The 63,276-nt window shown below is 52.0% G+C and overlaps 13 protein-coding genes across 13 annotated transcripts in view; 7 read left to right on the top strand and 6 right to left on the bottom strand.

The window, feature by feature from the left end:
• Window positions 1-12,833: 12,833 nt before the first annotated feature.
• MIND_00551300 (Small nuclear ribonucleoprotein) lies at window positions 12,834-14,599 on the top strand (the record flags this gene model as incomplete). The annotated part of the gene is made up of 3 exons (XM_037362292.1): window positions 12,834-13,040; window positions 13,114-13,888; window positions 13,959-14,599. 3 exons carry the CDS (start codon window positions 12,834-12,836, stop codon window positions 14,597-14,599), a joined length of 1,623 nt encoding a protein of 540 aa, XP_037222584.1.
• Window positions 14,600-14,912: 313 nt separating this feature from the next.
• MIND_00551200 (AP-1 complex subunit gamma) lies at window positions 14,913-19,209 on the top strand (the record flags this gene model as incomplete). Its single annotated transcript, XM_037362291.1, has 19 exons — window positions 14,913-14,982; window positions 15,031-15,276; window positions 15,329-15,662; window positions 15,714-15,811; window positions 16,142-16,185; window positions 16,230-16,507; window positions 16,559-16,700; window positions 16,753-16,926; window positions 16,973-17,068; window positions 17,150-17,304; window positions 17,354-17,551; window positions 17,607-17,665; window positions 17,712-17,723; window positions 17,764-17,927; window positions 17,977-18,274; window positions 18,320-18,366; window positions 18,412-18,490; window positions 18,541-19,070; window positions 19,126-19,209. The coding sequence occupies 19 exons, from the start codon at window positions 14,913-14,915 to the stop codon at window positions 19,207-19,209; spliced, it is 3,108 nt and encodes a 1,035-aa protein (XP_037222583.1).
• Window positions 19,210-22,901: 3,692 nt separating this feature from the next.
• On the bottom strand, window positions 22,902-24,370 carry MIND_00551100 (Indoleamine 2 3-dioxygenase family protein; the record flags this gene model as incomplete). Its single annotated transcript, XM_037362290.1, has 3 exons — window positions 22,902-23,086; window positions 23,135-23,886; window positions 23,937-24,370. 3 exons carry the CDS (start codon window positions 24,368-24,370, stop codon window positions 22,902-22,904), a joined length of 1,371 nt encoding a protein of 456 aa, XP_037222582.1.
• An 801-nt stretch (window positions 24,371-25,171) lies between these two features.
• Window positions 25,172-26,841, bottom strand: MIND_00551000 (uncharacterized protein; the record flags this gene model as incomplete). The annotated part of the gene is made up of 6 exons (XM_037362289.1): window positions 25,172-25,539; window positions 25,589-25,908; window positions 25,954-26,362; window positions 26,427-26,539; window positions 26,595-26,686; window positions 26,731-26,841. The coding sequence occupies 6 exons, from the start codon at window positions 26,839-26,841 to the stop codon at window positions 25,172-25,174; spliced, it is 1,413 nt and encodes a 470-aa protein (XP_037222581.1).
• Window positions 26,842-27,641: 800 nt separating this feature from the next.
• On the top strand, window positions 27,642-29,823 carry MIND_00550900 (F-box domain-containing protein; the record flags this gene model as incomplete). Its single annotated transcript, XM_037362288.1, has 5 exons — window positions 27,642-27,725; window positions 27,774-28,213; window positions 28,262-28,487; window positions 28,538-29,209; window positions 29,257-29,823. The coding sequence occupies 5 exons, from the start codon at window positions 27,642-27,644 to the stop codon at window positions 29,821-29,823; spliced, it is 1,989 nt and encodes a 662-aa protein (XP_037222580.1).
• Window positions 29,824-30,314: 491 nt separating this feature from the next.
• Window positions 30,315-32,392, top strand: MIND_00550800 (Calmodulin-like domain protein kinase; the record flags this gene model as incomplete). The annotated part of the gene is made up of 7 exons (XM_037362287.1): window positions 30,315-30,710; window positions 30,759-30,845; window positions 30,891-31,652; window positions 31,701-31,772; window positions 31,821-32,114; window positions 32,162-32,319; window positions 32,371-32,392. 7 exons carry the CDS (start codon window positions 30,315-30,317, stop codon window positions 32,390-32,392), a joined length of 1,791 nt encoding a protein of 596 aa, XP_037222579.1.
• Window positions 32,393-32,922: 530 nt separating this feature from the next.
• MIND_00550700 (CAP-Gly domain-containing protein) lies at window positions 32,923-37,145 on the bottom strand (the record flags this gene model as incomplete). The annotated part of the gene is made up of 13 exons (XM_037362286.1): window positions 32,923-33,366; window positions 33,415-34,204; window positions 34,254-34,353; window positions 34,401-34,570; window positions 34,623-34,822; window positions 34,876-35,245; window positions 35,296-35,413; window positions 35,463-35,574; window positions 35,625-35,761; window positions 35,812-36,427; window positions 36,476-36,741; window positions 36,803-36,860; window positions 36,909-37,145. 13 exons carry the CDS (start codon window positions 37,143-37,145, stop codon window positions 32,923-32,925), a joined length of 3,618 nt encoding a protein of 1,205 aa, XP_037222578.1.
• Window positions 37,146-37,431: 286 nt separating this feature from the next.
• MIND_00550600 (N-acetyltransferase domain-containing protein) lies at window positions 37,432-38,244 on the bottom strand (the record flags this gene model as incomplete). Its single annotated transcript, XM_037362285.1, has 3 exons — window positions 37,432-37,676; window positions 37,721-37,990; window positions 38,043-38,244. 3 exons carry the CDS (start codon window positions 38,242-38,244, stop codon window positions 37,432-37,434), a joined length of 717 nt encoding a protein of 238 aa, XP_037222577.1.
• Window positions 38,245-40,360: 2,116 nt separating this feature from the next.
• MIND_00550500 (PAH-inducible cytochrome P450 monooxygenase) lies at window positions 40,361-42,523 on the top strand (the record flags this gene model as incomplete). The annotated part of the gene is made up of 13 exons (XM_037362284.1): window positions 40,361-40,493; window positions 40,540-40,640; window positions 40,690-40,822; window positions 40,873-40,970; window positions 41,015-41,111; window positions 41,161-41,233; window positions 41,287-41,507; window positions 41,554-41,648; window positions 41,695-42,005; window positions 42,052-42,159; window positions 42,209-42,239; window positions 42,291-42,307; window positions 42,355-42,523. 13 exons carry the CDS (start codon window positions 40,361-40,363, stop codon window positions 42,521-42,523), a joined length of 1,587 nt encoding a protein of 528 aa, XP_037222576.1.
• A 651-nt stretch (window positions 42,524-43,174) lies between these two features.
• On the top strand, window positions 43,175-43,561 carry MIND_00550400 (uncharacterized protein; the record flags this gene model as incomplete). The annotated part of the gene is made up of 2 exons (XM_037362283.1): window positions 43,175-43,290; window positions 43,339-43,561. 2 exons carry the CDS (start codon window positions 43,175-43,177, stop codon window positions 43,559-43,561), a joined length of 339 nt encoding a protein of 112 aa, XP_037222575.1.
• A 1,920-nt stretch (window positions 43,562-45,481) lies between these two features.
• Window positions 45,482-46,450, top strand: MIND_00550300 (uncharacterized protein; the record flags this gene model as incomplete). The annotated part of the gene is made up of 2 exons (XM_037362282.1): window positions 45,482-45,690; window positions 45,752-46,450. The coding sequence occupies 2 exons, from the start codon at window positions 45,482-45,484 to the stop codon at window positions 46,377-46,379; spliced, it is 837 nt and encodes a 278-aa protein (XP_037222574.1). The 3' UTR covers window positions 46,380-46,450.
• An 8,179-nt stretch (window positions 46,451-54,629) lies between these two features.
• MIND_00550200 (uncharacterized protein) lies at window positions 54,630-57,361 on the bottom strand (the record flags this gene model as incomplete). Its single annotated transcript, XM_037362281.1, has 13 exons — window positions 54,630-54,748; window positions 54,801-54,886; window positions 54,938-55,556; window positions 55,601-55,811; window positions 55,868-56,066; window positions 56,114-56,361; window positions 56,411-56,488; window positions 56,537-56,595; window positions 56,645-56,706; window positions 56,765-56,838; window positions 56,890-56,937; window positions 56,981-57,027; window positions 57,277-57,361. 13 exons carry the CDS (start codon window positions 57,359-57,361, stop codon window positions 54,630-54,632), a joined length of 1,935 nt encoding a protein of 644 aa, XP_037222573.1.
• A 5,179-nt stretch (window positions 57,362-62,540) lies between these two features.
• Window positions 62,541-63,276, bottom strand: part of MIND_00550100 (uncharacterized protein) — a gene marked incomplete at both ends in the record, with an annotated part of 3,219 nt that continues 2,483 nt past the window's right edge. Inside the window, 3 exons of the mRNA XM_037362280.1 lie at window positions 62,541-62,749; window positions 63,039-63,146; window positions 63,199-63,276. The exon at window positions 63,199-63,276 is cut by the window's right edge and continues 8 nt beyond it. Coding sequence (XP_037222572.1) covers window positions 62,541-62,749; window positions 63,039-63,146; window positions 63,199-63,276 — 395 coding nt within the window. The remainder of the gene's footprint in view (window positions 62,750-63,038; window positions 63,147-63,198) is intronic.

Below are 63,276 nucleotides of genomic sequence, written 5' to 3'. Positions count from 1 at the left end.
CCAGATTGTGAGGCAGATAATCCCTCGTTTCGCTGCATGTGATGTATCAGTAACGATTCCAGACTTGGTAAAATACACAAACATGAACAGCACAAATGAGCGCGGCGCTCAGGCTCTTGAAGTGGCGCTAAAGCAAGTTTACGACAGCGCACACGTGCTTGTCACGTGTTGACAAGCTTTTCTCGCCAACCCGAATCTGCGTTCGCATCGATGCTGCTCTGGAAGGAGCGCGGACAATTTGTCGCCCGCAGCAGGTTTCTGGACACGCAGAGCTCTGCAAAGAAGCATTTCGACCGCTTCCATTAGGTGGCAAACCCGAAGCTGTAACAGTAAGCGCGCGTAGGAAGAAAACAATGCCTACTGTCAACTAACAACAAGCAGGGCAGCTCGAAGATTCATCGGTCGCCCATTTGAAAACCAGGCCGCTCCGCAGACTCGACCAGATCATCAAGGCCCCAGTAGCCGCAAGCAAAGCCCAGCATCTGGCGCATGTCGTTCTGGGGTACGTCGTTCATTGCTCTCGACAGGCATTGGCGCTAACTATTGCCATGAAGCTTTGATTTTGCGAGCTGCAAGAGGTCTGGCAAGTCAAACCTTCAGCAAGCAGAGCTGGGGTTGTTTTTGGGCGCTGCAGCATGGCCGTGATCAACAGGGTTGTGCGAGGCAGGCTAGCAGCCGTTGGCGGCTGTAAAAGGGGAGAAAATTGAAGGACTATGGTTGGCGGACGAGCGGACGAGCTGTACCTGATGGCTGGAGAACGAGTCTCGTTGGCACGACATTGACAACGCAACGCTGGCTGCTTACCTCCACGATCTGTAGCCAACGCGTTACCCCCTCCGACGGTGGGACTTCGAGCGTAGGGCGTCGGGAGTCGACAAGCCTCGCCGATCGCAAAAGACAAGCCGCGCGCGGGATCGAGGGGGACATGTTCCACCCTAGCTGAACTATCCGCCCTCTTGTTCGCTCCGATCCAAAACATTGGAGACGAAATGCAGTGCGGGCCGCTAGCTCCTAATTCAACGGTTGCCCTGAAGGCAGAAGAGCTCGTGGGCCCCAAAACCTATCGTCAATACCTAAACCAAACGACAACGACGACTTTGCTACGACAAGTTGCTGTAAACCCGTTGCACACTCTTTACCTCCCTATGTCACAGTAGTTACTTCTTCCTCCTGTACCCTCAGCATCTCCAGAATATAGCATAGTCTCATTGACTTGGCTGCTGGTCCCTCAGTGTTTCCCAATTGGCCATTGGGTTTCCACTTTTTTTTCAATCACAACTACGCTATCTACTCTACTTCAGCCATATGGCATCAGAACAACGACATCCTCGGCCTCGCCACACGCTCAACAGCTCAGCCCCGCTTCTCCCGCCCTTGGAGTCCTCTCGCCGTCGCCGGACACCGTCGGGCCGAACCGGGCGAAGCCATGGAGCCCGGGCACGTGGACGATGCCACGCTGTCGTCGCGGCCTTCTTTTCGCTCCCACCACCTAGACGACCCTGCTGCTGGCGCGTCAGGCCACCCCGCCACGTCTCGCCACCTCGTCTCGCCACCCGACCCTCTTCTCGTCCCCCTGCAACGCCCACATCGCCCCCTTGTCTGTCCGCTGCTTCCCGCGCTGTCCACGGACGCGTCAGACCTGTCGTCCAGCCGCCCGACCCGCTATCTCGCGTTTTCAGCCCGCTCGTGACGGGCCACCGCACCTGGAGAACACGCATATAGCGTCCTCAGAGACCCTTGGCGCGTTAAACGACCATCGCCTCGCGTGCCCGGCCGACTTCTTGCTCGCCTACGCGGTCGCCGTCCCGCTTCGTCTTCATTTGCTCGTGTCCCCCATTCCCTCTCACGCTCCCACTCGAACTCGAGTCCCCACTTCCACTCCCGTCCTCTTTCTCGTTCCCACTCCCGCTCCCCTTCTCCTCGACGTCCCACGAAACCTGTTCGCTCGAAGCACGCAATGACGAAGCTGGAATGCCCCAAGCTTGTCGACAAACCGGATGCCCAGTCAATCGAACTCTGGCTCGGCGCGTGTGAAAGATGTCTTTGAACACCACGAGGATATGAACGATGGCGACGCGCTCCGTGATCGCGTGAAGGTGCGGATGGCTGGTATGAAACTGGAGGACAAATCTGCGAAAGTGTGGTGGGGCAACAACCGCAAAACGTTGAAAGCGGGGGCGTGGGCAGTTTTCAAAAACTAAGCTCAAGGAGTTTTGTTCAAAGCAACTGGCGCATTTTCGCACTTGGCAACTTCTACGACATACATCAAGGCCGTTCATCGTTCACTGACTTCGTTGCGCGTCTCGAGACCGCTTCTAACACCCTCGCAACGGCTGGTCCGGCGTATTCCGTCGACAGCGCAACTCTCAAGAAGCACCTCCTCTTCCATGCCCACCCTACCCTTCGTCTCCGCACATGTGGCTCTCCCAGTTTCCAATTTGCCTCCATGACGGTGGAGCAGCTGGTGGCCGAAATGACGGTGATCTGGGAGATCATGGTGAAGGAGAATGTGGTGAAGGTTGTCGACTTTTCCGCTGCTGCCTCGCTCTCTACTTCGGTGACGCCAATTGCTCCCGCTGTTCCTGCCGCTGCCCCGCCCACTTCTTCTGCCTCTGTTCCGAATGCCGTTCTACCGAGATTGACACCTGCGGAGAAGGACACACTGAAGGCTGCGGGTGGCTGTTACCGTTGCCGTCGCTTGCCAGCGAGCCAGGGCTGGGTCAACCACCAGTCGCACAACTGTCCGGGAGACCCCGCCAATGGCATTCCTGCTCGCCACAGCGTCTTCGCGGTCCTTCCGCACCTGGAGTCTGATGATGATCCTGGGTTGTGGGACGACTACGACAGCCCGAGTGATGTTGGTACAGACGACTCTGACCTTGCTTATCGCTGACCGCCCTGCATCTCTCTGCTGTCCCTGCCGTCAGCTATCATTTTGGGTATCTTACACCGACTTTAATTCCCTTCTTCTTTCGGGCCCCCCGTTCCCTCTCATCTCTGGCGCGAAGGCGATCCTGCTTGTGGGCAAGTGTTCGAGGATGCGTGTCATCGAGTTTGGACAATATTGTCGCTGGTGCTGATGGACACTTGTTGGTTCTTCGTCATTTCTTTTGGACTTGATAGAATGTTTTAGAGGTGGGGAGGGTGTAAACCTGTTGCACACTCTTTACCTCCCTATGTCACAGTAGTTACTTCTTCCTCCTGTACCCTTAGCATCTCCAGAATATAGCATAGTCTCATTGACTTGGCTGCTGGTCCCTCAGTGTTTCCCAATTGGCCATTGGGTTTCCAGTTGCTCCGAGTAACTGGAACGGGCGGGATGCGCAAAAAACCGCCAAACAATACTATGGCCTTAATAACATAACAGCGCCTAACCGATCGTCCTGGCCAATAATTGCAAATATGCGATTAGGGTGAGGCTACGGCCGAGAACTTCGACTAAACTCTGACCTACGTCATCGAAAAAGGAGCTCATAAACCCTTAAAAGGCCAGCCCGACCGTAAACCGCCAAATCATGCCCGTCTTTTCCACTTTGCAGGACGACTCCCTTCCACAAGTACCCTTGCTCAGTATGCCTCTCCCGGGCCGCGGCAATGACTTCCCAGCTCTCTACTTGGCTGTGGGCCATCCCTTCGCTATCCAATTGACAGACGGCTCCTTTGGAGACGTTTATGTCTATCGTCAGGATACATCTCAGGAGGGACTGGAGCAAACGTGGGCGTGGGAGCGCACCCTTGCCATTCCGAACAAGACTGAGGAGGAGTTGTCAGCGTCAGGTAACGTTGGCTTCTGCTCGAATTATTTCTCTGATTTTGCTTCTTCAGGCTGGCTCAAGTTGAAAAGCGGGGATCTCATTGCCTCTCGCAGTCTTACAGGCTCTCAGCACCCCAAGGACGATGTTCCCATGGCTTGGGTCGTTGGAAAGTGCGTCTCATCATATCTTTTGCCGTTTCCACAGCTGACTTGGTCCACAGGGAGCTCATCCCTCTTAGCATCAGCGACGCCACGCTCGTTCAACGCGACCACTTTCTTGGTCCCAGCGCTGAATGTACCTTGCAGCGTCCCACCATTGAAGTCATCAATGGCGAGCGCACGCCTGTGGGAGGTATAGCTTTCGAACGAAGTCCCATCGCCAAACCAGTCAACAACGCGCGCGCCTACACTCTTGGCACCTCCTATGAAGTTCAAACCAATGTTGTTGCCCCGACTGCCTCCGTGAAAGTCGGCAACCCCGATCAAGTTACTGCTGCACATGAAAAGCGCGACTATGTTGGGGTTTGTCCTCTTTTCATCGTTCGTTATCTCCCATCTAACTCACTGCATTCAGATTTTTACTGAAGCAGCGATGCACTGTTTGGAGCTTGGCCCCGACGTCATCACGGAGCCCTTGCGCCAAGCTGCTTTGTTGCGTAATGTACCCTCATACACAATCGAAGGCAATTACGCGTTTGGTACGACTCAGCTTAATGTCGCTGCCGCTCAAGAGCCCGACGGAGAAAACAGTACAATCGTGCCTCACTGTTCTCTTTTCATTTGCTAACCCCTCGCCAGATTCTCTGGCCGCAGATCTTAGTTTCTTCAGCGGCGCCCACATCGACGACAAGGACAGCGTTGGACACTACACGCACATGATGGTGCTATCCGACATCCCATCAACTTACACTCCCGGGTTCTTCTTCATCCTTGGGCTTGGCGTCTTTGTTGTCGCCGAACCTCAAGTCTCAATCGTTTTCTGCGGCCTTCGCCAACACGGGGGCACACCTCCTCTTTCACCTGTCGGGGAAGCAGTCGAGAATTCAGCCGTTCGTCTTACCACCATCACATATCCGCCTTGGGGCGCAGATGAATGGTACTGGAAGATTGCGTGTGGGCACTTGGCCCGACGGTTCGCCTTTTATACATCGCTCCCGGTTACTTACGCAGGGTATGACAACAATAGTTGATTATGTGTTAGTTCAATGATGAAATATGCAGTATTTCCTTCTTCAACACACTCGGTCTCGCTTCAAAAGGCCAAAGCAACCGCACCACATTTTCAGCCGAGGGCAAATTGCTATTCCCCCGGCTCGCATTGATCACTTTTGTGATTCGCGCTCTCATGTTGCTTGTGTACTGGTTCATCAAACAACTCGACGACGAAAATCAACTTCTATCCTCACAACTTTGAATGCGCCTTTTCCTTCAAGGTCAACGGAGTTCGACGCACTGTTGATCGTTGGACCTTGGCCCCTGGACGTCGATCAAATTCCACAAATAGCGCAATGCCCTTCTGTATCATCTCAGACGAGGAATGGGATGATACTAAGGAAATGGACCCGCAGCGTTCGAAGGCCGCCAAGATCTGGGTCGACCATCTTGCTCACGTTCGAAGTCATATTCCTTTGGTCGGTTCTTTGGGGGAAATGACTACACTATTCGAGCGTCCAAAGCCCAAGAAGGGTAAGATGCGCTTTTCTCGCGCTACTGTTAATTGACACAAAATGCAGCGCCCAAGACGAAAACCTATATTGCTGGCATCAAAAAGGCGCGAGCAGTCACAGCAGGCAAAGGAAAGCGGGGACGTGCAAAGGGCAAATCTGCAAGGCGAATAGGGAAAGAGGAGTTGGGGTTGAGGAAAGCTAGAGGGGGCAAGGCTGTCATCGAACGAGCCCGACGAGAACAGATGAAGAAGAAAAAGGGTAAACAGTATGAAGAGGATGATGATGACTACGTGGATTCGCAGGATGAAGGCCTAGATGAAGATGCGGAGGAATTTACTGACGATGAAGACTTGCGAATGACAGATCACGAAGAGGAAGAGGAGGTGGAGATGGGTATGTGTTTATCCCTTTATCTACTGAAATCTCAAACCGGACAGGTTGGAACATGCGGGATCGAGGTACAAAGCGCGTACAATGGCTGAAGCCATTGCTCCTATACGTGACCAAACGCAGCCGTCGAACATTCCAAGGCATGTTAGGTGGCCAGCGTATATTCAGATAAGCCTAATCAATAGAAAGATGATTCGATTGTGCAAGATACCGCAACTCGTACGCAAAAAGCATTGGGACTGGATGTACAAGCTCCTTGAGTTGAAATCGGCCCCAAAGGATAGCACAACTACGACTCCGATTGCGGAATCCCAGGAGTCAGGTTTGTTTTGCGACAAGGGCGTCTCGAAATCAACTGAGTAATCTGCAGATCATATTCCTTTTGTCGAGTCTCTGAATCAGGCCGGCATTGCGGCTGACTTGGAGGAAATAGAACAGGTGTCTACTGCCATAGCCGCCGGGCCAATAGCCTCCGGCGCTCATCAACGCATTGCTCACACGCACGCGACTCTGGATCAGAATCCTAGTTCACATGATGCCGCTATTGCTCTGGCTACAGTTTGGAACGATATCCAGCTGCTTGATACGGCTCAAGCGGTTGACGCATTCGGAATTCGCCTGACGAGAGAGAGCATCATGCTCTCCAATTACCGAGCATGGAACTGGCTCTATAGCCATTGTCGGGGCTGCATTATCGATTGGATGAAGGCTGAGAATGGGAGGGAGAACAAGACCTGGATCGAAGAACTTGCCACTGACGTCAAACAAGTGCTCGAAAGCGGGTCAACAGCCCATAATTTTCGGTCTGACAAGTATCAACTTGACATTCCAACGCGGTCCTTCGAGTACAGTAACGGCGGACATCAAAAATACCCCCCTGGACCCGTTCTCGACAATGGGATCCTATATTGGTGTTTGCGAATCCTTGCGTACTGGTTTCACTATCCGCAAAATCGCGCATCTCGCTGGTAAGCATTCTTCGTATCCTCCGTCCTTGCGTCGATTGGGAATGGCGGTTTGCTTCTGAGCGCCGTTTGGACTGCCTATCGACAAGTGTTTTCCGCTGTTATTCGCAAATCAAGAAGTGCAAAGCACGTCTTGCAACGATTCCAGCTGCTCGATCAACAGCTCAGCTGCCATGCACTTGCGAATCCGTCTTCTACCGAATCCAAGACTCTCAACCGGATGATTGATCTTGTCGAATCCATCCAAAAGCCTACCCCGCTTACGCTGTCAATTATGTCCACTCCGGCAGAGACCTACTGTAACCGAGCCTCGTCTTCAGCTCTTCCAATTCCTAACCAAGACTACGGTGCTGTTCCTGCTCTCATTTCTATCCCAAACCCTCATCCCCTTCCTGATATTCGTGCCATAACAACAATTTCTCCTACACTCCAGTTCTATCTTGACAATTTCGTCTGTTTCATCGGTGAAGCTGCGGCTGAAATCCTGCTTCAGAACAATGGGAATTCAAAGTGGGCAACTGCTCTGCGCAAATTCCCCGATTCGTTATATCCATTCCGCCATCTGGCCCCATCCTTGAAGCGCGCATATCAGGCCGATGGCCCTTATGCTCCAGCTCACGTTGCCGAAAGGGGAGGCTTCTACAGTGCTCTTGTCTTTCGTGGCGTCATTTTCAACTCGGAGTTTTCGCGACACGGCCGCCTTTTGTATGCTGATCAAGACGATTTTCAACGCGCACAAGAGGAGCTGCGAACGACGTATGTGGCGGCTACTGGTCAGCAGCCGCCCAAACGCATTTTCTGCAACTCGGCAGCATATGGTCCCGCTAACCGCCATCGTACACTCGACCTTGCGCCATTGTACAACGCTCGTATGACAACGCACCATTTTTCCTCCTTGCTCGCTCCTGAACAAGAAGGCCAGCCATCTATTGGCTTCACGCGATTCTGGAAGTGGACTCAGCAAAGGACGATTGTGAGGAAAAAGAAGAGCACCAAGGCTTTCCCTGGTATCGGGCCGCTTGCGGGCTATCTGCTTGCCGCCGACTATTCGTATACCAGCCCCCCGCCTGGTTTCCCCCCCGAGCGTGGAAGAACTTGGGGCGGCAATTGCTTCAATGAACAAAGGCGCAGTCCGCGGGTTAGAGCTCTTACACCTCTTGGCTAAGCGCAAGTCTGGTAAACGGTCTGCAGAAGAGTGCACCCGCGGACTCAAAATGGTCTACGCGTATCTTCGCGCAAAGCTGCCAGAAGATACTCAGGCGGCCATTGGACTAGACCTAATTATGGTGGAACACGCATTGTGTAAGTATTCTCACGCAGTAGTACGAGGGTACTGGGTCATCCCAGAAATATCTTAGTTTTATGATTTGTATCGAGGTTAACGCGTCACTTTATCGCCAATACCTTCCGCGTTGAAAGAGCTGCCAATAAAGTCGCCGAAGAACGCGTCGATAACTAGCTGGAATGACGTTGAGAAGATATAGGCATTGCCCGCCAAGACTCAGAATAAGAATAGACCGGCCCGTAAATTAAGCGTAACGACGGGATTCATTCCGATTGTCACACGGAGCTATCGCGATACCATCAAAACTCTCGTTTGCCGACGACTTTGACGCCAACAGGCCAGCGAGCAGCTTTGGTCTGTCCAGGGTCGCGCGCAAATGCGGCGTCACGGTGGACGGACCCTTCTTCTTCCTGCCATCATGGCCTGCCCATCCGGGGCCGCTGCTTGCTCAACCTGTGCGTCGCATACAGTCTGCGTTTGGTTCAACGCGACTTAACATCTTTGTAGCACCAATTTCAGCTTCATTCACATCGTCTAGCAGCTCCTATCCTTCGATTCCTCCCCGCGGCTGCCATTCTCACTACCCACCGACGTTGCACTCAGCACTAGGAACTTCCCCACCGATGGGCGGCGGCGGCGACAGTCTCTACGACATGTTAGACAACCAGCTACTCGTCACAGATGCGACCTGGGGTAACGCCAACCCTCAGGCTTCCTGCTGCACTGGAATTCCAGCCGGTTTGAATTCCCATAACGGCGGCGTCTCGGGCTGGGCTCCAGATGTTCAACAAGACCACTACGATCTCATCGACCCAGGTTACTCGTGGTTGAATGCAACAACGTGGCCCACTCAGTCTTAGCCTCAGGCCCACCCCAACCCGAATGCAACAACATGGCCCGTTCAGCCTCAGCCTCATGTCCACCCCAACCCGAACGCAACAGCGTGGCCCGTTCAGCCTCAGCCTCAGGCCCACCCCAACTCTTTCGTCTACGCGCAAGCCCGCCTCAGCGCCCAGCATCAATCCCTTCAATTGATTGCGCGCCAGCAGCAAATAAAAGAAGCCGAGCTTGCGAAGGAAAAGCAACAATTGATGATGCAATGGGGTCTGCTTCAACAGAAGCAAGAAAGTGTGAAAGCGCTGGGGAATCATTTCCCGCAATCCCAGCCTGCTGCAAGCCCGCCTCCTATGACGCAACATTCACAAAACTCCGGTTTTGTGCCTTCAGCCACTGCTATGAGTTCCTCGACGCAAATACAAACGCGCCCTGAATCGGCAAACGGGTCCAAAACCAGTCGTGTCGAAGAAGGTTTGCCATCCTGCGCCCTCCCTTCTTCGGTTCTAGACTAACTCTATCAACTCTCAGTTGTTCAAATGGTCTTCAAAACCAGATCTCCGAACAATTCTCAGCGTTTGCTTGCGGTATGCGACTATCCTCTGACAAATTTTGCCTTTTTAAGCGCTCGACAGTCCATTCTGGCGTCTCATGTTGGCGGAGATGAATCGGCAATTGAGCTGAGCCCCGACGCGCGTCCTGGATATCTTACTGCGCACTTGCGCTCCTCCTATTCAAGCGCATCATCTGGGACTTTGTCGGATGGTCGACCAAAGTCGCACAAGAGACCGCACTCACAATTACGCGTCCACCCTCATTCAACCTCGGCCGCCATCATTTCAGATTACCTTGCTGATGAAACTCTTACAGCGCTGGGACAGAATCTCTCAGCAAAGGAACGCAAGGAACTCCGAACAACGAAGGAAAATGGAGGTATTCTTTTGATCACAGAGTTGAGCAAGGAAATACCCAAGTTCTGCCGATCTGCGTTTGTCGACATGTACAGCATCACCGCCCTTGAAGCCATCACCACAAATCCCACCGTTGCAATCCCTCGACGCGTCGTAGAGATGCTGTCAGAGGTTATGGCGCAAAGGAGGGAAAAGGGATTGTCGAACGACTTTGAATGGCGTAATGTGGCATACTCGAAATTCTGCATCGTTCTAACGTCCAGTCCAGAAAGTTTTGGCCACATTGGGGATATCGAAATCGCTGTAAGTTGCTAAATGTTTTTCTGCATCACTCCCATCTCATGATCAATAGCTTCGGCGAGCAGGAGGCAGAATCCGTGAACAAGCAGCAGAGGATGTGGAGAATGTAGCGCACAACCAGTATCTCAGCATCCCGCATGGCGCGATCAATCCCGACACCAAAATGGAGTATACCCGCCGCGAACGCGACAAATACGATTGAAAAACTAGTCTGGTTCCTATCAACCCAGCAACTGACCTGGCGTATTCTCATAACGACCTTCTGTCGTTCCAGGAGACGGAGGCTGCACGACTTCTTGCTAACTATGAACACTTGCACTATCGTAAAAATGTACGTGGCAACATTTCATCCGATCCTCTTGACCTTAATACACTTAGGATGAAAAATTGAATGGAGATAGCCGCCTTATGCATCCAGCGTTAACTGAGGCAACGTTTGCTATCATTGAGAGAGCGGGGTTGAGAAAAGGACCAGCTGGCATATCGTTGCCGACTTATGCATTCGCTGGGGCAATGGTGATGATAAGTTCATTTCTTCCTTAGACTTATACTAAGATTTTGTAGATTCGACGCACTTTTCGCAAAAAGTTCTTCACGCTAGAGATGCTCGGCTCGCCAAGAAAGCAGTCTATGATATCCCCTTCGCTCTCGAGGATTCTAACGACTTTATTTTGGTTCTCGATGCCTTTGCGCGAGTGTTCCGTCATAGAGATGGCATTTTCATGGCCCAACATGTTTTCGATATGACTGCAAGTACGGAGACGATTCTTCGGTGTGCCCAGCATTAATTTCTTCGGGGCCGTATTTAATTCCCCAACAGGATGCCCCCAGAGCCATAGTGGTAAGATTTAGGCTAAAACCAGTAGGTACGGCTAGGGAACCCTTTGCCTAGAGGATTAGCCCTACCTAGGCAGCCCTTTACTGGCCTCTGTTAAAGCCAAATGTGACGCTTTGTAACATGTGTGACATGTGTGACACTTATTTAAAAGAATATTATTATTCCTTATCTGGTATCCTAGCACCTGTGGCAATGCACCTATCTAGATAATGATTTTATTGTGGAACCATTTTTGATTGCCATCAGTACTTTTGATGGCTATCTCATGATACATCATTTTGTCCTAATTAGGAAAGTTGTTGATACAGGCCTTCCCAACTATATACCGGGTCATCGGCCTGAAGAAAAGGAGTTTAAAGTATTATATTACATAATTATTAACTTATATATATTATATAATAATTTATTCCATCATTGATATTATTGAATCAATAGCCTAAATCACTAGGTACAGCTAGCCCTAGGTGGAAATAACCGTGTAGGCAAGCACCTGTTTAGCTGTACATAGGGCTTTAGCCTAAAACTTACAGCTACGGGTGGCCCCCAGGCGAGTTCGATGGTCTTGCGGCAAGAGCGAACCTTCAACCAATTGACTTGGAGCTCACGACCTCTAACTCAGCCTAGAATCCAACCAATATTTCGTTCTCCTTCACGCATACTTTACCTACAGTGTCGCCTCAGAGTCAAATTTGCTATCGAATCGCTATCAAGTGCTTTTTTGTTATTTTGCTATTCGCTCTCCCCCCTCTGCTACCAACTCCTAATGTGTCTTTTCAATCAAATCGTCTTCCAATGCGAAATGGGGGCGGCGGTACTTGTACGCCGTCAAATTATTTGGCACGTGCTTTTCACTCAACGGCGACAGCCAGCGCGACCCGCGCGACCCAACCCCTCACCTGGCTTCTTGTCCGCCAAGACGATTATCGGCAACTTGCGTGTATTTGGCTCGTCAGACGGTCACGGGCTGCGGTGGTGGGGCAAATAGCTGACGTGGAGTTGGGAGTGGCCACTGGCTAGACGAACGATAGCCCAACAATGTGAGTGGGCGACTTCAGTATCCTAAGACCCTGAGTGCTCACACTTGCCACCAAAGCCGAATGCGATAACAGCAATCTCAGCCTTCAACAAATGTCCATTTGGTGACAAACGACTCGTCTCACCAACAGCCGTATCGACTCAATTTTCCCCTCCCTACTGTCTCCTTCACCCAGAAGACTTCAATAAGCTCAATGTTCACATTCAGGCCTATGGGTAACTTGCTTGGGCATCCCAGAACACCCAGAACATATCCAGCCAACCCTGTCGCCGATGTCAGGAAACTCGCCTGTCCATGCCAATTGACAGCGCCATTCGAGTGGTCAAAACAGAGCCTGTTGAGAGCTCTAAAGACGACGACATAGACCTGGTAGATTTGCCACCGCCAGGTCCCTTCCTTGAAAACGACATTAACTCGAGCATTCACCTATACAACGCATTCCTTCTTCCCCTTGCTGGGTTCGATAAAATTCTCCCTTTACTACTGGAGAAACTGCCTTGAAGGGGCAAATTGCAGCTCGACAGTCGGACTACCGCAACCGTCGCTTCAATCGCACAACCAGTGCCGATGCATTTGAGGCAGAAGATGGAAGAGAGCTGGAAGGCGGCTACAAGGATGCCATGCGGCTGACTCGTTTTGAGCAAGAGGAGGCCAGGGTACATCGCGCCATCCAAGAGAAAGAACGACGAGAGAAGGAGGATGAAAAGATGAAGATGGACTGCCTCCTGCCGCCGAACTTGACGACGTTGCTCTCAAGCTTGCTGCTGCTAAAGAACTTCCCATAGCAAATCAAGAAACTGGTAAACGTAAACGTCGATGAGATCCGAAACCTGGTGAAGAAGAGGCTGGCGAAATGGCTACTCCAGCTGATACCCCCAATGCTGAACCAATCAAACGTTCGAGATGGGACCAAACTCCTCTAGTAGCGAGTGGTGGTATCGAGCAACCTATGGAACGAATCATCATGAACGCACCTGGCGTCATGCAGGACGACAAACACAACAGATATCTCACCGACGAAGAGCTCAACATTATCCTCCCTGCCACTGGCTATGTCATTGTGACTCCTCCAGCTGGTTACGCGCCCACCATTGCTCCTCGTCGATCGATGGCAACTCCCATCGGTCACCCAGGAGGATTCCAAATCAAGGAAGGCTCGACGCGCCGCCGCCATTGCTGCTGCTGCCGGTCTTGCCCCAGAACTTCCGACTGAAATCCCTGGTGTTGGTGCCCTCACGTTCTTCAAAGCGGAGGACAGTCAATATTTCGCCAAAATTTCCAAGGAAGAAGACGAAACAGAGCTTTCGGTCGACAAAATGAAGGAGCGCAAGATCGTGCGTCTTCTTCTCAAAATCAAGAACGGCACTCCCCCCGTCCGAAAGACTGCCCTTCGTCAAATCACTGACAAGGCTCGCGAGTTTGGTGCCGGTCCGTTGTTCGATAAAATTCTCCCTTTACTAATGGAACGCACACTGGAGGACCAAGAACGACATTTGCTTGTGAAGGTTATCGATCGAGTCCTGTACAAGCTGGATGATCTTGTTCGCCCATACGTGCACAAGATTCTTGTCGTCATTGAACCATTGCTCATTGACGAAGATTACTACGCCCGTGTTGAAGGACGTGAAATCATTTTCAACCTGTCCAAAGCTGCTGGTCTCGCCCATATGATATCTACCATGCGTCCAGATATCGATCATGCTGACGAGTATATACACAACACCACCGCTCGCGCTTTCTCAGTTGTAGCTTCGGCACTGGGTATTCCGTCCCTTCTTCCTTTCCTCAAGGCCGTCTGCAACTCGAAAAAGTCACGGCAAGCTCGACACACCGGCATTCGTATTGTCCAGCAGATTGCCATCATGATGGGTTGTGCTGTTCTCCCTCATCTCTGCAATCTCATCGATTGTATTGCCAAGGGGTTGTCCGATGAACAACCGAACCATGACTGCATTGGGACTTGCTGCCCTCGCTGAAGCTGCCGCCCCTTACGGAATTGAGTCTTTCGATAACGTGCTGAAGCCCCTCTGGACAGGTATTCGCTTGCATCGTGGAAAGGGTTTAGCCGCATTCCTCAAGGCCATCGGCTTTATCATCCCTCTCATGGACCCGGAATACGCGTCCTACTATACCAAAGAAGTCACGGTGATCCTCATTCGTGAGTTCCAAACCTCAGACGAAGAAATCGTCTTCAAGGTCGTTAAACAATGCACGGCTACCGAGGGTGTTACTCTTGGCTACATCAAGCACGACATCCTCCCTGATTTCTTCAAATCGTTCTGGGTTCGTCGGATGGCCCTTGATCGGAGGAACTATCGTCAAGTCGTTGAAACGACAGTCGAACTTGCCGAGAAAGCTGGTGTCGCAGAAATTGTGGGTAGGATTGTGAACGAGTTGAAGGATGAAGCGGAGCCTTACCGCAAGATGGTAATGGAAACAATCACCAATGTCGTGGAGAAGCTCGGCGCCTCTGACATCGACGAGCGTTTGGAGGTGCGCCTCGTTGATGGTATCATCTATTCGTTCCAAGAGCAGACGACGGAAGACCAAGTCATGCTGGATGGCTTCGGTACCGTTGTGAATGCTCTCGGCATTCGCGTTAAACCATACCTCACCTAAATCGTTTCCACCATCCTCTGGCGCTTAAACAACAAGAGTGCCAAAGTTCGTCAACAGGCTGCTGATCTCACAACTCGTCTTGGCATCGTCATCAAGCAGTGTGGCGAGGACCAGCTGCTGAGCAAACTCGGGCTTGTGCTTTTCGAACAGTTGGGTGAGGAGTATCCTGACACTCTTGGTTCCATCATCGCAGCCGAGGGAGCGATTGCCAATATTGTCGGTATGACCCAAATGAACCCACCTGTCAAAGATCTTCGTGAGTCTTATTCTGCTTTCTTTTTATAGATCACTAACTTGTTTGTCAGTTCCCTGAATGATACCAATTCTTCGCAACAGGCACGAAAAGGTGCAAGAAGCTTCGATCAACTTGATTGGTCGTATCGGTAAGCATTCACTCTCGACCATATCGTCCCCGCTCATGATTTTAACAGCGGATCGCGGGGCTGAGTTTGTGCCAGCTCGTGAATGGATGCCCATTTGCTTCGAGTTGCTGGATCTCCTCAAGGCCCACAAAAAGGGCATTCATCGAGCAGCCGTCAACACATTTGGCTATATCGCCAAAAGTTTGGGGCCTCAAGATGTCTTGTCCGTTTTGCTGACCAATCTTCGCGTCCAAGAGCGCCAGAGCCGTGTATGCAGCACAGTTGCAATTGCGATTGTCGCAGAAACGTGTGGTCGTGAGTCTTTTCGTCTCTCTTCGGGTTGATTCGATGACTGAATGCACGATAGCTTTCACCTGCATCGATGCCTTTTTGAACGAATATCGAACAGCCGAGCTCAATGTTCGGACAGGCTGTCTAACAGCCCTTTCTTTCGTCTTCGAATATGTTGGACCACAGTCAGCCTATTACCGTGATTCAGTCGTCACAATGCTTGAGGACGCACTCACCAACCGTGATCTGGTTCACCGACAAACAGCAAGCACCATTGTCAAACACCTTGCTCTTGGTGTTGCTGGATTAGGTTGCGAAGACTCAATGATGCATTTGATGAACTTGGTTTGGCCGAATTGCTTTTCGAAACGTCGCCCCGTGTTATCGGTGCAGTCGTGGACGCTATTGAGGTAATGTGTGTCACACTTGGGCCAGGCGTTCCCCTCAGCTATGTTCTTCAGGGTCTCTTCCATCCTGCCAGAGAGGTTTATTGGCGCATCTATAACGTGCTCTATCTCGGGAGCAGCTGACGCCTTGGTTCCTTTCTATCCTGACCTTGGTGAACTGAGTGAAGGACCCAACGCTTACAATCGCAGTGCCCTTCAAGTCTTTATTTGAACGATATCGTAGCTCAATGTATTCCTCTGTACTAGCTAGAACTGTAATCATAGATTTTTTTGCTGCCAATTTCTTCTCTTCTGTCACATGTGACTTGGCCTCCAACGACATTCACTGTCGCCGACATCGGCCAGTCGCAACCAACCTAATTGCCTTTCCTTCAACTTAAGGAACTTACAGGGACTGACGCCACTCCTTTTATCGCGCTATGGTCTATAATAATCTGAAAGGTTGGTTGTGGATTTCTGTCTCCGTTCAAGTCGTCTGATAGTCCCGACTCCAGCCCTCATCAAAGGCATCCGCGCCTGCAAAGTAGTGAATGTGGCGAGAAATTGCTATGCTTCTAACTATCGCGACAGACCGTGGCCGATGAGCACGCTCTCATCCAGCAGGAATCTGCAGCAATACGGACGTCATTCAAGGAAGAGGACTCGTTTGCGCGACACAACAATGATATCGCGAAACTCCTCTACATCCATATGCTTGGGTCACCTGCTCACTTTGGGCAGATACTAGAGTGCTTAAGGCTGGTCGCCAGTCCACGTTTTGCCGACAAACGGTTAGGATATTTGGGGATCATGTTGCTTTTGGATAAGAGCCAGGAGACTCTGACATTGGTCACCAACTCGTTGAAAAAGTGCGTGCTTGAGCTCTCCTCTGTTTGCGCCGGGTAATCGTGAATTCTCAGCGACATGAATCACTCCAACGCGTATGTTGTTGGGCTGGCCCTATGCACATTCGCAAACATAGCATCGGAGGAGATGTCAAGAGACCTGGCAAATGAAATCGAGAAACTTTTGGGCTCAAGCAGCACTTACATTCGCAAGAAGGTGCGTTCATCAAAAAGCCTCGTCAGTTCTCCTTTTGCTGAATCAGCTTTAGGCGGCACTGTGCGCGCTTCGTGTGATCAAGAAAGTCCCGGAACTCACCAACCACTTTATTTCCAAAGCAAAGAACTTATTGACCGACCGAAATCACGGCGTCCTGCTGTCTTCAATAACACTCGTCACTGAAATGTGCCATTCAGAGCCTGTGATACGGGACGAGTTCCGAAACGTGGGTTTTACCTTTTCCCAAACAGCACAAAATGAAGTTTCTTCAGGCCGTACCTCTTCTCGTTCGCAACCTCAAGTCTCTTGTAACGACAGGCTATAGTCCAGAGCACGACGTTTCAGGCATCACAGACCCCTTCTTACAAGTCAAAATTTTGTGATTCCTCCGTTTTCTTGGTCGGGGTGATGAAACAGCGAGCGAAGCTATAAATGATATCCTCGCACAGGTTGCGACCAACACTGACTCCACGAAGAATGTTGGCAACTCGATTCTTTACGAGACCGTTCTCACTGTTCTGGATATCGAAGCCGACACTGGACTGCGCGTCGTTGCTATCAACATTTTGGGAAAGTTTTTGAGCAATCGGGATAACAACATTCGGTGAGCATTTTTACTTCACTCCCATCTGTTGGTTAATGCTTGGACCAAGTTATGTTGCGCTGAACACGCTGAATAAGGTGGTTTCATTGGACACCAACGCCGTATACAAAGGCATTGCAACATTATTCTGGACTGCTTGCGAGATGGCGACATATCGATCAGGCGGCGAGCTCTGGAGCTATCTTATGCTCTCATTAATGAAGGCAATGTCCGCGTGCTTGTTCAAGAATTGCTCGCCTTCCTTGAAGTAGCCGACGACGAATTCAAGCTTGGAATGACCACACAAATATCTCTCGCTGCAGAACGATTCGCGCCAAACAAACAGTGGCACATCGACACTGTCCTTTGATTCCTGCGACTGGTGAGGGTCCCCTGATTCCCAGTGCATACTCATCGCCGTCGACTAGGCTGGAAACTTCGTGCGGGAAGAGATATTGTCCGCCTTCATTCGTATGGTAGCGCATACACCAGAACTGCAAGCATATACTGCATCAAAGCTCTATGTTGCTTTGATGGCCGATATTTCTCAAGAGTCTCTAACCCTCGCTGCAACCTGGGTCATCGGTGAATATAGTGAACTGCTGTTGGAGGGAGGAATTGTGGACGAGGACCCACGCAAACCTGTGTGTTTTTTTAACAGTTTTATTTCAAATACCCTCTTACCTTGAGCAGGTCTCGGACAAGCAATTAATTGACTTGCTGGTGTCGATTCTCGATTCACCATATGCCAACCTCCTTATGCGACAGTTTGTGCTGACTGCAGTCACGAAGATTTCATCGCTGCCAGCAGTCGGTGTAACTCAGCATGAGCGTATTTCAGAGCTTCTATTACAATACGCAACGAGTCCTGAGTTAGAACTGCAACAGCAAGCCATCGAGTTCGTTAGCCTGTTTAATCTTGGTCAAGTCAAGAAGGGTGTCTTGGAGAAAATACCGCCTCCGGAACTGAAAGCTACTGTTATCGCTGTCGGTGCGTATTTTATTACTCTTGTGGACACTGTCTCACTCTGCACAGTCAGTGAACAGAAACCAGTTGGCTCAACGAAAGCCACTGTTGTCGACGTACGTTCTGAAAGCACGTTTGCCTGATGTTACTTAACAACTTAGGATCTTCTGGGTTCGGACGACGCAGTTACTACTAGTCCTGCAACAAACGTCACGAAAAGCAACGATGATCTTCTCCGTGGTCTCTTGGTTGGGGGGGATATGAACCCGACCAGCAGTCAACCAGTCAAGCGAGAGGAGACCCTCCTCCCGTTTTCGTGGATTTATGCCCAGCCGACTCGGACTTGGCTGCCGCTATTGCAGCCTATGACTCCGCTTCCGACCCACAAGGTCTCCAGGCGGAGGGTATACTGCACGTTCTAGGACTAGCTCAACCGCCTCCTTTGCTGGAAGACAAGCATCCGAACATACCCAAAATCGAATGGCCGCCCAAATCCATACCGAAAACATACGGTAGCTCAGCCAAAACTTCAGAGTTGGGTTCGCCCAAGCTCATATCGACCCAGTCTCCAGAGTTGGATTCATTCCGTGGTCGAATGATTAACCAGGCTCGCAGTTATTCCCTCGTCCCATCCACCATCGCTCCATGGCCTTCAAATTTCGACTCAAATGGCCCCGTCAGGCACCTGAAAGATACTGTCAACAATGTTGGGCCAGAAAGCCAGGATGGCCATAACGCGGATATCGAACCAGATCTTGACGGGATGCAAGGCAATGTTGCCAGAGGGATACTGCCCCCGTCGACGGGGATAACAATGGCAGTGCGCTTACTGAAAGAGTTGGAGTCAGAGTATGTCAAAGTCTCCAAAAACGCAGGTAAAGTTCACTATCGCGCAAGATTGCGGCATCGTGCTCATCCGTACATCGCAGGTCGTTGTCAAGGAGAGACTCAAGCTATAGGATCCTTCTATTCCCCGCCTGATTCCGTCCTATTGGCGATGGTACAGCAATGGCAACCGGCAACAATTTTGTTAGTCTCAGCCTCTGCAACAGCTATGATATATGAAATCCACTATATTCAACGCATATTCTTGGTCGATTACACTAATACTTATGAGATTGGACGAGCACGAAGTAAGCCTCCCAGCGCAGTTGCGAATGTCTGGCAACAATAACAACAATCTTGTTGCGCCGGGCTATAAATTATTCAGAGTAAACGAAGAGGTTTGGAGTAGTATCGTCTGTCCCTGTACCGCTCTCTGCGGGAACATACCGCACGTCGTGCGCTGATTTCAGGAGCTGATGCCGTTATGATTTGCGTCAAGTTCCGAATGAATCTATGAGTTGACCTGTGAGCATTCATGCAGCTCATGCTTGGCAATGGTAAGGGGAGATCAAAGCTCAAGCTAGCTGCAATGCTTGCCATTGAGGGCATTGGGATAGTATCTGAACTCGATACTATGCTGGTGCCGTATCGCTATATGCCGCGAGTGCATGACATACTTCCCGCGGCAACCACCGTTTGCTGATCCCACCAGCTCTGCTCAATGATCTCAGCATCGTCGGACAACCCGTCTCAGGCTATAAAGACGGTTGAACTTGTAAGTGTCGCATTCCTGCGTCTTTTCCTCCTGAGCTGATGAGCGGCGAATCTGAAGTACAGTCTCCGAGTCCTCTGCTCTCCATTTCTGCGGAACACCAAGGCTACGTAAACGACGTCCTGGCAAATCTAGGTTTTCTACCATTGGAGTCGGCGGGTCCCCAGCAGCCTATTTCTCTAGGAAAGCGTCGTCATGGGCCCCCAAGGAATGCGCAAGTCAATTTCTTTTCTCTGGATTGTACTGAGCCACTGACAGTGCCAACCGCGGAGCTTTTCACCAAATCATCGACGCCGCCAAATTCGCGCCACGCGGTGCCGACGCGTTTTGGGATATGAGATGCATACTAGAGTATGGCTGTCTTAAGTCATTCGATGAGTCTGCGAGCGACCGCTTTGCTCAGCTGCCAGCGAGGTGCGTGCACATCTATTGCAGCAACGAACCCATGCTAATTCTATGAAAGCGAGCATGCTGAACATCACGCGGAGGTCTTCTCAAAAATCTTTGCTACCTGTCGCTTCCAGGTGTTGCCCGTTCTTCAACAGCTTTATTTCGATTCGAAGACCACTCCTGCACCATGGACTGCTTTGGGCGCCCGGGTAAGTGTGCGATGTAGTTGTTGCATATGCTTCAATATTGTCCTATAGCTTGCGAAAGCCGCCCGCGACGCCCGTACCCAAGACACAAACACTTTCAAGAATAATCTGCGCATTCTGCTCCCCATACCCGGATCTGATTTTTTTTTACCCGCCTATCGAACAAGGGGCAAGCAAATCCCTACGCGGCATGGCTCACCCGCAGCTGCGGATGCTAATAATGCCGTGGAAGGATCGTATTCATTTTCCTCCCCTAGTTTATACGAAGGCTTCCGAGTAAGACATCTATTTCCTTGTTTTCCATCTGACTGACATCCGCGTCTAGAAACCCGGAACCTCTTTCGTGATTATACCTCTCTTTGTCAAAGTCTTGCTCTACTAATGAAATGCCTAGTGCTGAGGCCGAAGTGTAAATCCAATCGATCTATACCTCCAACTAACGCGTTTTAGAATTCACCAGCAGATTATCGCCAACAAGTATACGCCGTCAGCTAATCGCTTCCCATCATTTTGCTATGACGAAGGAGAGTGGGACCCCGACGCATATCAATCCAACCTCTTCAAAATGGTCACTATCGTATGAGTGCGTCTACCCTTTCTTTATCATGCCAAGTTTTCACGAACAAAAGGGCATTCGACTTCTATTTGTTACGCGCACCGATGTCAGCCATGAATCGGATGATAACATCCCGAATGGGTGCTTGGCCTCAATCCACAATACCTACAAGGTCACGGCACACATCGTGGCGTATGTTGTTGTTCAGGCAAGCCCTCCATTTCTTGATACTTGGCCTGACAGGTGCACAAGATGCGTATTGCAATGAGCAATGTTCTCCAATGGACAAACAAGGAAAGCAAGAAATACAAGTTCAGCGACCTGTATGAGAAGGTTCTCCGCACATTCGAGGACCGCTCCAATCCTGATTTACCCGAGTGGGGGGAAGAAACGCTCGACTGGTTGACAGAGTACGTCACATATCCTCGTAGACTTGCTTGCTGACTGGTATTAGACGAGTTTTTGGCGATGGCGCTGATGAAGGAGAGGAAGTTGACGAGCTTGAGCCAAGTGACGATGAAGCTATTGTCCAGAGCCGTCGCCGGGCAGCCGGGCGGCAAATTGACCCTGAGCCTCCCCAGCCATGATTGTTGGACTGTTGCTTCACGGTGCGCTCTTGTGTTGTTCTTTGTTCCTTGCTGAAAATTACACCAGTCGTCTTCCACCCAACAACAATATCCAATCCCCACGCATTCATACGCATTGCATTTCGACACAACTGGCAATAATCGGACTATCGTCACGAGCACCTGCTCTTCACTTTTCTCTCCTCTCCAATACTCTACTACGCGCTTTATTACTACTCGTTTGCTTGTCTGCGCTCTTTGTATGCAGTTATAAAATATAATAACCCACCTAATTTGGCTGCATACCTGGGAATGTTTACTGGTTGCCTACAATAAGAACAGAGTAAGTAAGGGTGTATAGGATAGCCCTACTCTCTCAGTGGGTTTATAGATCTCTATAATATTTGGCAAGTCAATAATCACTTCATATCCTTGCTCCCGCTGAGAAGTGCTACTAAGATTATCAATACACTGCAAGAAAAGAAGAGAATTATGTTAAGTTACTAGTCATTGCGCGATGAACGGTGACGAGCAAGTACTTCATATCCTTAGTATGGCTAAAAAGTGCTCCGAAGAGTATCACTACACTGCAACAAACAGAGAGAATGGTGTGGAGTTATTGGTTCTTGCGCGACGAACAGCGACCAGGAAGCATTAACAAGATGAGCTGCTTGCTATATGAACCCCATAGGGTTGTTGAACTTGCTAGGGAGTCTCAACAACTTACCCATTTGAAGATCCCCTTGCATTGGCCTTGTTGGAATCGACTTAGGATTCGTAGTATTTACAGGAACTTTTATGATTAGTAACCCCTTCATAACCGACTTGCGAGTCTCGGGTCACTTTGGTGATGTGTCACTCGTCACATTTGTCACTTCTGTTAGCTCTTCTGTTTATTTCGGTTGCCGCGTCTTTGGTCCACGTATGTTGGCTTATCTTACAGAGCTCGCAAGCTCATTAGCCATGCACAGACCTCGATAAAATCCAACTAATACCCGCTTCATAACGCTTGTCAACTTGAACTTACTGGGAAGCTCGCCATTCACAGAATAGACTCGTTCCCAGAATACAAATGCCATGGCCTATGAACGTCAACCCTGACTTGAGCTAAATCTGGTGCATTTCATTCATGTACTTGCTACTAATCCCTGTGCAACCGCCTAATCGTCTTTGTTCTCCGAACGACTTCTAGGCCGTGAACAAGAACCAAGTATTTGACTCGATGCAAGCAGTACCACATTACCACAGATACTCGACAATTCAACCGCGAAAGGAAAATATGGGTCAATTTCGTCCAAGGAGCTGATAAATCTACGAGTACTGATGCGAGCAATTTTCAAGCAGCTCTTTCCTTGACATACTTGTCGACCTCCTTCTTCAAGGTATCTCTCTGCACGATCGTGCGCTCCATAATGTCCTCGCAGCCGTCCAGATCGTGCTCAGCGTCGTCCCACACTCGAATCATCGCGTCCATGACGGCTATCAGCTGGTTCGGGAGCCAAGTGACAATGGGGCTGCCGCCTGTCGTAGCCAGTTCAGCGCTGGTGTTGTGGAGAAAAGAGCACTCACCAGTTGCGGTTGGATGTGCCGTTTTCTTCAAGATATACTCCCTCGTAAAGCACCAATGCCGCCATCTGAAGTCGCGGATCTGATTCAAGATTCGCAAATACGCGCTTGCGCTGTCTCTGTGGGCTAGTGCAAACTCCTTGACGTTGATGTTGCGGGACCGAATATTGACGAACTCAAGGAACTCGCGGTGGTTTCCTGGCCGATACGCCCTAAAGTCCTTCAAGATGTCCGTCAACGGTGTTTCGGGCATGGTGATCTGGCAGAAGTTATCGCAGAGAGGAATGATACTGTCGTTGGCCCCGGACTCGCCACGGAACGACAACGGCTCCTCTGAAACGCCTTCGTAGATGACGCCGTTGGGGAACATGGACTGGGAGGTGATGCCGAATATGAAAGTGCGGAAGGAGGTGTAATCGTTGGCCTTGCTTTTCCCCCACATTTTTTCCATGACCTCGTTGACGACTTCCATAGCACGAACGATGGCTTCGAGTCCTTGGACAAACCCGTCGCGGTCGTTTGCAGTGCAAGCGCTTAAAGCAGACATGACACCAGCGATAAGGGGACCCGAATTGCGAACCATGTCAACGTGAACAAGGACAAACCCTGCCTCAGATGAGGTGGGGTCTAGTCCATGCTCAAAAGCTCGAATGAGGCGAAGGTTAGAGTACTCCAAGCCTTTTGCGGGATCGACCAAACGATAGTTGTATAGCGCGTAGGAGCCAGCATATTCCATGAATGGCTTGAAGCCGGCGCTGCTCGGTGTTGTCAAGCAATGATATAGGGAGGAATATAATTTACGCACATTTCAGCGCACCGTGAGATGGGCAACGCAATATTCTTCGGCAACACATCTCTAGCCAGACCATATGGCTCCCCTCTCACAAATCGTTCGTGGCAAGGCTCGAGGAGGTATGCGGATGCGAGGAACGAGTAATCGCGATAAAGGGCATTTTGGAGCGGGAGATTCTCCCTGTATTTCTCCACCGCCCATGTAAGATCCGGTAGCTCCTTGACGGCCTCTCCCAGCGAACCACTCGCAAGCAGGCCAGGAGTCCCATCAAGTTTCTTGATTGGCATGCGCGACAGAAGACTTTCGAATGGCGCAAACTCGGCTGGTAGCTCGATAATGGGCTCTGCTCGGGGAAGGAATCCACGGCTGGTAGAAACCATGAATGCTGGAAGACTGGTGTCTTCTGGGCGGGTATCGTCTAAGACGGTGAAGGTTCCGACAGCCATGATTGGAGGTTTGTTTGATCTTTGCCGGTCTCCCAGCCCTTTATATGGGCCAGCCACGTCCTGTGATCGACTCGGGAAGTGGTAGATAGATCAGGGCAATGAGCAATTAGTCATATATTCCTTCGCCATAGTTAGGGGCTGGCGGCGTGGTTGTCTGCACATATCGTTTTGGGGGCCAGAAAGTACTGTTGAATGCTGTATATGGCGCACAAGTAGGCTGTAATGGGGGAGAAACTGCTGTAAAACGAGTGGATGGTCCGAGGGAGAGGCCCGAGTCCAACGGGCCTTTTGCACGTGATGGCGAATTTCGATCTGGTCTCCAAGTTCTGGGCATGTTTCATTTCGACCGGGCGGAACCAGAGATGTCGTCTGCGTGTATGCCGCGGCTAGCAGGCGAGAAATCGTTGCTCATGCAGTCGTTCAAAACCGGCTGGTCAAGTTAAATTTTTTTTTGCTCATCAGCATCGCTAATACTTGGTATTTCGAGCTCGAGAAGGTTTGTTTGTTATGTGTGCGTTGTCCCAGATTTTTTTTTCTTTTTGGTCGGTCACGGTGGCCGTAGCATCGCCGACGCGCAACTGTTACCAGACTCGGAGAAGGTCCGGGAATTAATCTCCTTGAACAGAACTGACCCATAAACTTTCGACTGTAGAGTATATCGCGTTGGGTTGGTGATTTCGTGGTGATGGTTGGAACGCATACATGATTTTCAAGTTATTACATACAACGATACATGTATGTACATGTCATCAACTCCTTCGCAGCGATGCGCCGATGAAAAAATTCCTCAAAGGTATGTAATTACTCCATGTTGTATGTACATAAACTAGGAGAACATGTATCCTGGAGCCAGTCTCTGCGTTTTTGGCACCGGACCTCTGCTTGGACTGGCGCAATACGAGCCATGGGCTGCTCGGTCAGTAACGATGCACTGTTCGTCTGCCTTCTTGTGTTTGCCAATGCAATAGTTGGTTGGATGTCGTCCCCCAACCCTTGCGCAGTCCTGGCAACTTTCGTAGTCTTTTCCTTGAACAATTTCTTGGTCTGGCTTCCAAACTTTCTTGCATGATATCCGGGCGCAAGTTCTGTAACACGCGCAGTCGTGCGAGTGTCGAGAAGCATCATCTTGCCTACATCGAGCACTGCAGTACCACGCAACTCGACACGCGCTGCACTCGAAGGTGCAGTACCCGCGGTTTCGACAGTTGGGTGTCTGACATTTATTATTCTCCTGGACTGACGGGTAGGGCGTTGGTTGGTGAGACTGGTTGGGTGCGGGGGGTGCGAGATCGAGATACTGGAATAAAGGAGTTGGATCCACACTTCCATTGGCGTAGACGCCGTCAAGGAATCGTATCCCATACTTGCAATTGTCGCATGCCGGCTTGAGAAGCTGCTGGAAGGCGACTTGGTTGTAGCGTGCTGCTTTGAATAAGCCGATGGACGCGAGGTCTGTACTGGCGGCGACTCCGTAAATGTGAATGGCCTGACGCTGCTGATGTTGCGAACTTGGCGGCGTCGGTTCCAGTCGAAGAAGACTAAAACATGTCAATAGAGGTGATTGAAAATAATATGCCGATTACCCCAGCAATGCAGGGAGCTCCGCACAGTCACCCGTATGAACATTGGACCCGTGGAGTTGGCGAACACTTGGAATGGCTGCATTGAACGTAGGGAATGCGCTTGTCCAGCTTTGCACTCGTGCTTCGCGGGCACTTTGTTTTGAACGTCCTTGAGGGCCACCGAAGGAGGTCGAAATTGACCCGATGATTGGACTCGGGCCGCTTCCCGCCCGATACATGATGCATGCAGTCGCAGGAGGGGCGATTTCTTCATCAGCCGATGGCTCGCCACTAAAATAAGCTTCGTGCAAAATTTCACCCCAGTTGATATAAGTAGCCAAGACCCTGAGCTCGACTTCGGCCACCGCGACATCCGTTATATTCTGGTTCCGAGAAAATGGGAACAAGTCTGTCTCAGCGATGACGAATCCTGTCCAATTGTCAATGGACATCAGTAACTTTGCGTTTTGGTCAAGCAAAGGAAAGCAAAACACCTAACGCAGCATAAATGTCAGAAATGTTGAGCGTCAACCCGTGCGCTCCTTGGACATCTGTGGACTTGACGTGGTGAACCCCTTTATGATGAAGGCGGCTTTTTTTGCGGTCGCTGGAGTTGGTCACTTAGCGAACTTAGTCCAGATGATCGCCCAGATTTTACGCACAAGCACTCTGTGATGAAATCACGCAAGGCAAAGTTTTGCCCGCCGTGTGTAACACTTGGGTATACGCTCCTCATAAGCAGGTAGTTCCGAATCTGATCATTTATGAGCTCAGAAGTGGTCGAAGGAGTGAAACTACCTCTGGAGCGGGGCAAGTAAAATGGTCCTCATTGACGGCCGATATAAGATTGGGTGATGCATTCCCTTGATAGACTGTTACAGGTCTGCCAGCTTGTCGGTAGTTGGCCATGAGAAGTTGTCAAGTATTGTTGTGCGAGGAAGATGAGCGAGTGGCTCTGTTGGAATGGAGTTGGAAAGACAAATTTCCCCCCATTTATACCTCCTGTGGTACTGGTTGCATCTGAGGCTATGGCGAGTCCATGAAGCATACTTTGTTCTTGTTCACTTCGTCGAAGTCGTTCAGAGAACAAAGAGATAATTAGGCGGTTGCGCGGGGATCAGTAGCGAATGAAATGCACCATGTTTAGCTCAAGTAAGGGTTTACGTTCATCGGCCATGTCATTTGTATTCTGGGAACGAGTCTCCTAGTATTCTGTGGCTGGCGATTCAGACTTCAAGTTCCCAGTAAGTTCAAGTTGACAAGCGTTATGAAGCTGGTATTCGTTGGATTGTATGGAGGTCTGTACATGACTGATGAGCTTGCGAGCGCTATGGGATAAGGCAAGATACGTAGACCAAAGGTGCCAGTGCCGAATCACGGTCAACCGGCGAAATACTTAGAATTAACAGATGTGACGACTGTGACGAGTGACAGATTCCATTATGGTCGACCTTGTATGTGGCCTTGTCCAGTCGTTTTTGGTTAACGCCGTCACTGGCTTCCGGTACAAAGCGAATCCGTGGTTTGCTTCCCAACACGGCAATTGATTGCGTTACTAGGCAAGAACAACAGACGTACGACATTTTGAAGTTGGGAATGTGTTGTGTTGGCTTGCGTTCCTCTCTGTAGGTGAGTAATTCTCGTGCTTCTCCAGGTACTACCAGTACTGACAAGTCCCTGCATTTCTCAGGCCTTCCAACATCCGCTCAATGCGCTTTCTTGACCTCCAGGAGGATGTGCTCCTCCTTACCTGTTCCCTTCTCTCCGTTGGCGATATCCTGCTTCTTCGACAGGTGCGTAGCCTCCATTTTTGACCCTGATTCTTTTGCTTATGGAACCAGGTCTGCTCTACAATGGATCGTTTAATGCGGTTGAAGTCAGTTTGGCTCACCCAGCTTGCCTGGCTTTTACGCCAGGGCATTCGAATACCAGCATATATTGAGGATCACCTAGCCTTGAGCTCACCCGAGTTGGAATTGCTTGTGCGGCGGCTCTCGTACGCCTCGCAAAAATGGACGCAGACAGAAAATCGATCGCCGTTTCGGACGTGGTCTATCAACCTGCCTCAATCGATCACCTGGCTTCATCTGGCTCAAGGAAGATGGCTGTTTGTTGCCTCCTCGGACGATAAAGTCAGCAAACTCAGCTGCTGGGATATTTTTCGCATATTCAAAGGAAACACGGAACCCATTGCCCAGGGCTACTTACCAGATGTGGTCAAGACCGGAAAAGCTGAAGTTCAAGATCGTGAGATTGTGCTAGCTCTTGGTCTAGGCTCACAGTAAGTCATACACTACTTGTGTTGCTCAAGTTGATCGAGCAAGTACAGGTCCAACTCCACGCGCATCATTACGCTGCGCAATGTACGCAAAGAGTACTCTCTCCTCGAAATCGCTTGTATTCCGCATTCAACACACGTTCTGATGCTATCGGGCTCATTCGTTGGTTGCGCCATTCGTCAACAGAGCAATGTTCCGCATTTAATCAACTGGAGAGAATCCCGAATAGTCGAAATCCTGCCTCCTCCCGGCGGCCTCGAAGCTCACGGTCGTAGAGTGCGTATCCTGAACTTGATCTTGTGCACCAAAATTGATGGTAACGGTAGAACGTGCCGCTGGCCATGACGCTATGGGATGACAAGCTCGTCATCATTCGCAGCCTGGCTCTCGAACTCTACGACTTCCCGTCTGCTGCTACTGAGGCTTCAGTCGCTTATCGTGGGAGTATCAAGCCACCCACGATCTGGGAAGTTCAAGTGCTTCCTCTTGATTTGGCTGATTCGCCCTTGCGCCTTGTTATCCTCTCTCCAGTTGGCCTGGAACTCATCGCCTTAGATCCCCTTCGGATTCATGAGCTCTACGAAAGCGATGAAACCTGCCCAACTACCTGCATCGTACGAGACCTACCAGACTGGTTATTCGATTACCCTTGGTACCGACTTTGCGTCACTCCCGATGGAACACGAGCAACCTGGCTTGAAGCTGCCCATCTTGGAGAAGAAGACTACCATCATCCTCGCTTTCTGTCCGTTCTGTTACCTGTAGAACCGGAGCAAGTCAATCAAAACAACACACCGCAAGTATGGGAAATTGACCCACAGAGCGACCCTGCCATCTGGGCTCGACCGCAAATCAAAGTTGACGAAACTCTGGGTCTCACCGTAGTTGGAAACTGCTTTGGAGAGCTTGGAATATATGACTTTGCTCATGGAACTGCATTTCCGAGCAATGACCTCAACCGTGTGGATGACTCGGTTAATGGTCATTCACTATCAGAAGTAATTGGTCGACTTTTCTGTGTACTGCCGAATTGACACACTAACAGAGTCCGATTCAATTGTCTCATCGACGAGGACCAAGGTCGAGAATGACGCAAGCCGAATTCCGAGATGCAACTGCTCATTGGTCGCAAGATGGAATAGTTGATTGGATTTGGGTTAATGACTGGTACGAAGATCGTGACTGGGCGCGTGTGTTTCGTTGGGGCGAAGATCCCGGCCGCTTCGGTTGGTCGATAGACCACGAATATGGCTTCCCCGGGGAGGTCCTACTACAAGCCTACACCCCACGCGAATACGCAGGGGACACTCCGTGTATTCTTTTCCGAGTTGGCAACCGCTATCTTGTCGAGGATGGGGACGGGTTTATTCGTTCGTGGCCAAATAACGTCGATCACGGGTTCATCGTCGAGGCCTCCGACATTGAAGACCCAATGCATCCCACGATTGAAACAGAAAATAGCGTATTCTGGAAATCATTTCGAATGGATTGGAAAACCCGCACTCCTCGGCGTAATCGATGGGTTGAGCAGCAGGAAAGAGGCGGTTGTACCGACTTGAACTTGCATTGGCAAGAGGACGCGGTTGCGACAAATGATGCTACAGAGGAATGAACGGCAGGAGACATCTGACCGACCTGTTTGGTGATTTCTCAGTCGTTGGCTTCCTCTACTTGCCAATAATCAGTGGATTTTACGATGGTAGGTATATTTGTAACACTGAGAGAGGACACAGATGCGGAAAGTGAACCCTATCATTAATCACGTGATTTCCACATATCTTATCGGCTGCGGAAGCCGGCGCGTTTGTTTTCGAATGCACTTGAAGCTGAAGTATCACAGGCTTAGGCGGCGGGGGGCTGGGAACTGCACGGTTGTACATTCACAAATCTCTGCTAGTGGCGCGGACCGAAGGGAACCGGCATCTGTCAATCATGAATAAGATAACCTCAACGGAGTTGCGACCTTTACTTCAAAGTAAACCATCCCAGAAACCTTTCCCCCACTCTCCAATGGCTCAGACAAGACACAGCATTTCGCGATCTATATTTCTGGGGACCGTGACTGTGACAAGGTAACGTATTCGTTCTTGACCTCGAACCACGATGTGGTCCATAGTGCCACTCGCGATCGTATCTCGTGTCTTTTCTCGCTTCTGTCGAAGCATAGCCCTCCCTAGCTGCGTGGTAACCTTGGGTGTCCTCAGAGTCGTGGTTCAACGGGTCGCAACACCCCCTTCGCCGACCTTGACAGCCACAACGACCAGGACCGTGACGTATATATTGAGATTCCCTCTTCTTCTCACTCTCCCACCCGCCCCTCCTCCTCCTCCCACAAAGACGTTTCCAGTCTTTATACCAGGCACAGTGCCACTTGGTTACGGATTGTACAATCGGCCAAGTGGCACTTCATATCTTTTCTTTGCCTTCGGGTTCGTCTCTCTTGGGGTAGTTTACGCGACAGCAAATCGGCTAGGCTTCGCCAAGACTCTTGGAAAGAATGTAAGACGAACTTTTCATAAGCCAGCAAGTGGCTAACATTTACGCCAGCCAACTCGAGGTCGCGACAAGCTCCAAACTAGCGTCGCTAATCTTCTCAAGAGTTTCCGTGTGTCCTGTCGAGCTACTGCAGAAGAGGTATGTCAGATATTAACCATGATAGTCAGGCGTTAACCAAACCAGGTTGCTGCTTGTTACAATGCATATTCCGCCGCCGTTGTGGGTTTCCCGTCCTCATCGAAATTCCGCACACTGTTGGATCAGACAATCCAAGGTCGAGACAAGCTTCGCACCATTGTGCTCGATGTCTTTCATCAAGTGGCTACCTATTTTGAGGCGTATGCTGCCGCAATCGTCGGCCGTCGCGACATCCAATACGCGTTGAGATTACTCGGACTGTTGCTTATATACGACCACACCAACATCTTCGTCGTGCACGACATCGCTGAGGCTTTTTGCAAGTGGTGGCTTCTTCTTTGTCGCCCTGACCCTGGCGGAGCATTCCAAACTGCTGGCAAAACGTATCCCTTCGTTCCTGGCCATCCATCGAGCTGGGACGACTTCCTCCAATACATCACACTCGACGAGGAATCGTTCTGGGGCTGTGCCAACTGGAAAACTCTCAGCTATGCCGGTTTCGTTCCGACTATATGCCACAAGCAACTCCAGCTTGTCAGACCGCTTGGTCGCGGAGGATTCGGAGAGATCGTTGAAGGGGTAACTGGGACCGGCAAACACGTAGCCGTCAAACGAATCTGCAAGGGCGACTGGGTTCCACGTCGCAGTCGGCGAACCCCTGACGGGAGAGAACAACACCAGGAACGGAAAATGGTCATGGAGGGCTTTCTGCGCGAAGTTATTGTGTCGAGATTGATGATGGAGCATGCCTGCTTCCTCGACATATACGGCGTTTGGCACGACACGAGTTATTTTTACCTTGCGATGGTTGGCCTCTGGCTCTTTCCGTACGCTTTACTGATCCAGCGTTTAAAGGAAATGGGCCAGTCGTGTATTAGCAACCTGCAAATCGAACGGTTACACACTTATTCGCTGGGGCGGCAGTTGGTAGGCTTTCCCCGTCGATGGCTAGAGCATAGGCTGACGTCAGCTTAGATTAACGGTGTACAAGCACTCCACAAGAACGGAATAGTCCACCGCGATATCAAACCCGACAATCTTCTCCTCAATGGTGAACAGCTGAAGATCATCGATTTCGGTATAGCGCATATTTTTGACGATGCATCGAACGTTGGCTTCTGGGTGGATTTGCCGGGTCGCGAGTCGTTGCAAGACAAAGCTGGGACACCAGGTTATATGTCACCATTGGTGGAGAAGCAGAAGCCCTACGCGTTCGATGCAGATCTGTGGAGTGTTGGTGTAACTTTGTTCCAGTGGGTGAGGGGAGAGGTACGCGATTCATTTTTTATTGTCCTTTCGACTAATTATTTCTCCAGTATGTGTTTCCAGAGTTCCACCCCCGCGGCGCGCTCAAGGTGGGGCATAAGACCCTGACTCCGCTCGAATGGGATTTCTTCCGCAGGGTATTTTCGGTGTCTCCAGAACTTCGTTTCAACAACTGGGACGAAGTTTTGGAGCACCTCATGTGGGATGAGTCAGTCCCCCCATTCTCTCGTTCCGCTCTCAGGTGCTGACAATTCTTCAGGCTGCTTGAAGCAGCGCGCTAAGGAAGACGGATGACCGGAGAGGCTGTCGGAGGAATAAGAAGCTCTAAGGACATGCATGTGGGGACGCCCACATCGAGTCCAAAAGTCTGTTTCGTGCGGGACGCCAAGCGATTCAGACTTTTTCTTTATAGAGCAATTCCTCCGTCAGTAGTATCCGGTTTCGTCAGCGCCAAAAGTTTATTTCTTTTTTCGTCTCTCTCTCTCTCTCTCTTCTCTCTCCTGGATCTCTGTTTCTTTATTTGGCTTCTTGGATATATCGTATTTTATTGGAATATATGGATTTCATTGAATTTAGGGACAGATTGCAGTTGACAAAACGTGAGCAACGAAGCATTTTCGCAAAAGTGCTTAGAGGAATGAACTCGACCCTCAAGTTTCTGAATGCCATTCCTTTTTTACTGTCTGGAACAGAAGATACATGGGGTGAAGTGAGTAGTATGTGGGTGTACATAGGTTATGAGATAAAGTGACTGTAAGATGCAGGGGGTATGATGTAGCGATAGCATAGAAACCGAGAAAGAAAACGAGTGTTATGGCCTAATCATCGTGGCTCTATCCAACAGCCCCTTCACCCTCCGGCTCAACCGCTCTGCCTCTTGTTTGCGCTCCAAAACCTGATATGCCGGAGTCGCCTTCTTGGGCATCCACGCCCGCCCACTGGTTGTTTGCGCGCGTTTGGCGTTGAGCACGGACAGGTCGACAACGCGCGGGGCAGTAGAAAACTTGATCACGTCCCGATAGAGCAGCTTCGTCTCGGTTGCCAACGAGCGCAGTGTTGGCGGCGCCCGTGGCTCGTCTTCGTCGTCTGACGACTCCGAGTCGGAGAGCCGTGAGGGGTCAAGCGGTGGGGTTGCCATTCTGAGAATGGGTTGAGGGAGGGGCGGAAGGGCCTCGATTTCACGAAGAAGATCTTGGCCTTTGAGATATGCATTCTCGATGCGTAGATATCGAACAGTACCACGGAAAGCATCGATCTGAACAACACAGTCAGAAAAGGGAGAGAAACACAAGACGAGTCCTACCTGTTCAAGAAGATGTGACGTCTCCAAACTGCCCTCGGTCTGGGCATTCTCTGGTTCTGGCGCAACAACCCCTGGGGCTGGCCGCTGTTCAGTACCAACCAGCGTTTTCAACTTCATCCTCTCCTGCTCCGACGTATCCAAATCGCCCTGGACCTGCTCAAGCGCCTCCTCCAACTCCCGTTGCCGCCGCTTGCCATCAGCGATGATCCCGTCCTTCTCCGTAATCGCGTCGGCCTGCTTCTTCACCATCTCCATCTTGCGCTCCATCAAGTCGTTCTTGACAGTCGCCTCTTGGATCTGCTGCTCCTTCTGCTTCACCGTCCGCATCAGCCCTTGCAGTTCTTCGTTCAGCTGCGACACCCTTCGTTCCGCCTCCAGATTCACAGCAAGGCTCGTCTTGACTTCTTCAACGCGGGTAACCCATGGCGAGATGCCAGAGGCCTTGACCACGTTCTCAGCCTCCATTGTCAGCGGCAGCAGCTTGGTTCCCTCCTGAACAAGCTGTGTAATTGACTCGCCAATCGCCTCCCATGCACTGCTTCCGGGCTTCATGTCCTTCGCCACAGTTGCCAACGCGTTCTGTTTCGCCGCAGAAAGAATGGTGGTCAGCTGGAAGGGCGTTTTGTTGGCACGGACATCGCTGATGTGTGGCATGATTTGCTGGGCAAACGAAATACCAAAGTTGACAAGTTCGGGCACAAAGTTGCTGAGCCCTTTCATCTGCGGAACTAGATGCGCCTTGAGCGCGGCAGAGTCTTGGATGAGCTCCTCCATTCGTTTAGTGAGCTTTCTAAGAACCAAGGTTAGCTTAGGATAGACAAGTAAGAATATTATCGTACTTGGAGATGGCCTTTGCTGACTTGTATTGTTCCAAAAGACGCTGGAGGGGTTGCATCAACTCGGTCTGGATGTCATAACCACCCAGTTCAAGAACTGTCTCTGTAAAACCATTAAAAGCAGTTCAGTCAATCATTATATGCCCATACCTTCGTCCTGGATTAACGACGTTATTGACGTCTTCGAGAGACCGATAGAAGCGGCAAAGATATCCAAATCCGAGTCAAAGGACATGAAGTAACCTAGTTCCCGCTCGCCCAGGTCTGAATCGAATCCGCTGAAGTATGTTTCTGCAAGATGGTCGAATTGGGCAGCGATTCTAAGAAAGTAAAGTCAGATAGCTAGACAAAGCCAATTAAAAGACCACGAACTTAACTACATCGCTCACACACTCCATCTCACGGAACTCATCCCTCCTTAGCAAGTCGATATGCATATCGATTCTCTTTTCCATGGGAGCCAGTTCAGGATAAAGCCGACCAAAGTTAAGGAAGGACTCGACGTCGCAGCGGCGCATAATGGCCGCGAAACGCCTGCATAAGGTCGAGAGAGCAGCAATGCGACCTCGCATCTAAAATTATATAATTAGTCACGTGCAGATCTTCGGGCCAAAAAAAAACGTACATCGCAAACACCGACAAGGGCGTCTGAAACCGAGCCGTTCAATGAGTCGGGAAGGCCGTTATTCTGCGACACCGTCGTGTTGATAAGCTCCGTCTTGTTACCCATACGCTGGAAGAACAGATAACAGCTTGTGGCATCACTGTCTGTCTCAACATAGATTTGCGGGAGGTACGGTTGGATTATGTTGAGTAGCTCTCTACCCTCGCGCGCATCGATCTTGCGCAGTTCGAGCTCGATATTCCGGGCCTGATTCTTCGATGCGGAGGACTGCAGTTTGAGGTTGAGCGACATCATCGCGGCTGATTGCGTTGCCGCAGTTTGAGACTCTGTTTGGGCTACTTGATGTTGAGCACGCAAAGTCTCAAGCTCGCTACAATGACCAATAAGCAAGCCGTTGACAAAGAAACTGGCTGTATAGACCTCTGGAGTTGGACGACGAGTTCTCGGAACTGTCCAATGGTGCCTTCGAGGTCAGCACAAGCATCTTCCAGAGCCTCAGCCCGTCGGACATGTTCTCGAATTTGCGTGTCTTTGGATTCTTTTAGGAGAGAATGAATCACAAGTCTTAGTAAAGTTTAAAGACAAACCGAGATCTTCCATGAGAGCCCGCTCGGTCTCAACATGGTTCTCCTCCAATTCATCGTTGAGCTCTCGCAGGGCCTCGAGATCTTCGATGGTAACACGCATCTCCTCAATTTTCTGACGCGGCTTTAGAACCGAAAAGAGAAAATTAGCATAGGAAAACTTGCCTCGCCAAGCATAAGGTTACGCTCCGTCAGTTGAACCAGCATTTCTTCCGCACCAAGCGCGTCGTCAAGTTGCATTTTGAGATCCTCGATCTGAATTTCGGCATTTGCAAGCTTGATTTCAGTTGTCTCGTACTTGGCTTGAAAGTACATCAGGAAACTTGAACGCGCGTGAGCACAAATAACTCACATTGAAGTTCCTCTGTCCCAGCAACATCCCTCTCCATCTCCGCTATCCTCCTCTTCTGTTCGTGATCCGTCTCTTGGGTCATGTCGCGAAGTCGCAAAAGTGCCTCCTTTAAGCGTTCGTTCTGCTTCTCCAGCTGAACATAGGCAAGCGAGTCCTTTCCCTTGGCCATCGATCTATTTCCGGCATCATCGTCCTCCTCATCCTCCCCGCCCCCTTCTTTTAACATTTCCAACTCCACTTCCACAATCGCTAGTCGTTCCTTCACGTCCTCTAGCTCTGTTTCCGCTGTCTCTGCACGTTCTTCCGCCACCTCCTTGTCTAACATCGTCATCTCCAACTGCTCTTGAGCATCTAATATCCGGCCCTCCGATAGTTCGGCCAGTTGTTGCGCATCAGCCAGCTCTCGGCGCGTAGCAATGAGGTCTGTCTTCATGGTATTAAGCGTCGCTTGCAGTTTTGGTCGGAGAGCCACAAATGTTTCTGCGTCTGCCAGACGGGTTTCGAGTTCACGCACATGGCGCGCGTCATCGGCTCGTTTGGCTTCCAGAACTCGTATCTTTGCTCGGAGTTCTTGCAGCTCTTGGTCATCCGGGGCGCTCCGGGTCGAGATTTGTGGCTATTAAAGTTTAGAGGAGAGATATATGTTGTGTAGATAGAGAAGTACCGTTGGACCTAAAGAGGAGGGCGGTCGGACAACTGATGGCTGAGGATTGGATGAAGGGGAAGGTGATGTTGTGGCTAATGGAGAGGATAATCTTGGACCCGGGGCTGACCCGTTTACTCCATTGACTGCCGCGTTAGTTGGGGGTTCCGCAGTGCGAGCAGCAGGAGGTGAAGTCGATTGTGACGCTTTTCTCGCTGGCATTGTAAGAAGAGTTCGTTGCGCTGGCTTGGTGGGGGGATGCGGGAGCCGCAGTTGGTTTTGCGGGGCTGTCCGAGCGTGGTGAGGGTGAAGTCGTTGACGGGGGCCGCATCGAGTTAGCGCGAAGACTGTTTGTCCTTTGGTGCCCGACAGATGGCCGCTTTACTGGAGGAGCAGGCGTTCGAGGCTAAACCCACAGTTGAAATAAACACGAGAGCGCAAGTAAGTCGCGTACCTCTGGCTCCATCCCCAACACCCCCTTGAGTTGACTGGCGCGCACAAATAGTCCGTATAGCGGCTTGCAGTTGAAGTAGACAACGCCCCCGACCGTGCCATCGTTCTTCCCGTTCGGCTCATACAACTCTAGTCCGATCCATTTCCCAGCCATAAACGATGTTGCCCCAATAAAACGAACGACACCGCGACCAGCAGTGACCTCGACGATAGAGCCGAGCCGCACTTCTGTCGACATTGCGAGCGTATGGTATTAAGGTAAGAAGAAGGAGCGAGGCGCCAGCCTGGCGAAAGAGCGAGCCACGAAGGAGGTGGTGAAAGGACGAATGCGGAAAGGGTGGTGACGTAAGCGACCACTTTTCTCAACTAAACATACAGTATCGATGATTCCATTCGAGAACGCGCACCCCTCTCTGCTCCCATTTGACCTCTATCGCACCGTCAAAGGTCTTACGGAAGAATATCAACCAAATTCTTGAAGACGAGCGTGTTTATAACCCTACCCACAACTGAACAACAATAAACTAGCCATGATTCCACTCCAGAACATGTACTCCTCTTCGCTCTCCTCGCACCTCGATTGCATCCTCTATGGTCTTGCGGAATGAAAACCCGCATTTCTCGAAGACTCGCACGCTTGCTTTGTTGTCCTTCAGAGTGGTCACAACCATTTTCCGAACTCCCATGCGAGGTATGGCCCACTCTTGTATTAAAGTCTGCAAGGCATCCGACATAATGCCACGGCCATGATGACTTGGAGCGAGGTAGTCTTTGGAAATTCAGAATAAATCTTCTCTAAAAGTCTCAACGTACCACCAATCGTCCAGATGTCAGGCTCCTCTCCTCTGATCGGGACCTCTTGCTCTGTGAATCCGCTCCCTTCGAGCTCCCACCACTGCCCTGCAAGGTCAATTACAAGGTCACCGAGAAACACGTCGCTCCCATCCTCCCGCAGCTCACGAATAGCCCGCACGGGACACGCATCGACTATAACTGGGTTTGTTTTGTCTTTTAACGCCTCAAGCTCTGCCAGGAACGCGTTGCTGGGCGGAACAACTCGCCCAAGCCACCATTCAGCGTCTTCTACGGTTTTCTTTTCAGTCTCATCCCGCTCCCAAGTTAGAGAACAGCTGACCGAGCTTATATGGATGAGGTACACTGCTGATCCATGGGTGAACGCGTTCGTCGTCCAAGATAGGGACAATATATTGAGCGTCCCTCGCTCTGGGAGGCGTCAGAACGATGTTTTCGTGTCCTTTGCCCTTCAAGCGCAAAATCGGCTCTCCTGTGGTCGGAAGGACCTCGAGCGGGTGGAATTGGTGGTTAGGATGAAGCATCTGTCGTATCAAATATTCAAAACTTGAGATTCATTTTAAGTATAAGCCACTAGCGTCGATGGACAAGATGATGGAATCTGACTCGACAGTTGTGTTGAGATTGAAGGTGATAACTAGGCAGTGCATTTTTGAGTCATCATTCTCTCAGGAAACCAAGATAAAAGCCTGAGCGTTCACAGGTGCGATTGGCATCTTGGCATTGATAACTCGAATATGGGCTTAAAGTGTGACCCGCTCACCAACGAGCCGTTTTTTCCCATCCAAATATCATCATCACCCACACCGCAACTTACTGACGCTGCAGCAATCGTGCTAATTCTCGACGACGAGCGCGTCTACCCGGGGCTGAAAGCAACGCCATTCTCGTATACTCTTGATGAGCACTTGCTTTTTCTTCCGGTCTGTATTCATCGATTCTTGGTAAATAGCGGACGGAGAGTGGTGGCTGAATTCAACGAAGGCAGTGACAGATCGGCAAATCGCACAGCTAGATGCCGCCAGTGAAGACAAGGTCGTTGATTTTTGCCTACACGAAATCCTTGAAGATGGCACACAAGTTTATCTGGGAGACATCACCATCCAGCCGATGGCGACGAGCGGCGGCTTCTTGAAGTAAAACGCGACGACGAACAAGTTTGGGCTATGGGCGGCGGGCTTCGTATTTTTTCTCGACCATTAACGTTGCAGCCAGACAGGGCATCATGAGGGACGCAGTCCGGACGCTTTTATTGAAATGGGCGATTGCAGGTGTTCCAGAAAAAATGGGTTTCGACTGGTGAGAAGCGTTGGAAGGAGTATCGAGGCGAGGGGTGTAATAAACGTGCAACGTGCTCGAGTGGCGACTGGAGTGGATGATTGAGGGTCAGATTTCTACTACTGTAGTTTTGGCGGAACTCGGCTGGGCTAACTGTTAGTGTAACAACATCATCATTCGAGTCAAGAGCGACCAGTAACGTGACACCCGATGGCATCAACGGTCCGTGCGCACACGCCGCCCTCAAATACCCCGCGCCAACATTTGGTTCTTCATCTCTTGTGCTCGGGCACGTACCATCGGAAGTGAGGTTAACACCGATCCGTGGTCTTTTGCTGATTGCAAATTACATCCGAACCGTTCGTCTGCTTCGGCTTACGACAATTTTTGGAAACCCTCTTCTTCCTTGGGATGATACTTTACTGGTCGGAGGGAAGTGATAATAGTAGCTTTGTCTTGTAGTACCTTCCTTCCAATGCATTTGTTGTCCCTCTTGAAGATATTGCTAAGAAATGATTTGAAGATGGCTAAGAAGTGGGATTCATGGTGACACCTTCAGAAGATTTGGCCCCCTCGCTCTCCACAAGGTGTCTGCGTTCGTTGGAGTCCTGGGAGCTTATAAAATGGCGCATTGCATCCTTCGCACTACTCTGTGTACGCGAAACCAACGCGAAACTGTGGAATGCCAGACTGAGCAACAGAGCAAGTGGATTCAGAGGCATTGTCATTATGTAAAGTAACCCCATGGGCCTGTTGGCGGAGCCATGTTTATGGGCTGTAAGTAATTGCTCAAACGCGGCGAGCCGCCGGCGCTGTCTTGGCAGTTATATACTTGTGGGTTTGCCGACGACATTCAGAATGCAGAAGAAATAATGCGCTGATCCATTATGTAGTATGTATGAGGAGACTCGAGTCTGACCAGTTAGTTATTTGCCAGTTGTTCGCTCTTGTTCGACTCGGCCGCATGTGACGCGTGCGACCAATCTTATCCTGAACCACCACCACCGTGACCGGAAAGAGGGTGTCTACTATGCCTTGACTATGCCGCTGCTCCGTTCCTTTACATATTGCATACGGACACCAATCGCGTTGCAATGCAATTTCGATGCCCTAACAGCCATTACGTTAGGGTCGGCGCCTATGATTCTGAAAATCCCAAGAAGAAAAAGGACACGCTCTCGGCCAATTTTCGGTTTTGCCCCTTGAGCACTGTGCAAGCACTGTGTCTGCTGTCCGTCTCTTGCTTGTTTCACGTTGCGCCCATTCACTCGCTATATTTAAACTCCTCCGTGGCCTCCAAGACACGCCGTGTTGTTCTTGACTGAATAAATAGGTCATAGACAAAGGTCAACCACAGAAACTATGGACGCCCCTCTCCAGCTCCTCCCAGCGCTCGCGCCTCTTTTCGCTGCCGCTGCGTACCTTGCATTCAAGAAGCGCTCTGCCTCACAAGTGGCCAAGGTTCCTGGTCCATCGCCGTCTTCATGGGTTTATGGTGAGTGTGGCCTTCCATCGATGACAATTACTTGACGGCGATACAGGCAATATGGTTGAGCTTGACTTGGCCCCGACCTACGGGGACTACGAGTTTGCCTGGCAGCGGGAATACGGCCCCGTCTATCGCATTAAAGGCGCTTTCGGAGTGCGTCCCTAGCTCTTGCCGCTATTGTTCTTCACTAATAGCCACCCAGGAGGACCGTCTTGTTGTCTCCGATCCCGCTGCACTGCAGCATATCATGAACAACCGCTCCTTTATACGCGCTATCGCACAGTGGAAGCCCGGGACGCTGGTTTTTGGGCAGGGTAGCATATTCTGCGCGGAAGGTAGGCGGTGCCGAAAATGAGCTAGTTCTTGTTCTGACTTGCTCATGAAGAGGAAAACCACCGTCGCATTCGCGCTGCTCTAGCCCCTGCCTTCTCAGTGTCAGTTATTCGGTCTTTTGCACCAGTATTCTCCGAGGTCGCGCAGCGGGTAGGTCACCGGTGCATCTCTAATCAGGCACTAACGTCGAGTAGATAACGCGCGTGTGGGAGCAAACAACCTTATCAGGACCCAGACTATTAAACGTCTGCGAACTGATTGACCGCGGGACGCTGGATATCATCAGCCATAGTAAGTTGTCGTTTTTTGGAATGAAAGGCTTTGACTGACGCGTTCCAAGCTGCCCTTGGCTCACCACTCGACACGGTGACGAACCCCGACCACCCACTCGCCCACAGTCACCTGGAAGTCCTGTGAGTGCAATGATGTTGCCAATTTCAATTTCAAGTTAAAACGTTTCCCTCAGTGCCGCGGGTTTCAAACGGAGCAAAGCAACCATCATCGCCAACTTCTTCATCCAGCGCACCCCACTCGCTGTTCTGCAAGCCGCAGCATATCTTCCCACCGGGGCATTCGCCGTCATCCGCAAGTTCAGAGATGTTACTCAAGAGTTGGGCTCGCGCTTGATCAAGGAGAAAGTGGAGTCGGCGACAGAGGATTCAGAGACGGACATGCTGAGCATTCTGAGTGAGTTCTTTTATCTTGTTTTGACCTTCAAATAACTCTTTTCCAGTCAGAGGCTTGGTGGGGAATCGGAAGAAGAGCATCTCTTCAGAAGAGCTCGCAGAACAACTGCGGGTGATCTTGCTCGGTGGCCAGGATACCAGTGTAACGCTTGCATTACTCGTTTATCGTGCTTCTGAGGACTTTCCAGGCTGTTGAGCTCAGCTGGATGCTTTATGAGCTCGCCAAAGACCCAGAACTACAAGATGCCCTCCGCGCCGAGATTCTCGAGGCCCGCGCCGCCTCTGACACGCCAGACTACGACGCGATGCCGTTGCTTAACGCGCTGATGAAAGAGACACTTCGTCTATACCCCGCTGGCCCATATCTGGAGCGCGCAGCGAGCGACGACCTTATTATCCCGCTGGCAGAGGAGCTGACTCTGACCGACGGCGAGCGGGTCAAGCAGCTCAACGTCGCGAAAGGACAGTACATCATTATCGCTGTAGCTGCATACAACCGGTGAATACTCTTGACTATATTCTCTGGTCGTTCTTAATTTTTGCAGCCTCCAATCGATATGGGGTCCCGATGCGGATGTGTTCAGGCCCTCGCGGTGGCTCGAGGGAAACGGCAACCCGTCCAAAGGGCAGGCGATCGGGCCTTATGCAAGCCTGTGTGTCGTATTCGCTGTCTATTCCGCGTTGCACACTGATAGAATGCAGATTCACCTTCTCTGGTGGCTTCCGTCCTTGCGTGAGTACCACTTTCCTGAACGATCATTGCAATGCTCACCATCATCTGCAGATCGGCTGGCGCTACTCGTGCGTGTCTAACTTTTATCAGACCCCTGTTTGAATTTTTTGTTCAGCGTCCTTGAAATGCAGATCCTCCTCTGCGAGTTCCTCGCCAACTTCAAGTTCGCGCCCAACACGAAGGTGGACAACGTCCTGCGGCCGATGTTCTGTGGGACGCTGGTCCCGATTGCGTCTGACGGGCAGAAGCGCATGCCGCTGGTGGTTGAACGCGTCGCGCTGTAAAAGTCACCATGCTTGAAGGAAACCGGTGTTGAGTCACAAGTGATATTTTAGACTTCCCATACTATTTCTTTATTACATTAACTTTGAATCTAACAGCTTCGATGATGTTTGCTCTACGCGCGAACTCTGGGTGTAGGTACGCTGCGTACGCAACCAACGTAACGAGGTATCGCAATGCTGATCAGCTGAGCATACTCCTGCTTCGATCAGCGGGTATTAATACGCATCTGTTCAACTGAAAGTTCAACTGGGACTTGATCGGGAGTTCACCTGCCAGAGCAAGAATAGCAAGATCCACCTTGAACGCGTCCAATGGGCGTAAACTCCGCTGCTTCTGCGAACTTGGGAGTCGCGAGGCGGATAGTTGAACATGATTCGTCTTGGGTGGGGCTGCTGTTCACACAGATGAGGGCCCGCCGCCACTCAGGCCGGCAGTTCAACCCGCCGGAGTTCTGAGCCTACTACTCCTAGACACCGCAGGAAGCACCGCGGATAGCTCCAATTTGGGACAGCGTATAAGTACGCGTGCATCGGAAGTCGGAGCACTCCCACTGGCCTCACTGGCGCCGAGCGCTCGTTTGCTTCACAATGTCAAAATCTCCAAGCTTCCTGCAGTAACCCTCTGATTTGTTTATCCGCTCCCACCCGCTCATGCTTCCCGCTAGCGCTACGGCCCGGATTTTCGCTGTCTCTCACATCATTTCGCTGGCCGAATCGGTCGCTTGTGCCCCCCTTCCCCTTCTGCAGCGCGACGAGTCAGGGTCGAGGTAAGGAGTGGAACTCGAGGCGAGAGCAAAGTACTAACTTTCACGTAGCAGCGGCAGCGGGGTCTACATCGGCGTCGCCCTTGTGCTGGCCGTCGTCCTTCCTGGCGTGTCTGCGGTGCTGTTCTGCTGTGTGATGAGGCGGGGACGGCCCGGGAGGGTATCCGCAAAGAGCGTCGACACGGAAGCTGGCGACGAGAAGACAGCTGCTAGCAGTGAGCTGAGTGCAGAGGCGGAAGAGTCCATCACAGTGGCCGTGAACAGCATAGTATGATTGTATTTACTTATAGCTCGATTATTCTGGGAGGACCAGTACTAGCTAGCGCGAGCACATCTGTCAGTCCCGATTCGGATCATTGATCATTTCCAGGCCGGGCCGGGCCCCGCGATCCGGAAGCATTAGAGCACGGCGATGTCCTCGCGCGGTTGCCAGTGGGAATCTTGGCGATCATGAAAGGAAGCGGCCACTTGGACTCGGATGCATCAGCGGTTCGCGTCGCGAGAGCGACACCGGAGAGCGATCAGGCTTCAGCGCTGCCTGTGCTGGTGGCCACCGTGACATATATATACCGGCGAGAACGCAGCGCATGCACGATGGGGGCCCGGTCATTTTTATCACTGCTGGCAGGATTGATGGCCCAGATTCAAGTTCGCCATTCGTCGAATTCACTTCATGCGCGGCCCGGGTGTGTGTTTGCGCCGCGCGGTGTTGCTTGTCCTGGTAGCTGACCAGCACCGGTCTCCCTATAGGCGGACGCATGGAACCGTATACGTCCTCTTCACAGTTCTCATTGCCAGTGGCACACAAGCACAAATAAGCCACACGACGGCCCCGGTGGCCACGGCTCTGGAACTGTACTTATGTCACCCCAGTCCACACTGGCGCCAATGCTGCGACTAACCTTTGAAGTTATAGTCGGCGCAACATCACCGAAAAGCCCGTTGATGTGCTCTTCATCGTCGCCGGTGTCGTTGCAGTAATACTCCTCGGGGCGCTGATCACCACCATCACGGTCTTCTGCGCCGGCCGCAGACCGGATGCGAAAGGCGCGGCCGACGGCCCGGGGGAGCCCGACTCGGAAAGCGGCGTGGACTTGGTCCCGCGGCAGTTCGAGCTGGCCCAGCGCTTGAGCGCGGGTAGATCGAATTCGATCGCATCGTGGCACCCTTTCGTGCAGCAAAACATCGGGCGCGTTTTCGGGGTCCCTCCTTTGGCGGTTTCGAGGTCCTCCGGCCCGGGGTTCCCGCCTGACTCGGCGCCCCCGACAGCGCAGCTCAGCCGCATGAACACGGAGGCGTCCACATCGACACAGCAGCTTTACCTCTCTAACCAGATCCGGCGCGCCAGGCAGAAGCTCAAGGCCGCGGAGCTGGAGGCAGAATCCGTGCGCCTAAGGGACGTTAACCGCGACTCGATTGGCGGGAGCACAGTTGTTGACCACCAGAGTAATTATAAGCGCGGGTCAGACTTGACCACGGGCAGCCTGAGGGGCAGGGCGGGAGACGACCAGGGGATCCAGGAGCAGCTGCAGAATGCCCTCACCAACATCGAGCAGCTGCGCGCGCGAGTTCTGGAGCTCGAGTTTCAGTTGACAACGCCAGGCCTTGAGCCGCCGCCCGTCTATGTCGAGTAGTCCAAGGACTCAAACCCCTATTAACAGTTGGTTTACAACAAGGGCCAGCGTTGATTTTTTCAGGCTGATTGCGCCATCATTGTTGTTGTGGGGCCCGGGGGATGGGATGGAAGGGAACTGGAGTTCTGCAGGACACGGATCGTAAGGGGAGGAGATCAATGTTGGTCTCTGGCACGTGATTTGATGCCCGATGGTGATCATTGATGGCGACAGTAAGTAAACGTTATACAACATGGAAAGCAGAGACAAAGCGACGATGGGTATAACCCGTCGACACGACAGCCGGCGGCGATAAGGGAAGGAGACTGCGGCGTGCGCGTGGGAGTGAGGACTCCGTCGCAGGCGGCGCCGCGGCGAACACTGGCAGTATATGATTCTATTTCTCGACCAGTGTTCTGTGAGAGTGCGAGTGCATCTGTCCACGCGCGACATCCTGTCGTTCATCATTTCCGGGCATGTAAGTATGTCGCGACGGCCCACGGTCCACAGACACTACTTATAGCCGCGGGCCCCGGGAAGTTGGAACTTGAAGGAGCCTGAGCCCCCAGCCTGGTGCTGTCATGGGCCCCATGGCGCACTGGCAAGCTTATGTCCCCGTGATTCCCCAGCTCAGCGAGCGCTGCACACCAACCCGGTGGACGCGGATGGCCCTCGGCCGACTCGCACTGGCGCTCCATCTCCTGGGCCCGGGCCCGCCGATTGCGATTTCGATTGTCATCAAGCCTGCCGCAGTCGCAGCGCTGCCATTGCCGTGTCTGCATACAATTATGTGCGTATCATGCCCCATCTTGCACTACGGTCGTCGCGGTCCGCTGACTAATACCCCGCAGACAGCGGCGCGATGCAGACTCCCCGGGCCCGCCGGCGCGCACCATGCCCTGGCCCGAGGTGCTGACGATCGTCGGCGCCGCCGTCGCTGTCCTTGCTGTCGCCGCCGTCTCCCTCGCATGCTACTGGCGGTTCACGCGGCGGATCAGCCAGGACGTCGCGCCGCGGCCCTTCGGACTCGGCGGGGCGCGGCCCGGGCGGGCGGGGTCCCTCGCGTCGTGGGCGCCGGCGATCAGACGGAGCCTCCGCCGGTTCCGCGATCGGCGGGTGAGGGACGGCCCGGGGGCCGAGGATCAGCCGCTGGCGCCCCGACGCACGGACACCGGGTCCACGACGCACGAGCTGTACCTCTCCAACCAGCGCCACCGCGCGCGGGAGAAGCTCGACGCGGATCCGGAGTCGGACATAGAAGCCGCGCCGCTCCATCGCAGCCCCTCCGTGGGCGAAAGCACCGTCACCGGCGACGCGGACAACGACGGCCTCGGGCCGGAGACGGTGCACACACAGCTCGCGAGTGCGCTCAGCCGCATCGAACAGCTCAACACGCGGATTGTGCACCTGGAGCTGCAGCTGACGGAGTCGCTGTTCCGCCCCCCCGCATCGAGTTCCGAGAGTGCAACGGTCGAATAGTCGTCGAGACAACGAGACGAGACCAGTGCATTGAAGGATGCCACGGCGCCGCTTGTCACTTGAGAGCTTGACCCCGGCCCAGTAGAGGGAAGAATCACTTTTAATCACTGGTATAAAAAGCTAACTTGCCAGCTTGGATATTGCTCTGTTCGCAACCCGAGAGCACTGCCATGTCAGCACAGGAGAAGGCCTACCCAAATATGCCAGCCTGTTTCGATCGATTATACACCTAAAAAGAATGTGTAAAAAAAAAGAAATTTTTATACCTCTATTAGCACCCAAAAAAATTATCCCAAATTCACCTGCTTATGTGAAATAGGTGCTATAAACAGACTTAGTGTTTGTCACCCAGTTTTGGGGCAGATCAAACACCCTTTTTAAACCAGTTTTTGCATTAAAATGGGAACCAAAAAAATATTCACTTATATGACATATATCAGGGCCCTGGATGTCAATCCCTGGGTTCAAGAAATTGTAAGGGCAACCCTGGAGGCCTGAGATCAAGGTCCTAGCAGGGGAGGATCCAATGACTCATTGGGCCCGACATGACCCGATTCGAACCTTCAACCACCGACAGCGACAAGCGACCAAGTTAACAGGCCCTTTCGGTTTCAATCTACCCCCGCTCGCCATACTCGCGGGCCCGACGATCCGTCTGTTCTGTTCCGGCCGTGCGTTCTTAGGAGAAGTCCTTGCACGGCCCAACCCGCAGTCTGACATAATATTGATAGTATTTGTCATGGGCCACCTGTGGGTAAATCTGGGGTGGCCCATACCCATTCCTGCCAATGGTCTGGGCCCGCTTCAGTGGGTGCGGATACCTGCATTTTGGCCAACGGGCTGCGGGTGGCTGGCGTTTCACAGGCCCATGGACTGCCAGTCCAATTGGTTTTCCAGTCCAGAAATGCTGAGGCCATCTGAGCCATCAGGAAGATGTCGGCTAGGGCTGTCATGGGTGTGGATGCCCCCAGCAACAGCCGTTGCCGCCATCTGAGCCCAGTCTCTGACCCGTTTGGAGCGCCAGGACAGGACCCTTGATACTTGGGACCAATGTCGAATCCCAAAATCAGCCCAATTTTCACTTTTGTCCAAACTTTTTTTCAGACCCCTTGCCAAAAATCTGTCCGAAAACAGCTCCGGTACCCCTCTGATCTCCAAGAATGTCCAAAACTGCCTCCGGCATGTAAAAAAAATCGTAAAAAAATTTGCCATTAGAAGTACGAGATTTTGACAAAATTTGCTCAAGTTGTGGCGCTTCTGAAGCAAAAATGGGTAAAATCATCCAGGAGCTGTCTGCAGCTGACAATTAAGCCTAAATTGCATTTAGGGCCATGACTGTGTCCGAACTTGAGGCTGTCTTCCACCCAATCCTGATTCCTGAATTGCAGAGCGAGATTTAGAGCATAATGACCACATCAGGAACTTATTCTACAAGACATATGTATAGCTACAACTAGACAGGGCTGGGGCTACACCCCAGCTTTGAATGTTGCTTGAATAACATGAATTTCTAGATTAAGAACATTGCCAGTAACTACAGAAAGGCACACAAATGCTCAATAGCCTTTTTATATGTCTGGTCTAGTATTGTTGCTAGTATATGTAGATTGCAACCCAAGTCCGTAAAATCTATGTATTTATTTCTCAATTTGTGGGCAATTTGAGAATACTTACTTAACACACTTCAGTGTTATCATTTAAAATAACCCTAGATATAACTTGGTGATAGTACTGGGTGCAAGATATCACTAACAGCTTTGTGTCCCAATTAGAATTGGTCACATTTTACAGCTTTCCTTACTAATTTAGGGCTTTAACAGCAGTGATCCCAAAAATGGAAGTGTGGAGGAAATCAATTGTTAAAGTCAGTGCCAAACATGTGCATACATTCACACGACATCTGCTTAATATAAGAGTAATCCAATAGTTCCATTGATGTTCTTGGAAATTCAGCAGACTGACTCAGGTTGATGCTACCAGGTCCTATGACTGTGTGAATTACCTTCCCAATATGGTAATGTCATGTCACAGTCACAGTCCCCTGGCAGAGCTCAAACCAAAAAGTCCAACCTATGTTCATTTGTGCTACAAATTTAACTGAGATACTATATTGACTACATTGTGCTACAGAACTCCCCCCCTTAGCTACAGTGGGTTTTGCTTTTTCCTGATGTATTTCTTTTCTGGCACCCCCTTGCTGAATTCAACATATATATATGCGATGTTCAATCACATAGTATAATTTTGGCCAGCACACTCACGCCCAAACTTAGTTCAAGTCCTCGTCAATCAAACAAGAAGAAGCGGCCACGGCATCAGCATCTGCATCCGCGTCTGGGCTATTAGCGTCGCGAACATCACAATTAATATAGCGGCCAGTGATCAGGTCCCAGTCACGGTGGCACATATACATATACCTGCGAGGACTTGAATGCATGCACGATGCCAGTGGTGGCCCGGTGCCCATGCCCTCTGTAGTAGGCCCCAGACCCATGCCCCACCTGCCACCGCCGGCGCCATCGCATTCGTACCATGCCCGGTATGTCTCCCGGGCTGGCTGCACTGTGCCATTCTTATCCCTGGAGCTAACCAGCGCTTCTTCCAGCGGGCGGGCGCACGGACCCAGATACCCCCTCCGAGTCGTCAAGTTCTTGATCCCGTTCTTCCCGGACGTCGGCGCAGCCGCGCTCCAACCGCCTGCGTCCGGCGTATCCGCCTCACGTGCCACCAGCGATTCAGCTGGCAACAACGCGCCGCCACACCGCGAAGCCGTTTTCGCAGCCCGTCGACGTCGCGCTCGTCCTCGGCGGGCTCGCCGCCCTGATACTCCTCGCGGCGCTGATCACCACCATCATGATAGCGGCCTTCTGTCGCCCCTACACCTGTGAGCGGCACAACGCTTGAAGTCGCCTCAGACGCCGAGCAAGACGGCACTGGCAGCGCGGACGAGCGCGGGAGGGACAGCAGCGTGGACTTGGTGCCGCGCCAATTCACGCTGGCGCACAGCAGATCGAATTCCATCGCATCGTGGCACCGCTTCGTCCCAGCGCAACATCATCGCGCGTGTCCTCCCCGGTCGCCCGCCCGCGGTCGTGCAGCTGAGCCGCACGAATACCGCGGCGTCAACGACGACACAGCGGCTCTAGCGCGCAAAGCGGAAGGTTGCCGAATTGGAGGCGCAGTCCGTCCGTCTCCGGGACGCGGAGCGTGACTCGCGGCACTCGATTAGCGGGAGCACGGTTGTCGACCACCAGCCTAGTAAACGCGCCGCGTCAGATCCAGACTTGAGCAGGGCGGGGGATAATAGTAGTCACGAGATCCAGGAGCAGCTGCAGCACGCGCTCTCCAACATCGAGCAGCTGCGCGCGCGCATACTAGACCTCGAGCTGCAGCTGACGACGCCCGCCCTCGAGCCGCCGCCCGTGTACGTCGAGTAGCGGAAAGGAAGCGAAGAGTGGGCCATAATCCACGGCCAGACAGTGTCTCCGAGTGCGAGTCTTCGGGTCCGATTACGCGCATAAGCTGTGACTCGAATATGATACGCTTGAGAGTAGCAGCCATCGGTAGGGAACCGAGCAGCTCACCATGGAATCTGGATGGTGGGAGCAGATCAACAGTGATTATGGCACGTGATTCATTCGCCCTTGATGATCAGATGGGCGGTGTCAGCGATCCTCTTCTGCCGTGCGCGGGTACGAGAAGGGCGAGAACGGGGCAGCTCGGATTACCTCGCTCTGCCGGTGGCCAGCCCATGTGTGATTGCATTTATAACTTGAAGTTGCGCCAGCGCTACATTCATCATTTCCGGCATGTTACGGAGCTAGTGTACGGGCGCAGTTAAGAATGGTGTCGGTGCAGCGCAGGCGGCAGGCCTAGATCTAGAGACCGGTGCATATCAGGACGGTGCCGCTTCACTAAGTTGATGCACCGTGGGATATGCGCACGACCGAACATTGATCACAAAGAAGTTGCCACCTGGATCCGGATCCGAAGTCGTCCCTATTCCTGGCGGGAGACGATCAGCGTGAGCCTCCAGCTCCAGCGCCTGACGGCCCGCCAGTGCCACTGGCACATATATAACTGCTGGAACGCGGCACACGCACGATGGTGGCCCGCCGGCGCGCTGCCAGCACATTCGCAGGATCCATGGCCCAGATCCAGAAGTCGTCGACGCCCTACCGTCCCAGTGATCATGGCCGGTATGTGCACTGGCAAGAGTGCAGCAGCTGCTGATAGTCGTCCTCCCCAGGCCAAGCGCCGGCGGGCGAAAGCACGGAACGGTGTACCGCCTCTCGATAGTCCTCGCACAGAGCGGCCGCACGAGGGGGTGCTCGCCGCGGCTCTAGAATCATCGGCGTGCGTCGTCTCCGAGTCACACCAGCAGCCGTACCGGACTGACGTTGCCCAGAAGCCCCAGCCCCAGCCCTATGGTGCACCCTAAGACCCTCTAGTTAGAGGGATAGAGGGGGGTACTCTCTCCCTCTAACTAGAGGGGGTTGAGCCAGTAGCGGGCACCCCCGCTAAATACGGCTACCAAGGCCAGTCTTGGTAGCGGGGAGACAGCCCCAGAGGCTGCCATCACCCTCCCGGCTGCCTCCCCGCCCCCCGCCCACTGCGCCCAGTGCCCGCCGCCGCCCGATGGCGTCGTCACGATCGTGACTTATGTCACCGATCGCTGATTGACGTCGCCGATCGCCGCCCGCTGTCGTCGGCCGCCGGAGCTTCTTGCCCGCCGGTGTCAGGCACCCCACCGCCGCTGTCAAATAGTCCGCCGCTGTCAAATAGTCTGCCGACGTCGGTCCTCGACGTTGCCCTCGACGGTGAGCTCAATTCTTCATCATTTTCTATCAAATAAATTAATTTCCAATCAAACTTGATGATTGCAACACAATGGTGGTGTCATCACTACCATCCACTGATCCCGCCCTCCCCCGACGCCTGCCCGACATGCCCGACGTGCCCCCTGATGCCCCCTACCCCAAAAAATGAAAAAAGTTGCAGAATGTCACGAAAACTGTCCCAGTACAAACCGCTAATCAATATCTTCATTCGTTTGAGAGATATTAATAAAACTCATTAACTCAATATTGTTATTAACTCAATCATTAATGTTGTTAACTCAATTGTCTGAATTTCACCATATCTCTCTCAATTATTCATTGATCTCTTTGATCTCAGCTTTCCTTAATTCTTCTAAGGCTCTCAAATGACTCCATCTAGTCTGAGAAGTAGTGATCTGAAGATAGGCTCATGATCAAGCATTAGGTATCATTGTGTGATACCTGACTATGTCAGTCAGTACTTCATATTTCCAAATGAGCTGAATATATATGGTGCTGAGCCATGCTTGTAGTACCCTAATGACCTCCATATCTTTACTACAGCTCTATATTCTATATGAAATTGTTCATAGCAAATTTTGCTATATAGGCCTTGAAACATTCAAACTTTGCCAGATTCTATAGGGGAATGAGTTAGAAGTATCAGAGAACTTCAAGGAACAGTTTTATATCTAAAAATAGCTTATCATGTTAAGTGAAATTCCAGAAACTCATATGTCACTCCTTCAGGTGTCACAGGTGGCATACCCATATTCCTCAGGGATCTGGTCACAGATAAGCTATTGGAAGGCATTGGGCTGTAGAGGGCCTTGCATTAATCATTCAGCATAGCTACATTAGTCTTTAACACCAGTCCTGGGGAAGGTTAGGCTGTACTCTTCAGAAGTGACTGATGTCACATAATGCTATATGGAAGATTCCACTCCTAGGGGGTTTGTTCTATGGTTTAGATGTGGTAGAGAAGTATATTTAGGTATCTGGAATGAGTCTTACCTCTATATATGTGTTGTAATCAAGTGTGTCAGTGGTTACACCAAAAGGTAGGGTTGGGATACTAGCAGTGAAAGGGACTGTCCGCACCAAAACACTTGCTCAAAATAAATTTCAAGTATGATCTAAGAAATTGGTATAGGCTATCAGGGGACTTCAAGTAACCTTAACAGAGCTTCAACTGCTGCCATAGCTATACCAGATGTTGTGCAATGTTGTAATCAGTGTTATCTATACTCAATCTAGTACATCTATAGTTCTGGTACTTAGAGGTGTAGAGACAGATCCTCAAGGGCAGTTGTTATGGATCTTCACACCTTCCAGAAAACCCTCTAACCTTCCCTATATCTGCCCTACAGCTTATGATAGGATGTACCCTAGAGCCCCTGTAATTCAGTGTTGTCTGCTGAGGCTGTGAGGCTAGAAATCCATAGAATCATTGATATCCACATGCCCTACAAGGATAAAGTTAGATCAGGATTATCCATCTAGTAATCATAAAGATATCAGTCATTTGTTCCATGTCTTGGGTAAAACATACAATTTATCCTACATACAATGGGTATACAATGACTCCTCAGCTTGATACTGTAGATTGTATTCCCCTAGGATGTTACCTTCAAGGTGAGCCCCATATTACCCATTTCCACTAAGTATATTTGAAGATACACTCTAAGTTGAGCTGGATCATTTTCCAATGATGGGGTCATATAGACCTAATTGGACCATTTTACAGATGGAAATCTCATGAAGAAAGGCTGACTAGTGATAGTTTCAAGCCCACCAATGTTTAGATTCAAGCCCTAGCCATTGTGCAGTTGAATTGAGTTAACAACATTAATGATTGAGTTAATGACAATATTGAGTTAATGAGTTTTATTAATATCTCTTAAATGAATGAAGATATTGATTAGCAGTTTGTACTGGGATCATTTTCCCAACATTCCGCAACATTTTCATTTTTGGGGGTGGAGGGGTCGGGGGACATGTCGGGCGCGTCGGGCAGGCGTCGGGGGAGGGCGGGATTAGTAGATGGCTTTGATTACCCTGCCACCGTGTTGCGATCAGTAACTTTCATCAGAAATCAATTTATTTGATGTGAATTGATGAAGAATTGAGCTTACCAGCGAGTTCAACGTCGAGGACGACGTTGATGGACTGTTTGACAGCGGCGGTGGGATGTCTGGCAGTGGTCGGGAAGCAGATCCGAGGGCCGACGACAGCGGGCGGCGATCGGCGACGTCAATCAGCGATCGGTGACATAAGTCACGATCGTGACGACGCCATCGGGCGGCGGCGGGCACTGGGCGCAGTGGGCGGGGGGCGGGGAGGCAGCCGGGAGGGTGATGGCAGCCTCTGGGGCTGTCTCCCCGCTACCAAGACTGGCCTTGGTAGCCGTATTTAGCGGGGGTGCCCGCTACTGGCTCAACCCCCTCTAGTTAGAGGGAGAGAGTACCCCCCTCTATCCCTCTAACTAGAGGGTCTTAGGGTGCACCATAGGTGAGCCCCAGTCGGCGCACCATCACCGAAAAGCCCGTCGATGTCGCATTCGTCGTCGCGGGTGTTGCTGCACTGATATTCCTCGGGATCCTCGTCACCACCATAGCCGTCTTCTGTGTCCACAAGTGCCGCTGGGGCCCAGCACTCGCAGACGAGCCCGGGCGAGAGCCTGAGAGCAGCGTGGACTTGGTGCCGAGCTCCCTGGCCTCGTGGCACCGCTTCGTGCAGCGCAATATCGAGCGTGTCCTCCGGCCCCCTTCCGCGTCCTCGGGTGCGTTGCCAGTGCACGTGGTGCAGCCAAGTCGAACGAACACGGAGGCATCCACCACGACCCATGGCCAGCAGCTCTACCTCTCCAACCCGCTCCGGCGCGCGCAGCAGAAGGTCGCAGAGCCGGAGGCGGAGCCCGTGCGCCTGCGGGATGCCGCCGCGCGGCGATCAGCCGGCGGGCGCACCATCATCAGCCGCCAAAGCAGGCCCGGGCCCGCGGGGCCGATGGCCAGGAGCCTGAGATCCAGGCGCAGTTGCAGGACGCGCTCACCAGCATTGAACAACTGCGCGCGCGCATCGCGGAGCTCGCGTTTCAGCTGACGACGCTGGCAGGCCTCGAGCCGCCGCCTGTCTATGTCGAGTAGCGGAAACTTGAAAGGAATCAGTGGCCACAATCCAACGGCCAGTGTTCCGACTCAAAGTCGGCGTCTTCAGGGCCGATTACGCGCATGAGCTGTGACTCGAATATGATACGGCGCTCGCGAGTAGCAGCTATCGGTCGGGAATCGAACAGATGGTGGAAAGAGATCAACAGTGGTTATGACACGTGATTCACCTATGGGATGGGAGTAAAGGTTACAACTTGTTCTAGAAAGCATACGGAAAGCAGAGACAAAGCGATGGGTATAAGTAAGTAAGTAACTGACGGTCATGACATACAGAGTATCCGCCGGAACAGCGCTTTCGCCCGGGCAGCACTGCGCGTTATGGTTCGCCGTATGCGGAGACCTGTGGCCCGCGCGGCCTGGTGGCCGTGCAGAAGCTCGGCTGCGCCAAAGGTCAAGATTTACTCGATGTGGAGAGAACTTGGTGGACATACCCGTTCGCGTATCGTACCTTGCTGCATCCTTCTCAGCTATCGCCCTCTTTTCCGCTTCCTTCCGCGCCAGCGACGCCGCGACGATCCTACAGTGCGTCAGAAATAAATCAAAAGACGTGTTATGGACCGAAACTTACGCTGCAATCCTCTCCGCCTCCGCCCGGTACTCGCGGACGTCGTGGACCTCGCCGACGCGGGACAGGTCGTACGTGAAATTAGCAACCAGGAGGTGCTCCTCCGCCTCATTCGATATCAGCTCGCGGAAGATGGCGACGGCCTCGGCCTCGTCGACCGGCGCCTGCTCTTGGACCCCTGCGTCCGCGCCACTCCCGCTCTCCTTCTCATCACCTTGATCGCCATGCCCGTTCGTTCCGGCGAGCGCGGCCTTCTCTCTCTGCCTCTGCGCCTCCAGCCGGTCGTCCCGCAGGTCATCGTCCGCGTTGATGGCCTGAATAACCCGGAACCGCTCCGCCCTGTCCAGCTCGCACACGACGCGGTCGACGACGCGGACATTCGGGCTGCGGACCGTGGTGGTCAGGAACGCCGCCAAGAATCCGCCCATGGGAACGCATTCGTCGCCATCGTGAGTGGTGCGCGTGTCGATGGGTGGTGCTCGGCGCTGCTCGTCTGAGGGGAGATGGGAAGCGACATGCTTGCATCGACATGCTGTGCAGGAAGGTCCCGCGGGATTCCGCGCTGCACGAAGTAGGGGATCTCTTCGCGGAATGCCGCATGCGGACTGAAGAGGGTCCTGACCTGTAACAAGCTCAGGTGGTAATGAGAACAGACGAGAAACTTACCCCAGGATGCCAACGCGCTGGCCCAGCCCAAGTGGCCTGTCGGGTCCGTCACCCGAAGGCACGTGCTGCTGACGAACCACTCCCGCCTCCCATCCCCGCCTCGCTGGCGCGGCCTCCGGCACACGAGCGTCGCCACCATCAAGACGCGCCAACTGCACAGCCGCGAACGGCCCCAGGCCAACGGCACGGCGCCGTATCTGTCTACAGTGGTCTACGACGCTGACTACGCCCCTCCAGCCGTCTGCCGATATGCGCCAACTTGAATACCTCCCGAGCCGTGATTTCCCTCTCCACCGCCCGCCAAATCGACGCTGCAAGCAAGCAGGTGGTCAGCGCCAAATCTCGATGATGAGCAGAACGCGCACTGGGCGCTGAAGGCGGCGGCCTGTAAACGGGGGTGAGCATGCGGAGGGAAAGGGAGGGGATCGAACTCGGTGCGCTTGTTGAACATGGCGCAAGACTTTGACTGACATGGATTCAGTGGTGAACGCGGCAAGACAACGGGAAACACACCTTGGTGACGAGTCTGTTGCTGCAACCGCGCGTTTTAGCCAATCCGTCAACTTGCTAGGCCGACCACTGGGGGCAACGACATCAGCAAGCCAACAACCCAGCACGAAACGACTCACCCTCTTACCGCGCCATCCAAGAACTGCCAACTTGCAAAGCTCTATTGAGGGACTGTAAAGGACGGTCAGTAACGCAACATGCGACGAGAGGTCAGAAACGGTGAGATTATCTCGTTTTGAAAGGAACGGGAACTGAGATTTTAGTCAGCGTGTTGATTGCAAGTACAAGTACGACACGCACTTTGGTCAAGGTCTCTGAGCAGCGCAACGAGGAGGAGGGTTCGGAAATGACTTGAAGATGGCGGGTGATGAGCAAGAACTGACACCAGGTTAGCCCGCGAAGCAAAGAGCTCGACGACAAACTCACTGATAGGAAGGGTGGAGGTCGGAAACGGTGAGATAATCTCGTTCTGGAGGGAACGGGAACTGAGATTTTAGTCAGCGCGTTGATTGCAAGTACAAGTACGACACGCACTTTCAGCGCAACGAGGAGGAGGGTTCGGAAATGACTTGAAGATGGCGGGTGATGAGCAAGAACTGACACCAGGTTAGCCCGCGAAGCAAAGAGCTCGACGACGAACTCACTGACACGTACTTTTGGTCAACTTCTCCCAGCAGCGCAGCGGGCGGAGGGTTCGGAAATGGCTTGACGGAGGTGATGCGCAAGAACTGACGCCAGGTTAGCCCGCGACGCAAAGAGGTCGACGACGACGAACTCACTGATAGGAAGGGTGGAGGTAAACGGGCACAGGGATAATCTGCGGAGCACTTCGAATAAGGTCAGCGTTGTGAACCAAACCAACACACTAACCCTAATCCACCAGTCTACTCGTGCCCGCTGGCGTCGCCTGCGGAACTCTGGCGAACAGAAGCAACATCAGTAAGGGCTTGAAGTGCGGTCAGTGACGGTGGACAACGGAGTGGATCGAAGAGAGGCGATGGATAAGAAGAAGTGAACAGTAAGTAGAGAATGTAGGTAGTCTATCTGCAATGCGAGCACCACAACGAGGAAAGCAAAAGTGAAAGACGATGAAGGCAGTGGTAGGTATAAGTAATATAGGTAGAGTGAAAAGGAGAACGGAAGAGTGGGGGATAACAGGAGCATACCTGCGTCGCCCAGGCGAAACGCAAAGTCAACTTGCACGTGAGTTGAAGTCGGAGCGAGAAGTTGGGGGAGGGAAGGAAAGAGCATGCGGGCGTGGGTTGACACCCGTGCTGTTTATATACTCCCGTCCGGCGTAGATCGGTGGAGCATTTGTGATGGACACATCCGAGGGATCTTCCGTTATCGTCGCGAGGTGCTGACATTGGCTTCGCAAGAATGTTGGTTTGTCAACATGAAGCGAGCTATTTTAAGCTGCGCAAGAGCTTGAGATGGGCCTTTCCGCAAGGCTTCAAGTTGAACCTGGCTCAGATGTGGTCAGTATAGAGTGCAGTACTGGAAAAAGTCATGATACTCAACAATGCAAAACATAGCGCAGGTGAAGCTCGCAAGACCAGAATAACTGGCTGGCAACGCGCCGGGAGGATCCATCTGTCAGGCGGAGACAGAGCGGTGCTTCGATTCTAGACCCTGGCGTCATGATACGGAATTCCTTGGTGGCGTTGGCAGAGTTTCGCGAATTGTGCGCTCAAGCGACGGCGAATTAGCTTGGAAACCACCGTGCTGACTGAGGGTAGGCTATTAATATCGTCAGGGTCATTCACAGGCCCGATTAAGACGCACCTCCCGACTTATCCCGGAATGTTGAAGAGTTTAATCAGCTGGAATAGTATGCAATCGCGAGCGCGATTCGCATTCGGAACCACGGGGCGGGCTCGGCGACAACTCCATCTTGAAGTTTCCTGAATTGAGTCAGCTCGCGCGAGCGGCCCGCGAGCAATCCGAGCCTTACCGGTTGAATTGCCCGATATGGTGGGGCAGCGTAGTGGTTTGATGGCGCCAGAAACCTGCGCGTGCAAGCCCGACTGCGTCTTGGGAAAATCAGGGTGGATGCGGGTGAAAAACGCGTGACACACCGCGTCAAAAGCTGCCAAAACGGAACCAAAAAGAGATTTTGTATAACATTTGAACAAAAGAGGTTGAACTTCACCAGCTCAAAACCACAGGGCAAGACCACCAGCTATACCAGGATTCACTTCCTGGCTCGGCCACTCGGGCATCCTTCACGTCGCCTCGACCCTGCCTGTCCAGTTATTTTAGATGCCGAACCCCATTTCACGTCATAGCCCACCTTCCATTCTCCGCTCTACCGCCCATCGGCCCTTCTCGACTCCCCGAGCCTCGCGACTGTTGTTCGGTTAAAATTAGCCTCGGGTCTAAGATAGTCCGAGATAAAAATAGTGCCCGAAGCCCGTTTGTTGACAAGATGATCCAAGTCACGAGCACCATCACTCCTTGACTTCACTCCACCACCATCCTCGTCGTCAACAACTGCCGTCGACTCTATCCTCTGCGCGCTCCACTAGCAACAACAGGTCAGCCGTTGTTTTCGAGTTCCTCAGCCTAACTCACTCACTTTAGCGAACTTCGACACCCTTTGCACACCCAACAACTCGTCTACGCGACAGCCTCTACCCCAGCAACGACAAGGTCCATCTTGTTGCTCTCTTTTCCCTTTTTTTGCACGTCCTCAGACTCGTTTATCCAGACCCAGCAACAACAGACGCCAACCCTTCGACTTCTTGAAGATGCCTTGCGCAAAACTCAAAAACTCGTCTATGTCAACGCGGGAGGTGATGTCAGCAACCACCAGGTTCGTCTTCTTCTGTTTTCGTTGCTCATATACTCACCCGTTCACTCAGACCAAAAAACGACACATTTGACTGGGGCGTTGACCTGAGCCCCAACTGAAGGCAGAACCAAACAACAAGACACAACTTTGCGTGCTCTGTACTGCTGCGCACACGACCAGCGAGCGCATCGTCACGTATGTCTCCTTGTTCTCTCCACCTCCAAATCACTACTCACTCGCTGGCCCAGACTGACGCTTATTCGGTGTATTGACGCAACCCGCCGTTCCTGGCTGTCCACAACTCCTCCTCATCACATCATGTATGTCGAACTGCCCTTGCCGTTTATGCTGCTGATTAACTCTCTCCACAGGCGGCCGTCAACATTCCCATGCAACGATAGCGACAAATCGGCAGGAGGGGGAACCTCTGCATGGATGTCGAGACTATGCTGGTATGTCAATATCTTTCTTGCTTCCTATTGTGTTGCTGATGTTTGCACAGATTCATAGCTGTCTGCGCTGCTGTCTTCCAGAAATTGGGGACCTATGCTTGTGCGTAAGTCGTCTCTGTCTTTGGTGGTGTACGATGCTCATCTACAATGTAGATTTGTGGCTTCATCAAATCTGGATACTCTGCTGCGCTTGTCAGTGGAACTACGACTGGTCTGTCGTTACTCCATTGCTCCTAACAAAGTATTGACATTCTATTTCAGCTGGAGCCTGACGGACGTTCAAAGAGGGTGAACCTCTGCTCGGACGTCGAATTCTTGCTTGTAAGTTCCCTTCATCGTTGTTATATGATATTGTATTGATGTCCCACCTAGCATTGCTCTTCTCAACGCGACTCAATATGGAGGGGTAACCTCTGCTCGTGCACAGATTCTTCGTTAGTAAGTTATCGCTGTTGTTCTTCGATGATAAGATGCTGATATCAGCTTTAGATTTGTGACTGTCGTTCGCGAGGCAATGTCGACGCGTCGCCCATTAACTCAGAGGGTGAACCTCTGTTTGTACATGGAACTACTGCTGGTATGTTAGCCTCCATCGCATGTTACTGAGGATTAACATTTCCACGCAGGTTATGTCGTTCACCTATCTTCTCGCGGGAGCGTGAACCTCTGCTTGGAGGCAGAATATTGCTCGTAAGTTGTTTCTGCTGTTGGGATATGAGCGTGTACTGATGTCCGATTAGTATTGGCATTGACCATGACTACGCGCAGAGGGGGAACCTCTGCTCGGGCGGGAGATCCATCCTGGTACGTTGTCACTGATATTTGCTAATGTGGCGCTGACGGCCGCCTTAGACTTACTCTTGCTGTCGTAGAGGACATCTGCTTCGGTCACGCTTCAGCGGTATGTATTTGTGCTTGTGCGTGAGATGATGTACTGACTATTTTCTCAGAAGTCGTGATCTATTCTTGACCAGAGGGGGAACCTCTGCTGGTACGGCAAAACTCAACTGGTATGGCCTTTCTACTTCACTGTTGCATGTCATTCATGTCATGTTAGATCGGGGGGCTATACTAGCTCTTCGGCATGGACGACTATCGAGATTTTGATATGCAAAGGACGCTTACGTAAGCAGATTTGCCCACACTTTTGACGTCCAAAAAGCTCATTTTTTCCTAGATTTTTGCTGCCAGAGGCCTGCGCTACCACCTGGGCTTTCGACTTTGCTGCTCCGTTGCAGTGCCGCCCAATTTGATGCCATATCACGCCGCGCCGATCTCGGACCGGCACCGGCACGTCTCGGCCTGATGCCATCATCTGATTTTGATGGTATTTTTCGGTACATTTCTGCCCTCTTCTTAGCGCTTAAATAGCTCACTTTTTCACAGGTTTTTGCCGCCGGAGGCGAATCAAACACGCTAGACTTCAAAGCTCTCGGCAGTGTGCTTCCTACCCTGCTGCCATCAACGTTGGGCTGGATCGTGAACGAGCGAGGCGCGAAGCGCCGAGTCATCAAACAGCTCCGTCACCTGCCGTCCCGGGCCATACCACTGCCATCAATGGTCTGCGGGATCGGGAGCGAGGCGCCGCCGAGCCATCTCCAATGTATGTCCAACCCATTCTTCTCAATGTTTCTGCTCACTTTCCGTTCAGTTTTCGCTTGATTTGATCCCATCAATCACGTGTTGATGGTATTTTTGGGTACATTCTTACCCTCTTTTTAGCGTCTAAATAGCTCACTTTTTCACAGGTTTTTGCCGCCGGAGGCGAACCAAACGCCCTGGACTTCAAAGCTCTCGGCAGTGTGCTTTCCACACTGCCGCCGTCAACATTGGGCTGCATTAATCGCGAGCGCGCGAGGCGCGCAGCGCCGAGAAATCACACGGATGGCAGATTGGAATGACTGCATCAGCGTCACTGTGCCGTTGGCTGCCCTCGTCATGGGCGTCAGGAGGGCGTCACGCGAAGCGCCGACACCTTGCCCATCGGGTCAACTAAGACATTTGGCGGTGCTGTGGGGACGCAAAGCTCGCGAGGTGTTAAGTGCCGAGTACCATCTTCACATCCCAACCTCGGCACGGACCTGAGTCCGTACAAGACATGGTGTCTGTTGTCGACTTGTGTCAATCCCCCATCTCCTCCACGCCACGTCCCGCCCTCGGCAAGACCTGCCTCTATCTCTGCAGCAATCGGCTGGTCCTACTGCTGCTGGCCCGAACTCGTACCCGTCTGCCTGATGGAGCTTGGTCTCCGCCAAGTCCTAATCGGCATTGCGTCCCCAACTCACGGCGCGTGCGTGATCTTGTGGACGGCGGCACTTCTGTTGGGTATGTTTCTGCTGCGAATGTTGCCGGTCATTAACTGACCTTGATTGTAGATGACTTGAAGAGCCCTGCGCGGGATGCTGCAACTCGGATACTGCCAGAGGCGGATGTCTCATGTCAACGGTGCTGTCCGCGCTTCATTTGATGGTATCTTTTGGGTGAGTTTTTGCCTCTGTTTGACGCGATATAAGGCTCACAATTTCCAGGGTCCGGGCCGCCGGAGGCCAACGAACGGGACGACTGCAAAGCTGCGATGCGAGCGCGCTGCCGCTGCCGCTTGTAGATGGGATATGAGATGGTAGATTTGGGGGACTTGGTGGAATTGCGCTGGTTTTGACGCGATCAAACGCGTCGCGACGCGTCGTATATTAGCGTGTCTCGTCGAAATACTGAATATATGATGTTTTGCACTACCTTATGCCTGCCCGGAAAGCCTGCCCGAGAACACCGCAAATTCACTCCAAAGCCCTCCCAAATCCCCAAAAATCTCCCGCTGCTCGACGCACAAAGTACTCACATGACCTTGTTGATAGGTCCGTGCACGCTCCAGCGGGGTATATTAGAATGCGCTCTCGCTCGCGCGACTTGGCGAGCGAGCGCGACTTAGCGTTGGAGCGAGCCGTGCAAGCGGGGGTATCGTTTGACGTGTGAATTGATGTCAAGATAATTATAGAGGGATTACGGTTTAGGAACCGGTGCGTTGCCAGTGCACGTGGTGCAGCCAAGTCGCACGAACACGGAGGCATCCACCACGACCCATGGCCAGCAGCTCTACCTCTCCAACCCGCTCCGGCGCGCGAAGCAGAAGGTCGCAGAGCCGGAGGCGGAGTCTGTGCGCCTGCGGGACGCCGACGCGCGGCGATCAGCCGGCGGGCGCACCATCATCAGCCGCCAAAGCAGGCCCGGGCCCGCGGGGGACGACGGCCAGGAGCCTGAGATCCAGGCGCAGTTGCAGGACGCGCTCACCAGCATTGAACAACTGCGCGCGCGCATCGTGGAGCTCGCGTTTCAGCTGGCGACGCCCGCCCTCGAGCCGCCGAGCCGCCGCCTGTCTATGTCGAGTAGCGGAAACTTGAAAGGAATCAGTGGCCACAATCCAACGGCCAGTGTTCCGACTCAAAGTCGGCGTCTTCAGGGCCGATTACGCGCATGAGCTGTGACTCGAATATGATACGGCGCTCGCGAGTAGCAGCTATCGGTCGGGAATCGAACAGATGGTGGAAAGAGATCAACAGTGGTTATGACACGTGATTCACCTATGGGATGGGAGTAAAGGTTACAACTTGTTCTAGAAAGCATACGGAAAGCAGAGACAAAGCGATGGGTATAAGTAAGTAAGTAACTGACGGTCATGACATACAGAGTATCCGCCGGAACAGCGCTTTCGCCCGGGCAGCACTGCGCGTTATGGTTCGCCGTATGCGGAGACCTGTGGCCCGCGCGGCCTGGTGGCCGTGCAGAAGCTCGGCTGCGCCAAAGGTCAAGATTTACTCGATGTGGAGAGAACTTGGTGGACATACCCGTTCGCGTATCGTACCTTGCTGCATCCTTCTCAGCTATCGCCCTCTTTTCCGCTTCCTTCCGCGCCAGCGACGCCG

The sequence above is a fragment of the Mycena indigotica genome (genome assembly GCF_014461135.1).
Source record: "Mycena indigotica strain 171206Taipei chromosome Unknown Mind.scaff0004, whole genome shotgun sequence".
Classification (NCBI taxonomy): Eukaryota; Fungi; Basidiomycota; class Agaricomycetes; order Agaricales; family Mycenaceae; genus Mycena; species Mycena indigotica.
Note: the sequence above shows the minus strand (reverse complement) of the source record. Positions and strands in the feature narration are given on the sequence as shown.